This window comes from Rattus norvegicus, chromosome 5, assembly GCF_021556685.1.
Source record: "Rattus norvegicus strain SHRSP/BbbUtx chromosome 5, alternate assembly SHRSP_T2T, whole genome shotgun sequence".
NCBI lineage: Eukaryota > Metazoa > Chordata > Mammalia > Rodentia > Muridae > Rattus > Rattus norvegicus.
In genome coordinates, this window is record NC_141538.1 from 111,463,626 (window position 1) to 111,535,714 (window position 72,089).

The 72,089-nt window shown below is 38.0% G+C and overlaps 1 non-coding gene across 1 annotated transcript; it reads right to left on the reverse strand.

Annotated features, from left to right (window-relative positions):
- Positions 1-25,285: 25,285 nt before the first annotated feature.
- LOC120103318 (small nucleolar RNA SNORA17) lies at positions 25,286-25,417 on the reverse strand. Its single transcript, XR_015621604.1, has one exon. It is a non-coding gene; the product is annotated as a small nucleolar RNA SNORA17 (small nucleolar RNA).
- Between the last annotated feature and the right edge of the window lie 46,672 nt (positions 25,418-72,089).

Sequence of the window (72,089 nt, forward strand, 5' to 3'; positions counted from 1 at the left end):
AAACTATACTCAGAACTCCACTCTGTGCAATATGAATATCTTCACATATGTGTGAATAAATTTGCTTAACTTAATAAAATATAAAGTATACCTATTAGAAGTTCACTGAAAATATTACATATAATGGTCCTTTTTTCCCACATAATGTATTTAAAATCAGAAACATACTCATTCCTCACTATTGCAGAGACTGTTGGAAACTATATTGAAACTTCTAGAAAATTCAGTAGAAAAAGAGAAGAAATAGTGTTTAGAAGAGGAAGCAGCCTTACTGCTAAGGGATGCCAAGGATGCTCACTCCACAGACTGACAACACAGCTGGTGGCCTGCACCCAGAAGGATGCTGTCAGAGAAGAGAGCACAATCTGTAAAACAATATATGGATTACAAGAATAGAAATAAAGGAGGAAATATTAACATATCATTAGGGATTTAAAATATAAATCATTTAAGTTACTAATAAAAATAAATAACTGAACTTCATTGGGTTATAAACAAACAAACAAGGGTTTGTTTTTTGCATCTGGAGGATATGTTTTTTATTACTTATGTGATTTCAATCAATATCAAAATATGAAAAATCCCCAACAAGTCACAAGAGTATGGCACAAAGGATAAATGGAATGGATAGCTTCAATAACTGTTTCAGCTTCCTAGAAAGGAAAGGAAATTGAACTCTTTCCTTTTACAGCAACACCAATAATGGATGTTGCGAAAAGGTGGTGTAGCCATCTATGATATAAACTAAATGATTTTACACATAAAATTTAATACCAAGCCTATTTGTAGATAAAAGCTTGAGGAAATGTAGGCTTCCTAGAGTATATATTAAATTCATTGTATTTCTGTGAAAGTTGCATAATTATCCACTCCAATAAACTAAAGTAGAAATCAATTATGATGGTTTGAATTCGAAATGGCCTCTGCAGACTTACACTTTAAAAGACTTTATTGACAATCAGTGTGACTTTTAGGAAGTGACTGGATTGTTAGGGCTATGAATAGCTAGAATTCATGAGTGAATACATAATTCAGTGGACTACCAAAGGGTAGTGATAACTATAAAGTTCGTGTCATGATTGGAGAAATGACACTGGGGCATGCCTTCCTCTGCTTTATTTTTCTAATCTCTAGATTAGGAAAGCACACCAAACGTTACATTTCTATCTTGTAGCTTGGGTAACTACATAGAAAAGTACAAGGAAAGACTGTAGGAGTTGAAGGGATAGAGGACTCCAGGAAAACATGGCCCACCAAATTAACTAAGCATGGCTCACATGGGCTCACAGAGACTGAAGCAACAAGTACAGGACCTGTATGTGTCCTCACCAGGTCCTCTGCATATGTTATTACTGTTAGCTAGGTGTTTTCTGGAACTCCTAACAGTAGGAGTGTATGTGTCTCTGAGTCTTTTGCCTGCTATTGGACTTCTTTTCCACATAGTGGGTTGCTTTATTCAGCGTAAATATGAGGGCTTTTGCCTTGTCTTGTTGTGTTGCTTTGTGGTATTTGGTTGTTGCACCTTGGAGGCCTGCTTCTTTCCAAAGGAAACATAGGAGGAATGGATCCAGGGAGACAAGAGGGAGGGAGAGGAAACTGTGGTCAGGATGTATTGTCTGAGAAAAGAAACAATATTCAGTAAAATAAAAAAGAATTAGAAGAAAAAAGAAGTTGAAAACACAGATAGTAAAGTGAATTAATTGATTTAAAATGATAATATTTTGAAAAGTTATATACCCTCTTTTTTGTCCAAACTTTTATGGCACAAAGATGCCATCAGCGTAATTCAGGGATTCCGAAACATTGTTATGATGCTTTACAAACAAGTAAAGCATCCCAATTCTCTATCAGTGGAAAAACATCAGTTTTTCGACCATGTTTTTGTTTTCTCTACTTTTATTTACACAATTTTTTTATGAGCTTACTTTGTTTAGAACAGCAATTAAATTGTTTCCAGTGTCTTTAAGCAGCATGATCTCAAAGTGATATGAAAAGGAGGAGGTGGAAGAAGAGGAAGAGGAAGATGACGGAGAAAGAAGAGAAGTAAAAAAAAAGAAGAAATATCTGGCTGGCTTGAATCTTATTTTTTGTTCCAGTAGTGTGCACTTTCTTCTTTTTCTATGTGTTTTACTCTTAGATGTTTTAAAATAATGTTGTAGAAAAATGCATGAGACGGGTAGGAGTGAAAAAGCACTCAAGACAGATATTAAGTTGAATCTAGAGGCACAAACAAAAAATAACATTTTTCTTTCCTTTCTTTCCTCTGAATCTTCCCATATATCCTCATGGTTGTCTTTCACTTTCATGACCCCGTTTCTCATTAATTACTATTACATTTATACATGTATTCCTAAATAAAACCTGCTCAGTCTATATAATGTTACTTGCATGTATGTATTCAAGAATGATCAGTTGGTATTGAAAAACAAGTTGGTGTCCTCTTCCCTGGGAAAGACTATTTTTCCTACTCTCAGCGTTTCTCTGTTACCTGTATTTTATGTATAAGGTTGAGGCTTCTTGAGCTTTCTCTCATCCATATTGGCTTGTCTATTCATTGTCTTTTTCAACTCATGGTTAGGTCACTACATTGGTGGAAAATTACGACTATAGTCTCTTGCATTCAAGAATGACAGTCTCACAACTCCTGATCCTCTGGCTCTTAGGATCTTTCTACTCTCTTTTCCACAATGGTCCCTGAGTTTTTGGTGCAGGAGTGTTTTGTAGATGTAACCTTTGTAACTGGGTTCCAAACTCTGTATTTTGACTAGTGGTTTTCTGCATTCATATCTCTCTATCAATGAGAAGTTTCTTTCATGATGGGTGAGGATTATACTCACATTTAGAACCTATTGGGTATTTGACTGGTTTAATAAGGTATTGGCAGTGTGTTCTCCTCCAAGATCAGTGACTTTACTAGCCCTGTGAAGTTGACTAGGATTCAAGAACCATGAATAGTTTTCCTCTTGCTGAGTGGGTCTTAAGTCCAATTTGAGAGCTGTTGTTTAATGCCAAGTATGAGTGACACTACCGAACCCTTAAAGTCATTGTGCCACTCTAGTTGTTGTGCTTCATCGATGTCAGAGCTAAGTAGGATTGTTGGTTGCTTCTATTTTTTGGAAGATTTCATTGTGCCTTCTGGTATCAGCAAAGTTCTCAAGGAGAAGACATTCAAGTCATTTCCAGTTCAGTGGCCTCTAGATCATGTATCTAAAGTACATTGTGTCTTCATAAATAGAGATTTGTCTTACATCTCTGGGGGAAAACAAAGACTATAGCAATAGCCTATATGTTTTGTGAGTTTCTTGAACAACCTAGGACAACAACCAAAATGAAGGCTTCTCATGCCTGGTTTTGGGCTTTTGTTAGGTCTTTGGCTCTTGGTAGAGCAATGTAAGCCCAAATAAGAAAATTTTTCTTAAACCTTAAACTACCTATATATGTTTATACACAGACTTATATGTATCATTAATTTCTTAAAAAACAATAGGTAACAGTATGAATCTTTGTGACTTTTTAAGGCATCCTTACTGTTGTTTTATCTTCTTTCCTTCCGTATTTATCTCCCTCTCCTCTCCCCAGTTGCAGCCCCCTCCTTTCCCATTTCCCTAATCAGATCTCTTGTACCTATTCACCTCTCTATTGTGCCTCAACAAACCTACCATAGAAATTATGTGTTTTTGTTTTCCTGGTTCCTACAGTTACCCCAGGATACATACGCACATATAAAACTTTAGAGTTAGAACTTCCAATGAGAGAGAATGTTTGAAGTCGATTTTGTCAGATCTTAGGATAGTGACACCTAGGTGCTTCTCAATCCCATTTGATTATCCTATTTTGCTCACTCATTTACTATAAAGTCTGTCTATCTTTAAAGTTATCATTTTTTTCTCAGAGACAACAAATACATTGATTTTTTTTGTTCACTCGCCCTTTGTCTTTTGATTGAAGAATGAAAACCATTTATATTTAGTTAATACTGAATTGTGTGTGTTAATTGTAGTCTTCCTTAGGTTGGTTATTATTGTTTGTATTCTCAGTGATACCCTGTGCTTTAATAATTACGGCTTCATGGTTCCCTCCACGCTTTTCCTTCTATGTTCCTCCCTCTGTTCAGCATGAAATATTGTTTCCTGTATTTTCTTTACATTTGGTTTGTTGGATATAAAACGTTTTAGGCTGCTTATATCCTGTAATTTTTTAAAAATTCTCTTTCAATTATGATAGGTAGTATATTGCTGAGTATATTTTTCTCAGATGGCAATCATAGACTTTTAGGACATGAAATGCATTGCTGTAGGCTCTTTGGAATTTCCATTGAGAAACCATGTTCTTCTCTTTCATTCCCCTTAATATGTGACTTGCATGTTTTTCTCTTGCAGTGACAATACACTTTCTTTGTTATGGATATTTACTGCTCTAGCTATGATATGTTGTGAAGATTTTACTTGTGATCTTGTCTATTGTTCTGTGTGTTTCTTGTATACATATGGGTGTGTCATTCCTTAGTTTGTAGAAGTTTTCTTCTATGATATTGTTGAAGATTTTGTCTGTGCCATTGCATTAGGAATCATTTCCTCCATCTACAGCTACAATTCAAAACTTTGGGTTTTTAAATCAGATTTCCTATTTCCTGTATGTTCCATTACATGGCTCCCTACCCCCTTATTCCTTCTTTCTTTGTTCTACATCCTCTCCTTTAGCTTCAAGTCCTGTCCTATTTTCTGAATGACTCATTCTACTTGTATGGCTTCCTTTGGGTTTCATAGTTGTGTTCTTGGATATTCCAAGTCCATCTGTATTTCAGCTTGCATCTACTTCAAAGTTTCTATGTATTTATTGACGTCTGTTTTCAAGCCCTGGATGCTCTTCATCATTTCTGCCAGCCTTATGATTGTTTTTTTCTTAGGCCTCACTCCGGTGTCTGTTCCCCTTAAGCTCTGTCTCCTCAATTTTATTGAACTGTTTCTTTGTGTCTTCTTTAAACTTCTTGAATTCTTTAATGAATTTTATGATTGTTCTAATAAATTCTGTGTCCTGGGTTCATATGAGTAATTTTTATTGGCAAACATTTTATAGGACTGGTTGAATTTGAATAGAAGACACTGGCTTGATCTTTCATATTGTTGAGAGTTTTGCAATAATATCTGGAAATGCAGACTTTTATTAGTCCTGTGTCTGGTCAGAGCAAGTTGGAGCAGAGGAAAGAACAGTTTAAGTCTTCAGTTTGGAAATGGCTTGGGTGGAATGAAGCCAGGTAGAGAGAGGGGACTGGGCTGGCATATACTATGTGCCTTCTGATTTAAAGCTGTGGTGTTGGAGTAGATCTGGCTGGGTATTAATGTTGGGTGTCACATGGGAGGAGGCCTCTGTGCTGGGTGATAAGTCTTGGTAGAAGCCAGGAGATTCATTGCAGTACATTCAGGGTAGGCTACTCAATGTGGGGTAGATCTAGCAATACTAGACTAATAATAGAGTTGCATGGGTGGGGATGTCAGGGAGACTCACTTGGGAGAACAAACTCTGTACCTCACCCAGATAGCACAGTAGAGTTGTACTTGTTGGCAAAGTCCTGGGTGAATCTACTCCAAGGGCATAAGTGGGAAAGCTGTTGTAGCCCCTCTTCAGCTGCAGCATTGGGTGAGGTAACTGGAGCAGGGCTGAAAAGCTCATTCTGGTGGTGTGGGTACTGCAGAGCCAGCAAGCTGACCAACTCAGCTACCACCCAGGTTCAGATCCAGGGCTTTGAATTGACCCACCCTAACAGCTGCTCCATTTATGAACTGCTGGAGTGTGTGAAGGGGCTGGCCCTACAGATCCAAAGCTGTCAGATCTCCATCACACAGGACAACAACAAAAAATGAGAGAAGAGTTCTTATGAGGATCCAATACTGATTTTGTAGCAGAAGCCAGAGACCTCAAAACAGAAAAATGACTCATTACAGTGAATTTTTACAAGTAAGCATGTGGACAAAAGAGTGTACTGTGAGATAAAGTGTGACAGACTACAGGTCGATGTCAAGATGGGGTGTTGTTGTAGTTGTTATTATTGTTTTGGTTTTGAGTTTGTGATTTTGTTTTGTCTTTTGATTTTTTTGCTTGTTTGTTCATTTTGTAGAAGTGGGAGGGGGTATTGCAAGGAAAAAAGGTGGACACAAAGGAACCGGGTAATGAGTGAGATTGGGGTGCATGATGTGAAAATCACAAGGAATCAAAAAAACAGTTGTTGAAAGTATAATAAGATGGATGAAGCAAAGAGGTGCAGGCCGACAGGAACCAGATGTAGATCTCTCCTGAGAGACACAACCAGAATAAGACAAATACATAGGCGAAAGCCAGCAGCAAACCACTGAACTGAGAACGGGACCCCCATTGAAGGAATCAGAGAAAGGACTGAAAGAGCTTGAAGGAGCTTGAGACCCCATATGAACAACAATGCCAAGCAACCAGAGCTTCCAGGGACTAAGCCACTACCCAAAGACTATACATGGACTGACCCTGGACTCTGACCCCATAGGTACCAATGAATAGCCTAGTAAGAGCACCAGTGGAAGGGGAAGCCCTTTGTCCTGCCAAGACTGAACCCCCAGTGAACGTGATTGTTGGGGGGAGGGCAGTAATGGGGGGAGGATGGGGAGGGGAACACCCATATAGAAGGGGAGAAGGGTTAGGGGGATGTTTGCCTGGAAACCGGGGAAGGGAATAACAATTGAAATGTAAATAAGAAATACACAAGTTAATAAAGACGGAGGGAAAAAAAGAGAAATTATGTTACTTCATTGGTTCTGGTATAATAAAAAAAGCCATGTGATAACAATGTAATAAAGAATAGTAGACATTAACAATTTTGGGGGAGGATCTGGAAGGCATGTGACCTTTCTACCCATTCTATATTGCAGAATATATCTGGAAATATCTTGCAAATTAAATATTTTCCCTATATTATGCTCAAGATATATATGTGAGGAAGAAAATAAAATCAAACAGAACTTCCACATGAGTTTTCATAGCAATGGTATTGAGAATAGTCAAAGATATGTCAGCTCGAATGTCCAGCAGGTGATCAATGGATAAAAAAATGTATTATTTATGTAGAATGAAGTATTATTCATTTGTTATAAAAAGTAAAGTTAAAATGTGTATTATGATATGAGAGACTCTTGAAAACATTATATACTAAATGAAAGGAGCCAGATCTCCCCTCAAAAAGGCCAAATATTCAATACTACATATGTGAAATATCTCAAACAGGCAAGACTTTAGCAAGAGAAAGTAAATGACTGAGTACCCAGGGCTAGCAAATTTAGAGAAGCATGCAAAGTGACTACTGATCAATGCAGAATTTCTCATGGAATGATGGGAATGTTCTACATGTCCATCTTAAGAATGGCTTTAGCACTATGCAAATATATAAAATTTTGATTGTGCACTCTCAGTTGGTGGATTGTATTTATTAAGTATAGCTCAATAAATCTGTTTTTAAAAAGAAAATGGGATTCATGTGTTCAATGCAGCATTAACCACAAAATGTCGCCATTTTTCTAGTTAAGTCACCTTTTATGTTTTGCTAGATGCTTTATTGGCTAGATGTGTGAATCTATTGTCTTTAGCTTACTATTTACCTTCTGATAATCTTAGTTATATATGACAAGGAAAATAAACAAAAAGGAGAAAGAATAGACTGTGGCCATTACCAAAAGTTCTGCTCATCTGATCCATAAAGAACAGGTTATTGAGGAGGTGAGGTTATCAAGAAGAGAAGTAGAAATCATTAAATGATCCAAGCCAAAGAAGACACCATCTGAAAAACATTTTTATTTAGCAATAACAAATACGATTTTAAGAGAAAATACCAGGGTTGGGGATTTAGCTCAGTGGTAGAGCGCTTGCCTAGGAAGCACAAGGCCCTGGGTTCGGTCCCCAGCTCCGAAAAAAAAGAACCAAAAAAAAAAGAGAGAGAGAGAGAAAATACTGGTTGAACTAAAACCAAGTAGCCCCATCCAGTAAGAGAGGAGATTCAATTCCCACTTGACTTCATAGATGTGGATTTCACAAGTTTACATGCAACCCAGAATTGAGCCACATTATCAACTCACAATAAAATTGTGGGCCTTAAGTATCCCATTTTTATCCCCTCATCTTGCCTGCCAGAGATTCTATTGATGAACCAAATAATAGAGGGAAATCATGGAGAGCCTGTGGCTGCTTCCTTGTCAAAAACAGAAAGAAAGAGATGGTTTCCAATTATACATATTAGCCTTAATTTTGGCCTTTGGATGATCAGATAATGTTTCTGCCCACAAAGTGAATTCCTGTGTCAAGCCCATGGTTTTCAATGTCAAAAATAAGAGCTTCCAATTAACTGTCAAAAGCTTTTCCAGCATCTGGAGACAGGAGTAAATTGGAGTCTTTTATATTGGTAGCTTTTGACATTATATTAAACAATCTTCTAGGGTTGTCATAGTCTCTTTGCCTTTGTATATATCCCCATTGGTTTGTGTTTATCAATTGTTTTATTGGACCATCTAATCTTTTAGCTCAATTTCTACATTTTGTATTTGAGTAAAATCAAAGACATTTTGCCATTGTGTAATAAGCTTCAAGTCCTATTTCAAGAGAACAAGATTTGGAACATATTTCAAAGCGCATGAAGCCTTTTGCTTTTGTGTTCTCCTGAAAGCCACTCTTTTTATGGAATTCCTTTCTCACTGTCTCTGAGCACTGGCAGCAGGAGAGAATATTGTATGACAGCTAATCAGTTATTGTAGATCACTATAATCTTTCTCACAAGGTAAACATCACAACTATTGGCATATGTTTCATTTTGGCTCTGACGCTTGTTGTTCATTTTGCTTTTGTTTAAATATTGCCCATTTCCCATATATCTTCTCTATTCACAAATATGTTACTTCATTTCACATTAGGAGAGGTTGTCAAATCATATAAATGAGCTAAAGATTGTCTTGATTGTCTGGATTTTATAATACTGTTTTTTAAAATACAGGGCCTGATAAGTGCCAAATAGACCAGGTTGGCCTCAGGGATCTTCCTACCACTGCCTCCAGTGTGCAGAAATTAGAAGCCTGAGCTGCCATGCCTGGCTCTAGTTTATTTTAACTCCTTTTATATTTTTCAAAACAAAGTTGGAAGCAGAAAATCCTCTTTCTTTATTTCTTCATATATTAATATCTGAGACTATTTTCTCATTTGATATGTATTTTTTCCATTTTTACAAGAACATCTGCATTTACCAAATTTAACTTGTGTTATTTTTAGATTCATAAAAGCATATAGTTTTCTTTAATAAAAGTCTATATTCCTTGGGAAGCTAAAAATTATTGCAGGCTGAGTATATTATGTATTAACAACAACAGAGAGAAAGAGAAGAATAAGAAGCAGCAACAAAATCATTTGTATTCACTTTTCAAAACACTGCTCAGCCCAGTTTAGAAAGACATTACTGGATTTGTTCATTTGAATTTTTATTATTAATGCAATTCAAATATGCAAATGACCAACTCTATAGATGCAAAAAGGATCTGTACCTGGATGAGGGAGAGTGAGTCATTTTGAGTATGTGAATAAAGAAACCCAGGGTTACGGTACAAAATTCCTGAAGTCTTCTTAAAGGATCTGGTATGATGTCTTGACTGAGATGTAATACTTCCCATGGTCTTTCTAGAAATGGTGAACACACTTTATAAGGGGAGTTACCAGGTGGTTACATGTACCAAGTCATCATGGTTTCTGGAAGTCAAAGAGGACAAAAGGTTGAGTGAAGGCATGGAAAGGTTGCAAACATTTATTTGAACAATGTAGCAGGAAGTGAGAATACTGGAAAGTATAAGGGGGATGGTTGAGGGAATCCAAATCAGTGGGTCAATGCCAAAGGTTCAAATGTATTGAAAACATGTCTATTTTTGTCAGTGTTCTCATTGCTGTGACTAAAACGTTTGACAGATATAACTTGAAGGAGAAATTTGTTGGGATCACAGTTTCAGAGGGAAACATCTATGATGGAGAAGGCACTGTGGCAAGAACTTAACAATATAATTTGTTAGCATCTTGGAAGATCCAGAAGCAGAAAGAGGAGAACCCAAAGCAGAGCCTGATTAAACTCTTGGGGACTTACATCTGCTAGCCAGGGCTCGTAACTTCCCAAAGTATTATTTGGGGACCAGATGTTCAAACACATAAGCCCGTGAAAGACATTTCAAATTCAAATTATAACACTTGGTATATTCTCATGGCCCTGGCTTCATACCTCAGGACTGAGTGGGGATATGATAGGACTGTATCAGGACAGACCTAACTAATTCTGACCTGAATCCCTACTCACTGGTAACATTCAGAGGATGGCAAGAGACCAAGCAGTCTTCATGATGTGCCTCAATTTCTTTGACCCTCAGTCTTGTTACATAAGACTTAGCCTTCATATACTCGCAGAACCAAGTTCAAAGACACTAATTCCTAACTCCAACTCCCTTTCCCTAACAGTCACTTAAATGATCTTCATTTTAAATTCTTCCTCTGCTGGGTTTTTTTTTGGGGGGGGGTATTTTCTTTTATATTGCCATTTGTTATAGCTTGAATACGAAGTGTCCCCGAGAAAGGATTGTGTTGAAGACTTGGCTAAAAGCCATGGCACTGTTGAAAGTGGGACTGGATCATGAGGGCTCTGAATCCATCAATAGGCCAACCCATTGGTGATTTAAAATATAATGGGCTTCCAACACAGGGATCCTGCTTGGATCTCAACCTACACAACCATTATTTTCTCAGGTGTTTTGTCACCATGATGAAAGGTGACACATATTCTAATATGCACTGTGGCTGCCATTTCCTCTTATATAAATATATATTCTACAAATACATTTTAACATCTCTAACCCCTTTCCCTCTCAAAATCGCCACTGTGTTTTAACCTCCTTTCTTTTCCAATGTTGAGAATGTTGAAGATCAAGAAGCACTGTATTGTAATGGTTTTAATTCTCAATAACAGTAGCCTGCATAGGCCACTTCGGATGGCAGCACACATAATTTATCTTTAAATTTTTAGGCCACATTTTAGAACACTATCTAAATTCTTGCCTTCAGTGTTTTTACATTATTTTATACCCTAATATTTTTCGCTCCATATTTTTTGTAGTTTTGCTATACATGAGAGTTCTTTGGGAAAATATTTTATGCCAACTCCTTTTCCCTCTAGTTATCTTGGAATACTATAAAATACTACATTTTATTCAGGTTGAAGTAGTTGCAAATGAACAGGGTTATATAATAGTTAACACATAAATGAACTTACCTATTCAGTATTTAATCTATACTACTTTATAACATGGACTATCTCCTTTAAGCCCACAACAATTAGTATCCTTGCTTTATTTATAAGAAAAGTAAGGCTCAGTAAAGATCTTTTCTCAATCTGTTGGTTGCCATTTTGTCATCAGACAAAATTCATATGACATCAGGCAGTTAGTAAAAGCAGAAATTTATAACCAGCCAAAATGCCAGTAAATGAATGTGAAGGGCTCTGCACTCGATGAAACAGCTGTATCACCCCATCCAAGGCTCAGAGGACATAACAGAAGAAAGAGGTACAAAACTAGAAGGGCCAAAGACTGGAGAATCACACAGAAAAAAAGATGTCCTTGTATGTGACACAGCTATTGCAATCATAGACTCAGACTGCAGCTTTGTTTTCTGCACGAAACCTACACAAGATGGACCCTGTGCTGCCTAGTTTTATGTCAATTTGTATAGGCTAGAGTGATTTCAGAGGATGGAAACTGAACTGAGAAAGATGTTCTGACATATAACAAGGACACATGCTCCACTATGTTCTTAGCAATCTTATTTATAATAGCCAGAACCTGGAAAGAACCCAAATGTCTTTCAACAGAGGAATGGATACAGAAAATGTAGTACATTTACACAATGGAGTACTACACAGCTATTAAAAACAATGACTTCATAAAATTCTTAGGCAAATGGATGGAACTAGAAAATATCATCCTGAGAAAGGTAACCCAATCACAAAAGAGCACACAGAGTATACACTCAACTGATAGCCCAAAAGCTCAGAATACCCAAGATACAACTCACAGACCACATGAAGATCAAGAAGAAGGAAGATCAAAGTATGGATGCTTCAGTCCTTCTTAAAGGGGGAACAAAATACTCACAGAGGAAATACTGACACAAAATGTGGAGCAGAGACTGAAGGAAAGGCCATCCAGAGACTGCCCCACCTAGGGATCTATCCAATATACAGTCTCCAAACCCCGACACTATTGTGGATGCCAAGAAGTGCATGCTAACAGAAGCCTGATATACCTGTCTCCTGACAAGTACAGAGTCGGATGCTCGCAGCCAACCATTGGACTGAGAACGGGTTCCTCAATGGAGGAGTTAGAGAAAGGACTGAAGGAGCTGAAGGGGTTTGCAATCCCATAGAAAAATTAACAATATCAACCAACCAGACCCCCTACCACTCCCAGGGACTAAACCATCAGCCAAAGAGTATACACATGGAGTGACCCATCTCTCCAGCCGCATATGTAACAGAGGATGGCCTTGTCAGGCATCAATAGGAAGAGAGGCCCTAGCTCCTGTGAAGGCTTGATGCCCCAGTATAGGGGAATGCCAGGAAGAGGAGGTGGGAGGGAGTGGGTGTGTGGATAGGGGGACACCCTCATAGAAGCAGGGGGAGGGGAATGAGATAGGGGATTTCCAGAGGGTTAAACCAGGAAAGGGAAAAAAGTAAGGCTCAACAATTTATTAACTTGCCCAAAAGAGTTGGGTGGCTAAATTTTAATTTTAAATAAATTAAAGCAAAATTTAAATAAATAATACACAAAAGAAGCATGATGAATATTTACAATAAATTTTATATCTTTCCCATTTTAGCGGACTGCAACCTGAGAGGCCAGGAATAATGTTTTTGTCTTAAGAATGCCATACTATTCAAGGCTTTAGAAAGTTTCCTTATGTGTAGTAAGTGAAGGAGACCTGAAGGGCTCTTGGCAATAGGCAGGGCTTCAGAGAATAGGAATGTGCTTTTCTGCAAGACCCATTTCCACCCCTGAATGCTCCATGCCCTGGATGTGGACCACGCACCCCTGGGAATTGCAGCTGCAGTCAGGAGCATTGGCCTGGTTTAGTGCTTTAATATAGGCATGGAGGCCTTAATGAAAGCCCCTGTGACTGAGCTGCTGCCATGTGATCACACAAGCAGGGACTCCATGAGCAGCCTTCGGCAGTGTTGCAGAGGAAGAGGAAGCCCCTGGTATTCATCCTTAGCTCCATCAGTGTAACCGTTGTCATGGAACAGTGGTTAAAACGTGAACTCTGGAGCCTGACTGCCTGGGCTTTGAATCTCAACTCGGTTACAACCAAGCTATGTATTTATTCCTGGGTGACTTGCTTAATATTTCTCTTCCTCTAATTAATTGTCTATAAGTGTAACCATCATTTTAAAACTTAATCAGATTTTTTTCTGAGGAATTAATTTGGGAAGAAGTAATAACCTTACCTAGCATGTAATATGAACTCCATAAACATTGCTGAGTGTCATGGTGATTATAATTACTAGCCCTCTGCCCAAGGAACCTACAGTAGAATTACAGGATGAGGCAGGCTGTGTGCCAAGCACTATCATTAAAATGCAAGAAAACAAGCCCCTTGCTCAGAACAGGACACAGTAGCCCCAGCCACTTCCCTCCCTTCCTTTTCCTTATGTCTGTTAGTCCCCAGATCCCACTATTCTTACATATGCTATAGCAAATTTTTCAGACTAGTCTCCCTAAGTCCGGTATCTTCCATCATTAGTCAGTGACACTTTTAGCAGATTAGTTTCTCTGCTTCAAGCCAGGGTTCTATCTTACAAAACTCCCTAAAGTCAGCGAATGCGAATGCCAGACCAAATACTGCCAATGCCAGGTGAATGTCTTATGGGATCACATGTGTGTTTCTTTCCTAAGGGAGGATTTTGTGCCAGGGATGCTAAAACAAGAGGGACAATATTAAAACATACCAATGGCAGTGGCAATTAAGTAACTGTCAGCTCCAGGGATGTGCACTTTGCTATTAACACAGCACTTTCAATTGGGTGATATAAGGACACTGTCAATAGGACAAAATGACAAGCAACAGATTGGGAAAAGGTCTTTACCAATCCTACATCTGATAGAGGGCTAATATCTAAAATATACAAAGAACTCAGGAGGTTAAACTCCAGAGAATCAAATAATCCTATTAAAAATGGGGTACAGAGCTAAACAAAGAATTCTCAACTGAGGAATACCGAGTGGCTGAGAAGCATCTAAAAAATGTTCAACATCCTTAGTCATTACGGAAATGAAAATCAAAACAACCCTAAGATGCCACCTCCCACCTGTCAGAATGGCTAAGATAAAAAACTCAGGGGACAGTAGATATTGGCAAGGATATGGAGAAGACTCCTCCATTGTTTGTGGGACTGCAAGCTGGTGTAACCACTCTGGAAACAATCTAGCGGTTACTCAGAAAACTGGGCATAGTACTACTATACCCAATAGAGGACCCAACTATACCACTCCTGGGCATACACCCAAAAGCTACTCCAACATAAAACAAGGACACGTGCTCCACTATGATCTTTGCAGCCTTATTTATAATAACCAGAAGTGGAAAGAACCCAGATGTCCTTCAATGGAAGAATGGATACAGAAAATATGGTACATCTACACAGTGGAGTACTACTCAGCTATCAAAACAATGACTACATGAAATTCTTAAGACAAATGGATGGAAATAGAAAATGTCATTCTGAGTAAGGTAACCCAGTCACAAAAGACCACAAGTGCTAGGCATTCACTGATAAGTGGATATTAGCCCAAAAGCCTGGAGTACCTAAGAAAAGCTTCACAGATTATATGAAACCCAAGAAGAAGGAAAACCAAAATGTGGATGCTTCATTCCTTCTTGGAAGGGAGGACAAATGCTCACAGGAGGAAATACAGGGACAAAGAGTGGAGCAGGGACTGAAGAAAAGGTCATCCAAAGACTGCCCCACCTGGGGATCCATCCATATGCAGCCATCAAACCCAGTCACTATTGCTGATGCCAAGAAGTGTTTGCTGACAGGAACCAGATATGGGTGTCCCTGAGAGTCTCTGTCAGAGCCCTATTGATACAGATGAGGATGGTTGCAGCTAACCTTTGGACTGAACAAAGGGACCCCAATGAAGATGTTAGAGAAAAAGTTTAAGGAGCTAAAGGAGTTTTCAACAACATAGGAAGAACAGCAATATCAACCAAACAGACCCCACCAGAGCTCCCAGGGACTAAACCACCAACCAATGTATAATCTATGTACACATACAGAGACTCGTGTCTCCAGCCACATATGTAGCAAAGGAGGGCATTGTCCAGCATCAATAGGATGAAAAGCCCTTGGCCCCTGTTTCCCCAAATGTAGGTTAATGCCAGGTCATTGAGGTTGGGATGGGTGGTTTGGAATGGGAGCATCCTCATGGAATCAGGGGGAGGGGGAGGAAGTATGGGAGAGGAGCAAAGGGGACAACATTTGAATTGTAAATGCACAAAATATCCAAGAAAAATAAAATTCAGAGAGGGGGGGGAATAAAGGAAAAGGGAGAGGGAGAGGGAGAAAGAATGGATTTTCTGTAGATATGACTCAGCTAAAGGCAACTTAAAGCAAGAACCAAATCTCAAAGTCTATTGACCAGTTCCATATTATCCTTTTAATAACTGTCCTAACTGCTCTTAAACTGTTCTTTAAATTTTCTGAGGTCCTATGCTCTGTGTATGTGTAGAGATAGTAATGACATTTGCTGGGCAGTTCCTCAGTATGAAGAATGACAATGTCAGCCAAGCAGGCCCCCCAGAGCTCCCAGAGACTAAACCACCATCCCAAGAGCACACATGGATGGACCTATGGCTCCAGCTGCACATGTAGCAGAGGATGGTATTATCTGGCATCAGTGGAAGGAGAAGTCCTTGGTCCTGTTTCCCCAATGTAGGGGAATGGCAGAGGGTTGAGGTAGGAGTGGGTAGATGGGAGAGCATCCTCATAGAGGCAGGGGAGGGGGGTGGGAGAGGAGGGAACTGGGAAAGGGGATAACATTTGAAATGTAAATACATAAAATATCCAATTAAAAAATATCCAGCAGGCTCAATGTACTTTTAGCAACCTTTATCTGACAACTTTTTTTTCAAATGACTAAAACATGTTAGTACTACAGATATTAAACCATTAACAGCTACAACACCAAGACAGAGTATAGTCATGTGGGGCCTATGCCTTTGGTTTGGACACCTTCTCCACTCCTGTTTCATGGATTCTCCTTGTTTCTGCTTGAGCCATAAGTCAATTAACCTAGGGTCAGGCTTGGGTGTAATTTGCACTTTTCCCGTTCTAGACACATCGGACAGGCATCACTTAGAAATGAATCTAAAGTATGCTTTGTCCCTTTAAAATGATGAGCTCAGCCAAGGTCCTTTTCCAATCAGACTTTGCTCAGTATTTTCACCTGAGAATTCCTTAACTAAAAATAAATATTAAATAGTATTTTACACTAAACACATTTTAATAGGTCATTTGTTTTAAAACTTGAGTAATACTTTTCATCCTGATACTTTCCTGCTGAGTTGATATGTAATTCTCAACATCTCTACCTGTACTAGACTCTCCTCTGCTAAGTTTAAAACTGTCAAGGGAACTTTTATTGTACTTTTGTCAATTGTATTTCTTCTCTGATTTGTCTGGTTTTTGTTCAATTTTGATATATCATTTTTATATGAGGCGTATCAACCTTGTTTCAAATCCGTGGCAACTTTGAACGATATAGTGATATCTTAAACTGAACACACACACACACACACACACACACACACACACACACATATGTATATATATAGTGTTTATGCGCTTAAGCTAATTGACATTTTTCTTTTCCTCTTCCAATGGTTGCTTTTAAATAGTAAATCCTTTTCTACCCCTCAATGAGCATTTAAATCCACTACCTTTTTATATGTTCTCTGTATATATTCTTTCTCCCTCCTTCCTCTCTCTTCTCTCTCCTTTGATCAACCCATGCATCTATCCATCCCTTCTTATTGCTTCATGTCTTACCATTCCTGTCATCAGATGTTCTCCCCGTCTCTCTATGTGCGTATCTTCCTCTGTGTCTGTGTCTCTTTGTCTCTGTTTCTCTATGTATCTGTGTTTCTCTCTCCTTTTCTATTCATCTCTAGTGTGCGTATGTGTTTGTGTACACATTCATGTGTGTGTACTTGGAATGTGTACAGGTGCATATGAATATGTGGAAGTCAGAGGTTGTATCTGGTAATTTGTACACCTTCTTTATTTGGGAAGTGTCTCTCATTGACTCTGGAAATCATTTGCTTGACTGACTCTATTTGATGGCTACCTCTAGTAAATGGCCTGATTCTAGCTTTCTAGTTTTAGGATTCATTAACATGACTTTTACATAGATGCTAGTGGTTCAAACACAGGTTTTCAAGCTTGTATGACAACCACTTTGCCAACTAAACCATCTCAATTTAATCCTTAGAATTCACACAAAAGCCCTAGTAGCACAAATCTGTAACTCCATGTAGCAGATCATGTCTATGCTCCTGCTGTAATGTGGGTAGAAGAGGGGAAGTTTTCGAAGCTCATGGGCTTCATAGCCTGAAGTATATAGTAGTTAACAACAAAAGACCCTTTCTCAAACAAGGTTTAATGTAAGGATCCAAAAGTGAGTTTATTCTCTGAACTCCACAGGCACCCATAGCACATGCACACCCATAATTATACACACACACACACACACACACACACACACACACACACAATTTTTTAAAGATTGATTTATTGATTTATTGATTTATTATAAGTACACTGTAGCTGTCTTCAGACACACCAGAAGAGGGCATCATATCTAATTACAGATGGTTGTGAGCCACCATGTGGTTGCTGGGATTTGAACTCAGGATATCTGGAAGAGCAGTCAGTGCTCTTAACCACTGAGCCATCTCTCCAGCCCCCCAACTTTTTAATTCTTTTATTTGTTTACATTCCAAATATTGCCACCCTTCCTGGTCCCCGTCCATGAGTTCATTGCCCCACTCCACCTCCCATTTGCTTCTGAGAGGGTGGTTTCCCTCCCACCCACCCAATCCCACCTCACCCTGCTTCATCTCCCTACCTGGGGCATGGAGTTTCTGCAGGATTAAGTGCATTCTTTCCCAATTAGGCCAGACAAGGCAGTCCTCTGCTACACAAGTGGAGGTCCTTGATCCACTTTGTACAAGGTGATAAATATGGATCAATTTGCATTCTTCTACATACAGACTGCCAGTTAGACTAGCACCATTGATTAAAACTGCTTTCCTGTATGCTTTGGGCTTCATTGTCAAAGATCAAGAATCCATAGGTATGTAGGTTTATTTCTGGGTCGCTAATTCTAGTCCATCGATTGACCTGTCTGTCCCTGTACCTCAGTCATGAGGTTCTTTATCACTGTTGCTCTGTAGTACACCTTCAGCTCAGGGAGGGAGAGTCCCCCAGAAATAACTCTCTACTCAATGATAACTTGTCATGGAAGAAATAATGATAGAAATTAAAGACTTCCTAGAATTTAATAAAAATGAAGGCACAGCATACCCAGATTATGGGACACAATGTAAACAGTGCAAAGAGGAAAATTCATAGCACCAAGTGCCTTCATAAAGAAATCGGAGAGATCATACACTAGCAACTTAACAGCACACATGAAATATCTAAAACAATAAGAAGCAAACACTCAAGAGGAGTAGATTTCAGGAAATAACCAAACTCGGGGCTGAAATCAACCTAATAGAAGCAAAGAGAAAGATCAAAGAATCAACAAAATTCAAAGAGCTAATTCTTTGAGAAAAACAACAAGGTAGATAAACCCTTTGCCAAACTAACTAAAGGACACAGAGACAACATCCAAATTAATACTGTCGGAAAGAAAAAGGAGACATAACAGAAACTGAGGAAATTCAAAAAACCATCAGATCTTACTACAAAAGACTATACTCAACAAAGATGGAAACTCTAGACAAAATGGATGGTTTTCTAGACAGACAGCACACACCAAAGTTAAATCAAGATCGGTTAAACCATCTAAAGAATCCCATAACCCCTAAGGAAATAGAAGCAGTTATTAAAATTCTGCCAAACAAAAGTAAATATCCAGGGCCTGATAGTTTTAGTGCACTAATTCTACCAGAAAAGCTAATATCAATATGCCTCAAACTATTCCATAAAATAGAAACAGCAGGAGCACTACCTAATTCATTCTATGAAGCCACAGTTACTCTTATGCCTAAACCACACAAAGACCCAAGAAAGAAAGAGAACTTCAGACCAACTTCACTTATAAATATTGATGCAATTTCTTCCTCAGCCTGTTTATCATTTGTATAAAGGAAGGCTACTGATTTATTTGAATTAAGTTTATATCCGGCTATTTTGCTGAAGTTGTTTATCAGCTGAAGAAGTTCTCTGGTAGAATTTTTGGAGTCACTTATATACTGCTATGGTGTCATCTGCAAATACTGATACCTTTATTTTTTCTTTGCCAATTTGTATCCCCTTGATCTCTTTCTGTTGTCTTATTGTTCTAGCTAGTACTTTGAGTACTATATTGAATAGATATGGGGAGAGCGGTCATCCTTGTCTTGTTCCCAATTTTAGTGGCATTGCTTCAAGTATCTCTCCATTTAATTTGATATTAGCTGTTGGTTTGCAGTAAACTGCTTTTATTATATTTAGTAATGGGACTCGAATTCCTGATCTCTCCATACTTTTAATATGAAGGGTTGTTGTATTTGTCAAATGCTTTTTATGCATCTAAGGAGATGATCGTGTGAATGTTTTTCCTTTGAGGTTGTTTACATGGTGTTTTACTTTAAAGGGTTTTCATATATTGAACCACCCTTGCATCCCTGGGATGAAGCCTACTTGATCGTGGTGAAAGATGGTTTTGATGTGTTCTTGGATTCAGTTTGCAAGAATTGTATTGAATATTTTCACATCAATATTCATAAGCAGAATTCGTCCGAAGTTCTCTTTTTCGGTAGGGTCCTTTTGTGGTCTAGGTATCAGAGTAATTCTGGCTTCATAGAATGAATTAATATAATTCATAGAATTAGTATAAATTCATAGAATGAATTTATGTAATAGTTTGAGGAATATTGGTATCTGGTCTTCTTGAAGGTCTAATAGAATTCTGAACTAAATCCATCTGGCCCTAGGCTTTTTTTGGTTGAGAGGTTTTTAATGAGTTCTTTATTTTCTTATGGGATATGGGCTGGTTTAGGAAGTTTACCTACTCTTGATTTAACTTTGGTATGTGGTATCTGTCTAGAAAATCATCCATTTCATCTAGATTTTCCAGTTTTGTTGAGTATAGGCTTTTGTAGTAGGATCTGATGAATTTTTTAATTTCCTCCATTTCGGTTGTTATGTCTCCCCTTTCATTTCTGATTTTGTTAATTTGGATACTGCTTCTGGGCCCTTTACTTAGTTTGGCTGGGGTAGTGGGTATCCATCTTGTTGATTCTCTCTCTCAAAAAAAAACCAGCTTTTGGTTTTGCTGATTCTTTACCTCATTCTACTTGTTTGATTGAAGCCCTGAGGTTGACTATTTCCTGCCATCTACTCTTCTTGGGTGAGTTTGCTTCTTTTTGTTCTAGACCTCTCAGATGGGCTGTTAAGTTGTTAGTGTAAGGGGGTTGGGGATTTAGCTCAGTGGTAGAGCGCTTGCCTAGCAAGCGCAAGGCCCTGGGTTCGGTCCTCAGCTCTGAAAAAAAAAGTTGTTAGTGTAAGATCTCTCCAGTTTCTTTACCAGTGCACTTACTGCTATGAATTGTCCTCTTAGCACTGCTTTCATTGTGTCCCATAACTTTGGGTATGATGAATCAACATTTTCATTAAATTCCAGGAAGTCTTTAATTTCTTTATTTCATCAATGACCAAGTTATTATTGAGTGGAGAGTTGTTCAGTTTCCACACGTATATGGATTTTCTCTTGCTTTTGCTGTTATTGAAGACCAGCTTTAGGCCATGGTGGTCTGATAGGAGGCAGGGGATTATTTCAGTCTTCTTGTATTGGTTCAGAGTTGTTTTGTGACCAATTATATGGTCTATTCTGGAGAAGGTATCATTAGATGCTGAAATGTCCTATAGATACCTTGTTAAATCCATTTAGTTCATAAGCGCTATTAGTTTCACTCTGTCTCTCTTTAGTTTCTGTTTCAGTGACCTGTCCATTGGTGAGAGTAGAGTCTTAAAGTCTTCCACTATTATTGTGGGGGTTCAATGTGTATTTTCAGCTTTAGTAAAGTTTCATTTATGAATGTGGATGCCCTTGCATTTGGGGAATACATGTTCAGAATTGAGACTTTGTCTTGGTGGATTTTCCCTTTGATGAATATGAAATGTCCTTCCTCATCATGCTTGATAACTTTTGGTTGAAAGACTCTTTTATTGGATATTAGGATGGAACCTCACGCTTGTTTCTTGGGACCATTTTCTTAGAAGACCTTTTCCCTTCCTTTTTTACTCTGAGATAGTGTTTGTCTGTGTTACTGAGTTGTGTTTCTTGTATGCAGCAAAATGCTGAATCTTGTTTGCATAGCCAATTTGTTAGCTTATGTTTTTTTATAAGTGAGTTGAGTCCCTCACAAAGAACACATCAAAACCATCATTCACCAAGTAGGGATGCAGGGATGATTCAATATAGGGAAATTCATCAATGTAACCTACTATGTAAACAAAATCAAAGAAAAAAGAACACATGATCATCCCATTAAATGATGAAAATAGCCTTTGACAAAATATAACACCCCATCATGTTTAAAGTCTTAGATCAGGAATTCAAGGAACATACCTAAACATAGTAAAAGCAATATACAGCAAACCAACAGCCAACATCGAACTAAATGGAAACTTGAAGTAATCACACTAAAATCCAGGACAAGAAAAGGCTGCCCACTTTCTCCTTTACTATTTAATATACCTCTCGAAGTTCTAGCTAGAGCAATTAGACAATAAAAGGACATCAAATGGATACAAATTAGGAAGGAAGGAGTCAAGGTTTCACTATTTGTGGATGATATGGTAGTATACATAAATGACCCCCAAAAGTCTACCAGAAAACTCCTACAGCTGATAAACAACTTCAGCAAAGTGGCTGGATATAAAATTAACTCAAACAAATCAGTACCCTTCCTCTTCTCAGAGGAAAAAGAGCCAAGAAAAGAATTAGGAAAACAACATCCTTTACAATAATTACAAATAATATAAAATATCTTGGTGTAACTCTAACCAAGCAAGTGAAAGATTTGTATAACAAGAACTTCAGTCTCTAAAGAAAGAAATCAAACAAGACCTTGGAAGATAGAAAGATCTCCCATGCTCATGGATCAGTAGAATTAACATAGTAAAAATGGCCATTTTACCAAAAACAATCTACAAATTCAATGCAATCCCCATCAAAATTACAACTAAGTTCTTCACAGACATTGAAAGAGCAATTTCATATGGAATAACACACATGATTTTTAAACGGTTATTTTGACTAATAGTCAATACCATGCACTATTCCTAAAATTATTTCTATACCCCCCTCAGTGATTTCCTTTCTTGTGTATCTTACATAAAATTTTTTTATTTATTTCTAAGATATCATTTTGAGAACGTTGTTCTTACACAAGTACAATACTTTATTAATTATATATTCTTATAATAAATCTGATATGTCATAGCTTATTACTATTTCAACGTGTCCCTGTAGGTAGGTCTTTTGTGTTATGTCTCACTTATTAAAAGCATATGTATAGTTTAGTATGTTCTATTTCATCCTCAATAACAAAAACTGTATGAATCATTATGCTTTTGTCTGCCTCCATGTAATGCTCTATTAGGGTGTTGTTGTTGTTGTTGTTGTTGTTGTTGTTGTTGTTGTTGTTGCTGTTGTTGTTGTTGCTGTTGCTTCTATAACAATCTACCATATATTTAGCATTTTAAGGCAGCATAAATTTACTGTCCTTTGGCTTCATATACCAGAAATCAAGCTCAAGACTACTTGCTTATTTTGGCATGGTGTATATGTCAATAGGTATACAAATAGAAGTCTTCCTGTAGTCTTCATAGTGAGATTAAAGGATCAATAATAGAAGACCAACCTGAAGAATATAGTAAGATTATGCCTAAAACTAAAATAAAATGTAAACAAGATATCATTAGACTAAATCAAGGTGCGTCTGAGGCTACTTCTTTTGAGGGGTTTAGAGTAGAGTTAGAACCTGGACAAGCAATTTCCTTCTAAGCTCTTTTCAGTTTGTGGGCAGAATCTCAGTGTGGGGAGCTCAGTTACCTGGATGTCTTGATTGATGGCTCCCTTTCTCCATCGTCAAAGCCATCAACAACCCTGTGCTTTCAGGATGCTGACTTTTCTTGCTGCCACTTTTCTTCTCTGGTCTACTGAATGTCTGTGATTTTCTACTTTTTGTTTCTATTTTTATAGATGCTTGTGTGTTTTCAGGGCACATCTGAAAACGCCAACAGAGAAATAAATCTCACTGTGGAAGCTGTAGTGTGTCACAGTGTGTCCCACAGTATACCCTTTGGTCTAAACTTCTTTGCTAGCAAATGTTAACTGCAGTGACTCATTGGTCTGGTAGGAGGCATCAATGATGTGCCAATTCAAAGCCCTAGTTCTGGGCCTGAGAGGTATCTGTGCTATTCAGCCCACTGGCTTTCCTGCTTTCCTGCCTTCAGAGCCAGCTCACCAGCAACTCCCACTAACAGGGCCAACTCTCCCAAGTGTTGCAGCTAGTGAGGGACATGGCCAGTTCTCCCACTCTCATGACCCCAGGGCCAATATTCCATCCTGCCATAGATGACAAGGGAAGAGGGAGGGGCAGAAGGTGTCTCTCCCTCATCTGTACCTCCACCTAGCAGACATTAGGCAGGGGCAGCTCTCCCACACTCATACCCACACAGGACACATTTAGGGCCAGCCCTACAGTGCTGCCCAGGTGAGGTGCGGGGCCTGCTTTCATGAGTGTAGCAGCAGATGGGGAGCAATTCTCCTGCTCTGATGACCTTAGAGCCAGGTATCTTGGCCACTGTTGGTGGAAAGGGCTGAAGTGGGGGTGGGGGGCAGTGGTCATCTCTCCTTTGACCTTGTCACCACAAGGCAAACAAGTGGAAGAGCCAGGTCTCCCATGCTCACGCCTCAGCTAGGGTCAGATCTACTGTACTTCCCTGGCAAGGTCCAGGGCCCCCTGCAGCTGGTGAGAGGCAGGGCCAGTTTCTCCTGTGCTCATGACCCCAGAGCAGGTATCTCACCTGCCAAAAGTGGTGAGGATTGAGCAGGAATGTGGGTATCTCTTTCTCAACAATGCCACTGCACAGGAGACAAGTGGTTAGACCAGGTCTCCCACAAGCTCATGTCATCAGGGGCAGACTCACCTACAACTCCTGCATTGTGGGCTCACTCTCCTGAGTCCTGCAGCTGTCTAGGGGTGGGATCAACTCTCCTGCTCTCATGGTCCCAGGGCCAGGTCTCCCATGACACCAGGTGGAGCTGGTTCTGCACAGCCTTCAAACATCAACATGTCCCAAACCAGGGACCACACCCTGGCTTTCGTGGTAACAGACTCCAACTGCTGCTACAGGACTTCAGACTCAGATGTGGCTTTTCGATGGCAGCACAGGCCAGGACTCCATTATGGTCTCAGGTGGCATCACCAGCTACTCATATCAAGCTGTTCCTCACTACTCTCAAGCCTCTCTAGTTCTGCCTCTTTTCACTTTGCCCATGTCCTTCTATTTCCCTTTCCCTCTCTTCCATTTCCCCAGCACTTACTTGCTCCTCTTAATGGTACCAGGGGATTCTGAGTGTCTGGGGTCATCTCAGGAGTGGTCTGCCTCACCCCCAACCTCCTACCCCTCACCCCTACCCCCAGGTCTTTGTGGTACCAGAATGGTGTTTATTTCAGGCTAACTCCCTGTCCAGTGCCCATGGAACTGGTCTAGTAGTCATCTGGGACTCACTTTTGTGAGGGTCATTTCTGTGCTTTGGGCTCATTCCCACCAGGCCCCTTAATCCTGGGCAGGATTCTTCTAGTCTCCAGCTTTCTCCCAGTTCTGGCAGTGGTCAGGGATGGTATTGTTAGGGCTGAGCAGTTGGTGCCTGCCAAGCCGGGCTGGTACTCACCTCAGGCACACTTTTTTTCTGGGAATTTTAGGCTACTAATCATTCAGATGTTCAGAGGACAGAACATTAAGTACAGACATAGCCTCCCTCCTGTCTGCCACCTATGGATGCATATGTGACACAACAGCAGTACCTGCAATACATTTAAGAAAATGTTCAATGGTATTTGTTTATTTATTTCATTTTTGGTGTTTGTTTGTTTGTTTGTTTGTTTGTTGAGACAGGATTTCTGAAACAGCCCTGGCTGTCCTGGAGTAGTTAAATTGTTGTATTCAATGCATTAGAAGGAATTCTATATGTGTAGCAAACTGAGAGTATGAGAGAAATAAGTTGGAAAGTTTTAATAGCATGCATTGGATATAACTACTTTATTGACAAAGTATTAAAGTAGAGATGAGCTGAAGAAAGACCTTGTTGGTTTGCAAACTGGAATAAAAAGGAAATAGAAAGTCCACAAATTACAGGGCTCATTACTGTTACCACAAATGACTACTCATATCTCCACAACAAAATCCATAATTGAGAAATGTAGTTAAACAGAGCTGATTAAAATTTAGCCGTGCAGCTAATATTAAACTAAGAAGATGCCAAGTACCTCTAGTGCTAAGCACTCTGAACAGATTGAAGATGGTTCCTATTGTTTCCATAGGAAAAAACTACAAGCTTGTTCGATGAAAATTTAGTCTCGTTTGGAAACATTTATGAGTCTCTCTGTTCTGAATGATATGGTTTAGGGAGAGCATTAAAATGTGGAAGCTTTGGAGGATAATCCACTTTCTCATTTTGGCAAGTTTCTAGGCACATGTTCAGTCTTGACTGTTAAGTTTCTACTACGTATTTTGACTCATGGTCCCTTTCCAAAGCCAGATACAGGTGTCTAATTTTTCTTCTATTGCTTCACTCTGACACCGATTCTCCTTCTAGTTCCTGTTTCTGCTTTGAAGGACCCTTGTAATTACATTAGGGTCCACCTGCATCACTCAGGATGCGCTATTGGAAGATCAGCGGACTAGCAAGCATAATTCCATCTGCAAAGCTATAACTCTTCTTGATCACAGATTATAGCATATTCCTAGCTCTCTAGATTAGGATGTGAGCTTATTAAGGAACATTATTTTGCCTGCCACATGTGCAGTAATAGCTAAAATAAAGTCCTCTAACTAAACTAAAGCATTAAGGAACAGACACACAGAGGTACCTGATAAGCCTAGAATATCAACAGTGAGATCCCGAGAGGAAATGAAAGGGAAAAAATACCACAGAGATACAGAAGTGAGGAAGCAACAAAGACACTTCACAAATAAGAGTAGTATATCAAAAAAAGCGTCAAAAATTTGTATATGAAACTTACCAAAATAAAAGACAGGAATTTGAGAGGTTGTGACAGATTAGCAGTGAAAACAATACCAAGCATCAACTATCACTGGAAAGTCTACAGACTGAGAACCCTGCCCACCCCTCCAAAGGTGCATTCTTTGACATTCACTTCAAGTGGAGTCAGAGAGAATTGTACAAGACTCCCCAGCCCCAAAATCATGGGTGCCTTGAATTCAGGAGCCTTCCTTATAAAAGATTCATCTCAGAAGAGAAGTCTATAATTACATTTTTCCTGTATGACTTTAAAGTTGGTAAAGCCCAGCCCAATGACTGCAGTATTCTTTCAGTCTATACACATTTAAAAAAAAAGCCTTCATGAGATTTTCCAAGCTTGATTTTCACTGACATAAGTGGATGAGAATGGAGTCGCAGTTTTCGGTGGGTCATCAGGAACTGTTTCTGTAGCTACCACAAAGGTTTGTGGGTTTTTTTGGGGTTGTTGTTGTTGTTGTTGTTGTTGTTGTTGTTGTTGTTGTTGTTGTTTTTATAACTTTGGCTATAGGGTAGACAAATCCAGCAGTGTGTGTGATACAGTGCTTGGGTCTCCTTTGGAAAGGTGAAGACAGGGTAGTGTTTTACCTGAAGTGAAACAGAGAAGAACAAATGACTGCTAACCACAGGGACAGAGTGTCACAGTCATTAGTACTACTCACTAATAACCAGATCTTATTTCCTACCCATGGAGAAGACATTACTTTTTAGTATGTTTTCATTTGGGAGGGGCAAGGAAAAAGTTATGATCCTTGGACCATCATTTCCAGGTCAGAACGCTTAAGTCCTAATAGGGCAAGTGCTCCTTAATTACTTAATTCTAATTCTTACTTAAGTCCTCTATTCTTAATTAGCACCAATAGTACAAGATGTGGGATCACTGCTGAAGTGATCTTAGATGTATGCCTGAAACTTCCCAAAATACTTCCAGACCTTCCTTCTCAACCAACATTATACAAATTATATAAGGAATAATCACCTTTGCTATGACTAGGGAATTATTGATTTCTGCAGAGTAAGGGAACAATGTAATCATTTTATTTTTCACTTTTTAAAACCTTCATCCTGGGATTTATTTAAAGAGTCTCCTAAATTTTAATAAGAATTTATGCATACACCTTTTGTTTGTGAAACATACCTCCCCAGATATATTTATCACAGAAGGCCTGTTGCCCTCTCACATTTATGTTTCAATAAATCTCAAGTATAAATGCAGAAATTCTATATGAAAAACAAGTCCATTTTACATAGGATAATGTGTGATACCCTTCATTGAATCAATCAAAGATTTAGTGTATGTAATGATTATTGACACAACCCAATTTTTACACATAAAATTTCTAAGTGTAGAGGTAGTCAACTAAGAACTTCTTAAAGCTGGTAGGACTGCTGCCTGGACTCATACCCCATCAGCAGCTGCAGAATTGAGTCGCAAGGGTCATCATTTAAATTATGTTATATAAAAAATAAAAATCTAAAATTCATCATAATCAGAGATACAAAATCTACTAAATTACAAGACATAGCAAGGAATAGAAATAGAGGTGAGTACAAATTATGGAAATTAGATCATTAGATAATATTGTACAATTAGATAATTGTACAATAGCACCAACAAGTAGAAGTCAAGCAAAGACTCTGAACAGAATGAGAAGGTGCATGATTCTTGTTATAGCAGAGCTAGACATCCAAACTGTCCTATCACTGGGTAGGAGGTACCGGATCCAGTTAAGTACAAGAGCTGGCCAAGCTAAATATGTAGATTTCACATATGAAGTAGACATGCTTGGGAGGTTCATCGGAGTAACTACACTGTCCTTTAGTATGACAGAGATGTTGTATAATGCTTCTTTTACATTCTTAATTATGATTTCACTGTAAAAGAGTAGATTCTAGAAATAGAATTTGATTCCAGAGACCACTGAAAAGAAAGATAATGGTTTATCATAAAGTTACAGGACTGAAGGAGAGGAGAAGAGGAAGAGTACGAGGAGGATGAAGAAGAGCAGTGGAAAAGGAAGTCAGAAGATACAAAAAAAAGAAATGTCAACAATCCAATAAAATAAATGAAAAACTTGATTATTTCTGGGAAGTGTATATACCAAAATATGGATGCTGCTCAGACAACTAGGGCAAATGCCGCAGAGAAGAGCTGGAGCCACCAGAAATGTGGCAGAACACACAGACTGAATGGAGGACAAGGGTGTGACAGATGACCTGGGAATAGACCCATGGGCCATCATGCTGGAATATCCAGACCAGAGAAGAATCTGCACAGGACATTTCCCAGGATCTAGTGTGCTTCCGGCTCCCATTTTTCCACAGGAGACTCTGGACACTCTTGAGTAGTCAGGCGCTGCTTCTCCTATATATAAAAAGTACTCTGTCTGACAGCCAACAACCAAAAACGCTCCACAGAAAATATTTATCATTTTTAAAGATGCTACATCAACTTCTTGAGAAAGCAAAGGCAGGGTGAACTTTAAAAAAAAAAAAGCAGCTCATCTTGTGTTTTCTTTCAGGTAAGGATATGGAATACTGCCTTGCTTTCTATCATCTGTTTACCTGGCTGCTGAAGAGTATATCTGTCTTAGGAACATACCTGAACGCTTACTCCAAAGCTGGCGTAAAACATTTCATTCCAAATCGATATCATCCGAACTCGAAATTCATTTGAGTTCATAAACTGAAAAGATGCAAACACAAACTTGGCATACCTTGAAGATTTTCCATGGTGATGAAAGTGTACACTGACTGCCTAACCCAAAGCAGCCTGTCAAAATGTCAACAATGTTGCTTTTAGCAGTTCCCCAGCCGCAGAGGTCATTTGAAGTATTTTCCTTTTAATGTTTCTTTCTATTTAACAGGATACTTTCAGGTTGAAACATCCTAAAGGAATGAAGACATATTCGTGGGGACATGAAACCTATCCTAAGCCTCTCTGATGATTAAAGAACACAATCTCAAAACAGCAGCCACAGTGTGTCAGGACTGTGTTGCTTCTCAGTTGTCTCGTACCATGTTTTCACTTGATTTGGTCTGTGGTGTGAGAACAACACTGTAATCAATACAAGAGTCGTGCTTGTTGTCTGGGAACTTAGCTCTCAAAGCCTTGGCTCATCTAGAACATAGGCACAGTCATATCAGATCTTCCCACCTCCCTAAGGGCTCTCACTACAACCCAAAAAACTGAAATGCTTCCAACAGAGAGCACAACAGGAATTTAATGCATGAATTATTATGGGTGTTACCACGGTTTCTCTTTTTATAATATGTGACCAGAGGTCAAATGGAGATGGTTTCCCTAAAAGTTCAGTAATGACACTTATATCCTTTTGATAACTCTCAAATATTAATTTGAGCTTAATGTTTGCTCAACAGGAAGGAAATCATGTCTGGTAATGGAAATATTGCCAACTACTTTTGACTAGTAAGATTGTGGAACTTAAAGGAGAACATACTATTGCCAATTTACTAGTTCAGTACAATTCTAACTACATTCCAAATACTTATGCCCATAGATAAGTTTTGCTCTCATCTCTCATTAAAGACATTTCTCTTGGTAGCAGAGACCATTACAGAAAGACACAACTAAACAAATGCAGAGAACTGATTCTATGGTGTACAGCTCTACTTGATACACAACCACCATGTATAGGGTTCAGGGAGGACCAAACACATGGGAATGGAAATATTTTAAAAGCCAGAGGACCAGGATGTCTGTTGAGAAATGACAGGGATACTAACTCGCCATGCCTCAACAATACTACTTGTTATATAAAGCCTGATCAACAGTAAGGTCAATAGACATGCTAATGTGGAATGGAAAAATCTCATGGGCCCCATCCCTGGAAAATGAACTATGGCTGATGAACAACTGCTGAGAAGAGAGAATTAGTTTTCCCCAGGGAAGTGCACACTAATAGTTTATCCAATAGCAAGTGGTAAACCATGAAATAATATACATATGAGCAACAATCAACTGACCCAACAGGTTGTATGTATGTGAGTAACAAAGTAATTACGAGAAAGGAGGCCATGAGTTTAAGAGAGACAGGATTTATGGAAGGGCTTGGAGAGAGGAGAATAAGAGGGAATCAATGTAATTATATTTTCATTTTTTAATTGCAAAGAGTAACAAAAATTTAAGACCTTTTAAATAATCAAGCAAGTTTCTTTATGTTAACATAGCCAATGATGTAAGCTCCAAGGGAAGCTATGAGTTTAGAAAACTAAGTCCTTTAAGTATTAAGAAACTCAATTATTTCATACCCTTGGAGATCAGAACAACAAGGACAGACAAGAAATTCTGTAACAATCCGAGACATGTAAGAAACACTGATCTGATCATTTCTTAGTGCTTTTTAAGATTTCTATATTGTACCTCATCTTTGAATGTCATTATAACACAGGGATTCAGGAGGCTGAAATGGAACTAAGAGTCTAGTTTTTTAAAATGTAGACTAAAAAACATTGTATAGTGTAGAACAGTATTAGTATAGTTAGAATAGCACAGCACAGTATTAGTATAGTATAGTATAGTATAGTATAGTATGTGTATAGTACATGTATAGTATATGTAGTATAGAACAGTAGAGTACAGAACATTAGTATATTATAGATCCCTAAAATCAGATGACAGATACACAGTTCAAATTTTGAATGGCAAAGTTCTAGACCAAGCTCCAAGACAGTTTGTACTAGGTCTCTGGAGATAAACTTAAAGACTAAAAACACACGAGTTCTTTTCAGAAACTGGAGCACAATTTCGGTCTGCACTTATGTAACACAGTAATGCTAAGAGCTGAAGTGGCACTTCCTACTACAGCATAAAAATTAGACACTCTGGAGGAGAATGAAGAACTGGCGTTCTGAGGTCCACAGTAGTGAATATCAGGGCAGATAACAAATAGAAGCCACTTCAGTTGGAAGAGAAATAGACTGCTACCCTGAGGCTGATGCAGACAAATATCTTGACCAATCTAAGGAAATGAGACCTCCCAGTGACAGCGTCTGGCCTTTATAAAGAGCTGCCCTGATGTTCCATTGCACTGGTGAAGGGCACTGAGTCAAAACAATTCTGGATGTCATCATGAGCTTTGTTGACTCAAGGTGATGTCATTTTAGAAAATGTGAGTTCCACAATCATCTACAGTTTATTTTTATTACAATCACCACTAGTATTATAGTCATTTTAAAGTGATAATATTTCTGAGATGAATATTGCAATATAGCATACACAAGTTTACTGACTCTCAAATGTATTCTCTTGATATTTTACTTGGATAAAGGCAAAAACTAAAATGGGTCATAATTTTTATTATATAATAGTCATGCATAAATAAGTAAAGCAGCTTAATTTTCCATAATTTTTACAAATGTCTAGCATGTAGAACTCCCATAGGAATTAGTCTAACAAGAGAGTTTAACATTTGCATATCAAGAGACATTTAATCTGGGAGAGATGAGAAGACAAATAGGAAGAGGAAAGAATTCACAAGGAATTCACATGGCTAATGAAACCAAAATGGTAAGTGTGGAAAGTTAGGGTGGGTACTTCCCAGAACTTCTTCCAAATATTACCCTTCAAAATGAGATAGTCCATTCTGTAGAAGCATGTTACCTTCTCCACCCACTTGTAAATATCCAAGTAGATTTCTATCATGCTGTGTCAACAATCCAATTTGCTATACCACTGACAATAGAAGACAGTGAATTATACCCTCTGTATAGTTTTTATAAATTATAAAATGCCATATATACTTAAATATTTATACATAATATACATATGTAAATATAAATCCATTAAAGCCCAAGAACATATGTCACTAATGAGTGTGCTATGCAAACTAAACACTGCAGTTACAGACATGGAAAATAAAAGATATGTTGGCCCTCATGAAGATTACAATACAATTGGAAAGAGAATAAACAAGACATGCTATATAACAAATAAGATTCCAAGCAGCTCAGCTATTAGCCAAGGAGAGCAGCTTTTGGTGGGGTGGTCAAAGGAGTCCTCTGTGAAGACACAGTAGTAAGAGGAGTCCTGATAGAGAAGGAGAAATCAGTGAGATTTCCTAGAAGACAGAAGGTATTTGTAAAGCCTGAGGCAGAAAAAAGATTGACATGTTCAAAACATCAAAGAGAAGCCAAACTTTCTAGAGCTCTGGAATAGGATAAGCCAGACATGTCACAGTCACAGACTGAAGGGCTTGTTGATTTGTTCTCAACTCTCAACGCTCTCACTGAGTCCGACAAACTCTATAACCAAGACAAGCCCTCATGCAGTTTATGCTTCAGTGAAAACCTATACCTCAGGATATGTTTTGTAAGTTGGAGCAGAAAGACTGGAAGTCACTGGAGCACAGGGAGGAGGCAGCGTATTTTCCCAGAATGTTTCCTATAATAAAATTATCCTTCAAATACACAATTATCTTGTGGCGGAAAGCAAGTATATTGTGTCAAAGTAAATACACTATATTTTGTAGAATTAATTGACCTTTTGAAATCATTCAAAAGGCTGAAATGTGTCCTTATTTCCAACATCTGTGCTCCGACTGTCAGTGTGTATGAAGAGTTTTCTCCAAGGGCAAATTGTAAGGACTGGTTCTTAAATTTTTCTCAGCTTAAGAACAAGAACGTCAGCCATGATTGCTGAACCTCTCTAATATTGTATGGCTATTCCATTCATTGGGTGTATCATATTTAATGTGCTTCTAGGACAATGGATTATGAACTACTAGCATGCAAAAATATATATTTTTTTAGATTTCAAGTGATGAAAAGCAATACTTTGGGCTGTGGTGATGACTCAGGCAGTAACGGGCCTGAGTTTGGATCCCTACATACCCAAATAAAAGTCAGGCAATGTGGCACGCATCTGTCACCCTAGCACTGAAGGAGAAGGCTAGAAAAGGGTAGTTTCCTGGAGCTCACTGGCCAATCTAGCTGAGTTGATGAGGCTCAGGTTTAATGAGGGACCTTATCTCATAAAACAAGGGAGACAGTTACTAAGAATGATACCTAACATCAACCTCTGGAATAAACATACATAAAAACACATATACACTAATAAGTACAAATACATATATGTTGATACATAACATACACATACACAAAAATGTTTTTGAATGAATAATGTACAGGTATTTATTCGTGTTCTTCTTAAAGATATTAAACTCTGTCCAGAATAATATTGAATCAAAATGTGTGATTACTGTGAAAGATTTTACTACTAACTTATCAAGTCAGGGAGTCAGATCTTGGCTCTCTTCTGTGATCTTTTCATCATTCACCATTCCCTTGGGCTTCTGTAGCAATGAAGGCTACACGGTGAAACTTCCTGGGCCTGTAAATCATGTTATACACCCGTCTTTCCATGGACAAGAAGTTTATTCATTCCTGCCGACATAATTAAATCAAGCCTCTTCAATATCACTTGGCATACAGATTATACACGCCCTGTTACAAACCACATTTACACCACAAGAAAAATATCTTGATCTCTTCCCTTTTGACAAGGTATTTTTATTGTTAATGATTTTATTCTTATAGTGGAACATTTTTTAAAGAACCTAAATGTGGATGACTTTTATATCCCTTTAAACTTGTTTCCAAGTAATTCATAGATGTAAGAATGTGGGACTCTTCTTGTAATATTAAGAAGCAAGCAGGACCATTCCATTTGAACAGCAGCTGCTCTGAGTAGGGCCAACAATATTTTTCAGCCGTCTATTTTTATTAAGTAATGAAGCTGTTTGATCATACAATTATATCTTAATGAATACCTGTAGCAGCAGGCAGTGCTCAGCAAGTTAGGTTTGCAAGCTAGTAGAAACTCGTTTACTAAAAAGGAAGACGTGCATGCAAAATGGAGAACACTAAATGTCTAAATGTCCACTGTTTGCTTTTATTTTTTTTTTTTGAACATCGAACAAAGTAAGTGACTTGGTAGATAAGCTGGCATTTTATCATGGCTTGCTTATACTCTTCAATAATTTATGACTCAGCGCCCCAAGATTTTTTTTTGGAAGGCAATCTGAATTGACTCCAAATAGAGTTTGGATACACCAGAGATGGGGTGGAAGGACATATTTTTAGATAAAATTACTGAGTAGTTGTGGAACACTATTCCTGGGGCAACATGAATAAATGTCTACTTATGCCACACTGGGAATTGATACTAGATCAAAGTAAGGATACCACCAAAGTTGGTGAACCATTTACTTGTACTTACAGAAACATCTTTAAAAAGCAGAAATGACTCATAGACAACTGTGTCAGCAAGTCCATTCTAGCATAGGACAACATCTTATGCAACCTTGAAAGCTGGAGTGCGCCACACAACTCCACACATTGTAGAGTGTCCTTTCCAGATAACTCACACAGTTTGAGACTATACCAGGCTGCTTAACTGGTCTCTCTTTCTTCCAAGAAGCTTCTAAGCAGCTCTGCTGGCTTGAGAGCATCTTTCAGTAGACCTTACTAGTTACATATGTTTGTAGAGGAAGTGAATCTTCTCAGTTTCAGGGACTTCCTGATGCTATATTGTAATGTTCACTACCTGAGTTTAAGGAGCTTTCCTGCAGGATGAAATAGCTCATCTCTCCTTAGAACATCCTGTCATGTTGATGAGCTTTTCTCCCAGATGAAGGATTTTATTCTTAGAGAAAACTACTACAAAACAGCAGCATGCTAGACCCTATTTATTATTGAGGTGAACAAATGGTAGAATCCAGTATAATTATTAAGGTACAAAAGGATGAGAGAAATAGTAATTTTGTAAGTAATGTATTCAAATGCATAGTTAAATAAATAATACTTTTCAGGTTAACAAAAGTATGCATAATAGAATACATGGAATTAATGGAAGTATAGGACACCACATGTACTGGAATAAAAATATAAAACAACAAATTGTACAAGATAGCAATGAAAGTTGAGTACCAAAAGTAAAGACAAGCCGTTCATATAAAGGAAAGAACTTGAATTACAAATAACAATATAATTATCAGTAACAATAGCTCCTGACTCACACATTTTTATGATGGTCTTCTTTCAGGACTTGTTAATGCATTCCATGTCTTGAGGGGGTTTTGGTAGTTTGACCATACATATATTTCAATCCTCAAGTTAATTTTTCAAATCTTTGTTTCTAGTTATCATATATGAATGTAATTCAAATTGGCACTTTTGTACCAAATTGTAGCTAGCTGCTTGTGAATTGATTTTTTTTCTTTTAGATTAAATCTCCTTAATATAAGCCTAGCAACCACTTAATAGGAATTGATTGATGTATGAATAGGTGACTTAAAATTTTTAAATATTTTTATTCTTATCTAAGGCTAAAATAAACATGCTAGGACTATTACCTTTTCTGTAACATGAGTAGACAGCATTGGGGTACAGTAGATAGATTTGCTTCTCTAGTACTGTATCAAGATTTGCTTGTGTGTTTTAGGTTCACAGGTGGAAGAGTAACTCCCCAGCCCAGACAATCCTGTAAAACTGCCTACATTTAAAGTCTCCTTCCTAGTTTTTGATCAGGCTCACTGTGATCTCCTATGCCTTGATTACCATAACCCTCTACAACAGTAGTTCTCAGTCTGTGGGTCACAACCTGCATATCAGATATTTACATTACGATTCATAACAGTAACAAAATTACAGTTATGAAGTAACAACAAAATAATTTTATGACTGGGGGGGTCACCACAAGATAAGGAACTGTATTAAAGGGTAAGAGAATTAAGAAGTTTGAGAACCGTTGTTGCAAAGAAATGGCCAGATTTAATATCATAGCTCTACTCACCCACATTCATCTGTTTACAGGGACTAAACTCTAGCTGATTTGATCCTTCCTTTCAGAAGTATTGAATTCTGAATCCATAACATTTAAGTATCTTATACCCACATTACTAGTTACTATCTCTCTTTCAGAGGACACATACCCACCATGATGTAACTGCAACTTAATGGCTGGACAACACTCACATATTATTCTTCTTGTTGTTTTTCTTTTCTTTGTTGACTACATTATTCATTTTATATCCCAATTGTAGCTTCCCTTCCCTCCCTTCCTCCCAGTCACCTCATTCACCACATCCAAACCCAGTACATGTAGCCACAAGACTAGGCCCATCCTTTTCCTCTGAGGCTAGACAAGGCAGCCCAGTTAGGGGAAAGGGATCTAAAGACAGGCAACACAGTCTGAAGCAGCCCCTGTTCCCACTGTAGAAGCTCCACATGAGGGTCAGCCACAATTGGTACATATGTACAGAGGGCCTAAGTCTGTCCCATTCATGCTCTCTGATTGGCAGGTCAGTCTTTGTGAGCTCCCATGAAATACAAGTTAGCTGTCTCTGTAGTTTTTTGTGGGGTCCTTGACTCCCTGGTTCCCTCAATCCTTCTTTCACAGTATTCACCAAACTCCACTCAATATTTTGCTCTGGGTCTCGGTGTCAGCTTCCAAGTTGCTGTATGAAACCCCTCCGATGACATTTATACTAGGCTTCTGTCTGCGAGTATAGCAGAATATCACCAATAGTGTCAGAGATGGGCTTCCTCTTCTGACATGGGTCTGATAAAAGAAGGGAAGAGCAGGTCAGACAAGGAATAAGAAAAAGAGCCAAGCCAATTAATAGAGGGAAAAACAAAGAGGAAAAAGTCATTAGCTGTTCAGAAGATGTAGGTATCCAGCTCTTCAGGAGCTCATATTTAAAACACAATGCATGTAGTGTAGGGCTAGAGAATCTGTGTTGGCAAGGTTCCAAGCTCAAGGATCTGAGAACAGACTACACAGAAAAGCCATATATAATATATTGACCTTACTAGTCTTATACACAGATCAGCAAAAATGGTACAGTGGACTTCAGAGAAGAGGCACTTGACGAGATAGACAGTGGCTCCTAGGTTCAGACTCCAAATTACTAATGTGCTAGCTTACCTTTTATCTCTAGGTAGAGTTGATAAAAGTTCTAGATAGGAAAAGAAATAGACACTTAGGGAAGAAGTTATTAAGTACTTATCTATTTCCTGAATGTGAGTTAGAGGGTTGAAGAAACAAAAGATAAGAGTGTGTGGCCTTGAAAAATTGGGAAAATTCTCCATGTTCCTAGGATCCAGGGACTTGTTATTGGTTTCCAAGGAAGTAAAAAAGAATGGATAACTACTTAGCATATGTAATTCAAGAAATGTGGAGATCAAAGTTGTCTCATTTTAGCTTACTGGTCTTGTTTAACATCAAAAGAAGGACATGTTTACTTTACCAAAGGGAGATGATAAGAAAATCAGAGAGACCGGTAAGAGGTGAGCAACAAGAACTGATTTCCATCCTCCCCCTATCTTTGCTTGGTCTTTGGGAGGTGGAATAAGCACCCTTGGAAGCAAGTTCTGTAGATGAACAAAGGCACCACCCTTAATATTATGGTTGCAAATTTCACTGATAACCACTTCTATCACTTCTGCTGAATGAAGTTCATACTTGTCAACTGCATACATGAGTAAGCAAAAAAGTGAGATATTTTTGTATATTCAAGTCTGTATTCTGTACTCTAGGACATCTTATCTAAATTAATTCTTCTGGCAATCATTTTATGAGGAATTCTCACCTTCATTTATTAAATAAGGAAACTAAAGCTTAAGCGAGTAGGTTTTCCTAAATTGTTGTTTATTTATTTTGTTCAGAATCACAGGAACTACAGTTGAGAATTAAGTCCAGATAGTTTGATTTTTCAGTGTATTTTCTTTTCCTGTACAGTAGAGTTGTTTTTATTCTCTCCAAGTATCAATTAAAATATAAATTTGGTGGCAAGATATATCTAAGATGTTTGATAGCATAACAAGGATTAACAATCACCTCAATAATCATTATGTTACCTCCTTCATGGGATAGCAATGGACAAATATATGAGTTCAGGGAAATTGGAGAAGTTGGAGAATCTGAAAACCACTGCTTGCTAATAAAATCAGTATATCTCTCTACCACCACACCAACATGCAAATATTCTGCTTAAATATGGTTGTGATGCCATGGTGAGAACAGGGCATGTTGTCACCATCAGCAATAAGTGTAGAAAATTGCAGAGATGCCCCATCCTGACCCTGTGAAGGAAAAGGGGGTCTATGGGTTTGAGGCATCAAGAACTATTCGGATGAGTGCATATAAATTGCAAGTGATCCTGGAGAACACATGTAATGGTCTCTCTAACATATTCAAATTAATAGGACAGAAATAATATAATGCATTTTATTCCAATAAATATATGACTTTATTTTTTTCAAGTCATGCTTCCTAGTTCTAAACACAGACCACCCACAGGTAGTCGACCCTAGGTGATGAATATTATGAATAACAAGAAATTTTTCTTGGAAATTGAATTATTAAGAGAAAGACACTGATTCCTGTTTAAATAACAATGAGCATAGGGTTGATGTGGTCAATGACTGCTGAAAAGTTCACATCTTATTAACAACCCTCCTTGGCACTATTACTTGGAAAAAGTTCTTTCTCTCCCAAATCAATATCACGAAGAAACAGGGAGCAGGTGGACGATGTAAAAATGAATCACTTTCAATCACTTCTTTCAGTGTGGAAGGTCTCACATGTCTAGACGTATTTTGCTGTTGAATCCGACACTGATATTTAAAGGGCTGTTTTCCCTATTGCATAAAAAAATTACCCTAATTATAGCGAAGCATTCGGATCACATGCTGTCACTCCCAGGCAGGCAGAATGGAGCCCATCCGAGTTCCTCCTATGGCTCTAGTCAGTCAGTCCAACACAAGGGAGGCATCAGGGACCGTACAGCATTAAGGCATGTCAAGCCACTTTGATGATGAATATAGTTTCAACTTTCAATTTTTAAAACTGAGTGGAAACATTGCATTTTTCCCACATGGCATTTCATTAAAAGTTAAATCTAACACTTTGTACCAAAAATATGAAGAGTGACAAGTAAGAAAAGTCTGACTTTAAACGATGATTCTCTAGTGATGTTGAAATGTGAAGGGACTTTGTATTTTCAGATAATCAGGTGTCAATAAGCAGCAGACATAGCTACCTCTTGTGTGAAAATTGTAGAAAAACACAGAGTCAGCAAAGGTAAGAACTCACAATGTGTATTCACATCAGTGATGCACCTAGATCTAAGAGGAGCAAACAGAATAAAGAAAGAACAAAGGAGACTTGAAGTTTTCTTTGGTGGGCATGCCCAGAGTCTCATAGGTAGACCAATATAAATTACTAAGATCAAATGAATTCTGAAAAATGCTTTTAACTTTATAAGACTACTGATACGTTCCTCAACACACAGGTTCATCTGTCTGATGTAAGTGAAAATATATCCTTCCTCAGCAATCATGAAGTAATTAGACTCTCATATTAATATAAAGCTTACAACTTTGCTTTTGAGGATCCCCCCCTAGTACCATACCACCTAACCTTCACTTATCCCACAGTGAAGTTACTTCCAAAAAAGGTTGGACCTCTCTTCTGGGTTGCTCATAGAAGAATAGACAGTTTTGAAGAGGGATTAGATACTTAGACTTGCCCAACGAATAATTGATGATAGTTTTTCCTTCTTCCTAATCACATCACTGTTGACTTTGAAGACCAGATATTTACATGGTTTCTTTGATTGGTATGGCATCTACCAATGAGGTAGGCTTTCCTATCAACAAAGATTTTACATAAGAGGCAGAAATGTTCCTGTCTTACTAGAACAATCTATAGATTTAATCTGTTTTGCAATTGGCCAGGCAAGTGAACCCAGAAAACTCACTTTGCCTCTTTTTATCTGTGTTGCAGCCACAAAAATGGGGGTGGGGAGACCTAACTCAGAAGCCTGCTAAAGGTTGAATCGAGGGGTTTGTAAATGCCTTGTTTAGAGTGAATCCAAATAAACTTTCACAGACTTCACACTGTTTAACTTTCCAGTAATGTGCAAACAAGTACCAGCAACCCAGTAACTTTTTTATGTCTAGACACTTACATAGCCCATGCAGGAGAATTTAGATCCTTCGTGTTTACAGAGTATTGTTGCAGGAAGATAAATGCCACAAACCCACTCAACAGGAAGGAATGATTGACAGATAGCATTGACCTTCTCTGAGGAAATCATAGATTTTCAAAACAAGCACTTTAAGTAAAACCACATAAATATGCAATGTGCATCAAAAACTACATGGCTGTGATTGTTTGAATAGCATCCCCTCTCGTAGCCTCCGTCTTCGCCTTATTGCTTGGTGTGCTATTTGCCACTGAGGAAGGCTATTGTGATGTTTGTTATACTCGTCTGCTTAAGGCTCGTTGGCAGATCACATGTTTTACCTAATTAAATAATGTCCCAATTAATTGATTTGTTTGTAGACATTCTTAATTTAGTAAACGCTGAGCAGAATGCTAAAAATACCATTATATTTCTGACAGAGGCACCACTAAAGCCTGATAATTGATAGCTTTGCTGTTTTCTCTGATGGCCTGAAAAGCTTTTAAAGCTAAATTCTGTAATCATGTTCATCTTTGGAAATTAGTTTTGTGAAACCACACATTTAGTTCTTGCTGAGAAATCTCATTTTAGTCATTTTAACATAATTTATAATGCATAAACTAAATTAGCTTTTGTAGCTAAGCCAGCACATTTTTCTTTAATTTTTATCTCATCCTAATATATTTTTGACCTTGAAAACTGTAATGTCTGTTGGATATTGAAGCCTCTGAACAAAGAAAATCATTTCCATTCCATCACTATGGTTACACTTTCTTCACTCTCCAGCACTGAACAGCGCTGAAAGTGTTGAATCTGGATTCCTCAGGAGGGCAAGGGGAACTTCATGTAATATCATTTAGTTCTGATTAAATAAACACATATACATAATGGAACCCAGGAAAGTAGCAAATGGCTTCACTCTGTTTACATTGCATATGATCTGACTGATAGGAAGGGCCAATATATCACCCAGTGTTATTCGCTTCCGTTTCTGTTTTGTGTGTGTGTGTGTGTGTGTGTGTGTGTGTGTGTGTGTGTTTTTCCCCTAGGCAGTCACACATACATATTCGGCTCAAAAAACACAGTCAAAATGCCAGGCAGCTCCTAACACTTCAGTACTCCTCAAGTCAAAGTGGTCTCATTTCCTTCTAACATCAGAAAGTTTCAAATGAGAAGCATAGGCTCCCTGTCCACCAGAGACACCTTTCACATGAGCTCCTGCCACGTCTCCCACCAGCTTCAAATGGCTTTGACTACCCTACAGAAATACAGTAAGCCCTTGGTCACTCAAACAGATGCTATATTTATGTCACCAATAGGAAAAAAACATAGTTTTGCTTGGTGTTTTGTTGTTTTGTTTGCAGATAGCACCTTTTGGTGAAATCCTGTTATCACTTTTTCACAATGTCAATTACAATGGGTTTTCTGACCCTTCTCGTTTGTAGTTCATGTATCAAAGCCACCTTGAAGAAAACTGTTAGCAAGGATTCAGTATCTTTCAGGGGGTCATACTATTTTCTAGAAGAATCTGAGTGTTAATTAGCCTTCTGTAGCCCTGATACAATACCTAAAAGAGACAGCTTAGAGAGGAATTTTTGTTTCTGAGCATGATTTCAAAGCACTCATCCGATAACCACATGACCCTGTGTGTTTGGGCATCACAATGGGTACATATGGCAAAAGACATTTGCATCTCACAACAGACAGGAACTGAAGGTTGATGGGGGTGTCACAGGGACTGGGGAGCTGGTATAATCTTAAAGGCGCAATCCAAGTAACCTACTTCCTCAAGCTAAGCCTTGATTTCTAATTTTCATGAGATCCCAAAATAGCAGCACCAGCTGGGGACCAAGCATTCAAACCGTGAGCTTGTAGGAACATTTCAGATTCAAAACATAACAATATCCAATCAGTATTGTAGCACGTTAGACTTACATAAACCCGTGAAATATCTCAGCCCTGAAGTTTGCCTTCTCAGATTTCTAGCTACCTGTGTCGGATGGTGCAAGACTGATGCAGATCAACTGATTTCAGCAGCAAATACAGGAACAAGAAAGTGGGTGAGGTCAGAAATAGCCAGAGCCATGGCTGGAAGTCTTTCGCCTATTTAGTTTTCAGATGCAGAAAGCAGAGAAGTTACTTCCGGCTTTTATAAATAGTAAACACAGCATAAATTTGCGTGGTAAGGGAAGACAGAGAAATTGTCCACTGTTTCATAAGACTTCATAATCTTGATGGTGGAGCATAGCACACTGCATCCTGCTGACAAGCAGGACTCTGTTACTTACAACTCCGAATCAGGAAGCCCTCGGCCACATTGTATGTGGCTGCATTTACAGAAATAGATCTCTATTTGTGCTTAGAAGACTAGAGCTCGGGAGGATAGTCCCATATCTGACCAAGGGGTGGAGTTAACCAGGTTCTATGGAATCCTTGTCAATTGGTCAACTGGCTTATTGGAATATTTCTGTGAGTCTCTAAGCAGAAGGACTGGTTGTCTAGAACTTGACCCTAGCTTAATTAGGGCCAGCGAAAGCTGATCCAAGACTCTAAGACTATGACATAGGGAATTTTTACCCAAGCAGCCAGAGTCTCACAATTGGATCAGAGCAGCATCTTTTAAGCAGTTTTCCATCCCAAAGACTAGGAATCAAGTGATCTCAGCAAATCATAAGGTTTTTCTCTGTTTTGAAAAAAATTATTTATTTTATATACATATACCTGCATACCTGAGTGTATCTATATGAACTGTATATGCACAGAAGCCTGCAGAAGTCCTAGGAAGACATTGGATCACCAAGAACTCAAGTTAGAGGCAGTTATATCAGCTGGGTGCTGGGAGCCAAACCCCGATCCACTACAAGCGCCGTAAGTGCCCTTAATGTCTGAGCCATCTCTACAAGGTCTTATAAAAGAAAGGGAAAACACGCAGGGAACTCACGGTAATGGGTTGGGAGGATTTAATTTGCTTTTATTCTGGTGAAGATCATGACCCAAGAGGTTTGCGCAGCCTCTAGAAGCTGGAAAAGGAAAAAAGAGCTTACTTCTAGAGCCTTCCAAGGAACAACCCACTCGCAAGTTGACTTTAGTTAATGGGAGGAGCGTGCAGGACTAAGTCGAAGACAACATGCTTTAGTCTTTAGTCAAAGGCTCTTAAATTATTGTAAATTGACATGGCTGTGAATTGGAAAAAACATCCAAACTCTCCAAGTTCAAAACCACTGCTTCTTTTGTCCCATATTTCCTTCACATAAAATGTATTGTATCGAAGATATAAACATCCAGTAAATTGTTGACCGGTGGCTTTTTGCTTTTATTGAAGTGTTTGCACATTTTGTATACAGCACATAACCAAATATGGAGGCATTTCCTGTCAGTGTAGTAACCTTCATTTTCAAATACCAACTTTCCTTGAATTTTAAGTTTAAATATCAATGCTATCCTCCTTTTTAAAAGGTAAGCTAAAGTCCAGTGAGTTTTAGTTCTCACTTGCTTCCCAGGTCGACACAGTACTGGCTCTGAAGATTTCAATCTGAACACAAAGTATTAGTCAAGGAAGATAACCTTAATATAAGAATTATTTCACCTTCCTAGCAGTTATTCTTGTTAACTTAAAATAGTACATCTCATGCTGACCCTCTCAGTTGGATCTAGACAATACCAGAGCTGTTGACATGTTTGGAATGAAGCACAAAGAACTGTGAAGCCCACCATGACATCAAGGTCAAAATTTTAAAAACAAGTCAAACAAACAAAAAACAAACAAACAAGCAAACAACCAAAGAACAACAAGCTGACTCCACTGGATCAAGCATGAACCCTTCCTGCGATGTTGGGAGATCTTAATAACCAAAGCCAGTTATAAGGCTTATGAAAATATCAAGAGGTGCATAATCTATAGTGATCATTGAAAGGGGAGAGTGAGATCAAACAGTGTGTCAGTGCCAGCTTGCCTTCTGAGAACCAGTGGACAATGTTCCTGTAGCCTCCCTCTGTTTTTGTGTGACCTTCATGTTTCTACAGCTGAATCAAAATGCTTCTGTATCTCACAGGGCTCACTCTGTCCCTTTCGCACTCGTTCCTGTTCATGGAGTTCTGATTCTTTGATGTGTCTCTCCTGATTTATCTTTTCTGAGTTCAGACAGCTTGAATATCTGATTTTTCTCCTCTTTTCTCTCCTTTCCTTGTAATCTGTTCTTTAAATGTCAGATTTAGTCAAAGGTCTTTCCATTTTTATACTGGGCTTGTATTGTTTCCTTTTTGTCTTGAGAGGAAAAGATCTTTGAAACTCATATTGAAATAACGGGTTGTGCCGCACTTTTTAATAACGGAAGTTTATCTCAGCAAGAACCATGGTAAACATCTTTGAAGAGACAAATAATTTCAGCTTCTACTCATGATTAAAGTTTTACTCCATTATAACTTAAGGATAGAAAGATAAAAAAGATGGTCTTTACCCTATAAGAATTCACCAGAAAGAATAACAACTACATTCTAGAAAATACATAAACGTTTTGACACAAACCTGGAGGCCTTGGTGGATAGCACTGTAAGATGCTTTTGGTCTCAGGATGCCTCACCATCTATAAAAATTCTTCACCTATCGTTCAACTCAGAGAAGAGAAAGGAAAAATGTGGAGGGCACACATCCAACCGGCAACCTACAAATCTCTGTACTGCAAGCACCCAGGGTAAGGAGATCAAGGAGTGCTGTAGTGTATGGTAGGTAACATCTCCAGATCATTCTGTATGTTCCTTCAAAACATGCACTGAAAATCCCTCCAGGAAGGAGAGGCTGAAAGGGAACTAAGTGGATTCCAACTACCAGAAACGTTAAGTAACACAGAAACTTTCACATTTCATTGAAGACAGTATTATCATTAAGCAGGTCTTAGAGAACATCCTTCTACACACCGAAGACTTCCCTCTCATTATGTGATTCAGGGTTTGGTGATTTGGTTGGTTGTATGTTCTTTCAGTCTCTTTTCTAGACTAGTGTGTTGGTTACCTCAATGTCATCACCAGTTCTTTATATCCCTTGGCATTTTAAATGACCATTTACTTGGCTAATTTTTCTTCAATAATATCTGTATCTATTACCTCCCTCTTTCTAAGACATCTTTTAAAAGTTCCAGGCACATATTTAATTTTCTGGATACTAAATTCAATCTCTTGTTGAGGGTCCTTCTCAACTACTATGAACAAAGATTCTCTGAATATAAGAGTAAAAGTCTTCAGTTATCTTTGAAAAATATGTGGAAGAAATATTCCATCACACTTAACCATGTTTTAATTCATTAAAAACAAAAAACAAACAAGCAAACAAAGCACCAGCACCAAAACTGGTTGAAGTATTTTGTACCCCACCAGGTCCACATTCTGGCTAATGCTTAATGCTGGCATTTTTAAATTAAAGCAATCCTAAAGGTGCACTTCTATACTATCTTTGTGTCAGTCTGTACTTCATTGGTGACCAGCAATGCACAATAGTATGAGGGCTTAGCTCCTATTTATGAATCTCCATTCGGTAAATAAAATATTATCAGTTGTTATTGAGATAGTGCATTGTTTTTACTGGACTTTATGTACTCTCATGCACTCAGATACAAGTCCTTTTTCCTAATTAATGTACTGTGAATAATTAGTCATAGGTTGACCAATTCATCCCCTTACTATATATTGTATTTTTAAGAGATAATGGTGAAACAAAATATAATATGGTAAGATAAAACAAAGAGTAACCCATAAAATTTAGATAAAACAAAGGAACAGAAAAGGAGTCTAGAAATACTCAGAAATTTCATAAAAACACTAGGTTGGAAGCCATAATATAGAGGCAAACAACTTGATTCAGACTTTCGTAGGCCTTGTGCATGCTGCCCCTTTCTTTGTGAATTTATAACTGCATTTGTTCTTGTTTTCTGTTTCCTTAGTATCCTCCAGTCCCTCTGCCTCTTACCCTCTTTCTGTCTCTACTTCTGCAGGGGTTCCCTGAACTCTGACGGGAAGGATTTGACGGAGACATTCAGTCCAGTACAGAATATTCTAAGGTCTCTCACTCTCTGCATAGTATCTGGCTGTGGGTTTCTGTATTTTGTCCTGTCTTCTGCAGAAGAAAGCTTCTTTGATGATAGCTGAGGATGGCCCTGGTCTATGAGTATAATAGAATTTCATTTAGGAGTCATTTTATGGCTTAATTTTATTTATAGTTTGTGGTTGGTGTTTGGATGTTAAAGGAACAGTATTTAGTTTTACCTTGGGTCCTTGGGCTATCTAGTCTCAGGGTACTGGTAAATGATTCAGTAGTGGGTATCGTTTTGATCTCATGGAATGAACCTTAGGTCAAATCAGACATTGGTTGGTTACCCCATGACCTCTGTGCCACAATCATTCTAGCATATCTTGCAGGCAGGATGTCATTGTAGATAAAAGAATTTGTGGTTGGCTTGGTGTTCGTATTTCTCTTTTGGTATGGTGCGGAGTGCCTTCCTGTATGTAACAAAGACACAAGAATGTTGGGGGAAAGTATCTACTGGGACACCAGCTCAACTTCTCAATGTGTTGGTGTAGATGTTGCAGTCAGTTTGTGGAGAACAGCTCTTTCCAGTCTTAGCAACAGCCTGGGTAGTTTGGGAATTCCCATAGGAACCCTTTGGCTAACAACACAATTAGAGTTAATCCAATCCCAGTATATGAAGGTTCATTGGTAACAAAAGATGTCCAGTTAGGACTATGTTTCCCCCATTATTTTGTAATTTCATCCAGATTGCCTCTCTATGTATATATTTTAGGAAGCTTCTACTGTATTAGGTTTCCATACTACTCCTCAAATGGCCCTTAGTTTTAGCTGTCTTTCCCCATATTTCCTCTCTCATAATTGTCTTACCTCTTTCTAATCAATATTTCTGTTCCAGTCATCCATCCCTATCTATCCCTATTTATCTATTTTATGCCTATTCCATTTCATTTTCCCAGGGAGATTTTTCAGACCCCTCTAGTCCCTTACTCTATGCCTGACATCTGTCATTCTATGGATCATAGCTTGTTTATCCTTTACTTAACAGCTTATATCAACATATAGTGGATATACCATACTTGTCCTTCTAGTCTAGGTTACCTCACTCAGGATGATTTTTTATTTTTTTAGTTCCATTCACTTACCTGGGAAATTCATGCTTCATTTAACAGCTGAGTAATACTTCATTGTGTAAGCATGCTATATTTTCTTTATTCTTTCTTCTGTTGAGGGACATCTAGGTTGTTTCCAATTTATGACTATTATGAACACAGCAGGGATAAACATGGTTGGCCAAGTATCACTCTAGTAGGATGAAGTGAACTTTGGTTATATGCTCAAGAATGGTATAGTGGGATATGGAGATAGAGCAATTGATTCACATCTTCCTGATAAACTTGTTTTCAGTCTTGCTGTAGGACTTTACACTCCCACCAAGAAAGAGAGTTCCATTAATTTCACACCTTCAACAGCATGAGCCATTACTCACTATAAAACTTAACCACTCTCATGGGTATAAGATGAAATTTCAAAATACGTTTGATTTGCACTGGGATTTTGTTTTCTTAATATATACTTCCTTGAGTTCTTTATATACTTTGGATATTAGTTCTTTATCAGACAGCTAGTTAGTAAAAATGATTATTCATATACTATAGGCTGCTTATTTGTCTGAATTATATAGTCCTTTGCCTTACAGAAGTTTTTCAGCATCCTGTGATTATTGTCAAAGTTATTATGCTGTGTTCTCTTCAGAAAATCTTTTCCTATGTCAATCAAGACTTTTCCATACTTTCTATCCTATCAGATTCAGTGATCTATGGTGAAGGCTGTTGTAGCTAAGTTTTGTACATATTGATAAGCATGAATCTATTTGGACTCCTCTACATGCAGCTCTCCAGTTTAAGCAGCACCATTTGTTGCTGTCCTTTTTCCCACTGTGTATTTCTGTCCTCCTTATCAGAAATCAGGTCCCCATAGGTATGTGGATTTATGCCTGGGTTTCTGAGAATACCAGTACTACTTTTATTACTATAGTTCTATAATATTGTTTGAAAGCAGGATGGTAATATGTCTATAATTCTTTGTGAAATCAGAATGGTAATATGTCATTCAGGATATGATTATTCAGGATTCTTTTAGCTATCTTGAGTTTTTTGTTTTTCCATATGAGAATTACCCTTTCAAGAACTTTGAAGGATTGCACTAGAATTTTGATGAGGATTGTGTTGAATCAATAGATTGCTTTTCATAGGATAGCCATTGTTACTATATTACTCTTACAAATAATATGAGCATGGGAGATCTTTCCAATTTCTTATGGCTTCTTCAATTTATTTCTTTAATGTCTTAAAATATTTAGCATACAAGTACTTCACTTGCTTATTTAGAGTTTCCTCAAGGTAGTTTTTATTATTTGAGGCTAGTGTGAGAGATGTTGTTTCTCTGGTTTCTCTGTCCATTTATTTTTTGTATATAGGGGAGCTACTGATTTTTATGAATTAATTTTTATCCAGCTACTTTGCTGAAAGTTGTACTCAGCTGTAGGAGTTTCCTGGTGTAATTTTTAGGGTCACTAATATATACTAGCATACCATGAGAAAATTAATTTCTTGCTTTACAATTTTATTCCTTTGATCTCCTTCAGTTCTCTCATTATTCATCCAAGACTTCTAGTACTATGTTGAATATGCTTGGAGAGAGGGAACAACATTATCTTATTCCTGATTTTAGTGAAATTGCCATGAGTTTCTCTCCATTTAAAGTGATGTTATCTATATGCTTGCTGTAAACCTCCTTTTGTTTGTTATGCCTTTTTGTATCCTTAATCTTTCAAGGCCTTTCATCGTAAATGGGTGTTGGATTTTGTCATAGGTCTTTTTGGCCTCTACTGAGATCATCATGTAGTTTTGACTGTCAGCTTGATTGTATAGTAGACTACAGTTATCAATTTACACACGTTGAGCCTTCTCAAGAACTTTTATTGACTAGTCTACATCTTTTTCATTTTAAGATAACTTTAGAGAAAAATGAAGTCTATTGAGATATTTAGAGTTCGTTGTACATTTAGAGATCAGTAGGGAGAAATTGTTATTTTGTTGTAATTAATACTGATGCTAATGCATTTCTTGATTTATGTGGATATTCTATAATCTAGCTCAGCAAAAATAACTAAGTTTTAGGTATCTTATATTTCAATAGCTTTACGTCTTACATTTAAGTTTTAGATCTATTTAAAGACGGTTGTATAAATACATATTTATTCCTCTGCTCACAAATGGTGAATCTTTCTAGCACTTTAACAAATGTATTTTATATAGAGATTTTGCCTGCATTATGTATACTACATGCATGCATCATACCACAGAGGGCAGACGAGGGCATTAGATCTCCTTGAACAGGAAAGACTGCTATAAGCCACCACATAGTGCTGAGAATCAAGTCTAGATCTTCTGGAAGAGCAGCAGTACTCTTACTTGATGAGCCATCTCTTCAGCCCCTTTGCTAGAACATTTTATTTCCAATTAATGTTACTATAACAATCCTTTCAGTTTTCTTCTCAGGGCGATATTTTCTATTACATGCTTTGCTGCATATAAATGTAATTGATAACTGTATGTTGACCCTCTTTTGGATGTGTACTAATTTCATGTATTGGTCACTGGAATTTCTATTATCATTCTCCTGGTTGTTTTTGCTTTCCGATAATAACCATGTCTGTGCAACATTAAATAGAAATTATAGAAATGGAAACCCGTATTCTTTTCCCATTATCACTACTAAAAATATGCATTCTTTATCATTAAATGTGCTTATAGTGAATTTTGTCAGATTAATAAAGATTCATATCACCATTAATTCACCAAGAAGCTTTTAAAATCATAAATGGGAGTTAGATTTATAATTGTTTGTGTTCCTATGTGACCTTTATGTCATTTTTCTTCTTTACATCTTCCTTCTATGTACAACTTTGACTTTTGAATGCCAAAACAATCTTATTCATTTGTAATAATATCCCTTCTTCATTTCAATATGCTATCCAAATATATATCTCTAGAGTTAATTTCTACAGTTGGTCAAGATTTCCACACCATTTCAGTATCTGTAGTATCAAAGTTACATTAACTTCATAAAACTGAGAACCATTTTCAACTCCTATTCTGGAAAATCTTGTATAAAATAAAAATATCTCATTCTTAAATGAAAAATAAATGTCCCAGTTAAATAACTTGGGTACACAACCCTATCATGGAAAAAATTCAAGTTAACGTTTTCACTACTTTGTCATTTAACAATAGTATTCAGAATTAATTGTTGGATTTCTTGGCAAAACGTTATCCACAGTACTTTCCTTATGAATTTTTAATACCCCCAGCATATGTAATGATAGTCCCCTTTTACATTTATTGTGCTGGTCATTTGTATATTCTATATTTTCTTTTAAAATCTTTTTCTATAGTTAGAAAAAAGATTCTCAACAGGGGTACCATGAAAGAATTAATACTCAGTGCTGAAAGTTGTCTATCATTTATGTAAAATGGAATACACTTCTTATGAATCTAAAATAGCATTGTATTGCTGAAGTAGCTCCGTATATATGTAGCAAAAATAAATTAAACACAATAATAATTGGAAAAAGAAAGTTCTCAACTTTAATGGTCATCTCAGATCACCAGACTTTTTGCTGTATTGATATTTTTCTTACCACTTACTTACTTTATTAGTTACAATCAGTACACTGTTTTGTGATTCATTGATTCTTTTCTCTGTATTATTCTGTTTACGCTACTTCCCTTGAGTACGATTTGTCCAGCTTCTCTCCTTCCAAAATGCAAGCAAGCATGGCTAGTTCTAACCCATACTTCTTCCATAAAATACTTGTTTTTCATTGTAAATGTTCATCTAAATATTTCATGCACTGACATATAAATGTTGATGCTTTATGCTTATTGTGATTTAGTAAGGTATTTTCTACTAATCTCTGTAATCCCATGTGTTGTGTGAATACTGAGAAGGACGTTGATTAGGGAAAGCTCACATTGCCAAGCAGGGGCTTTTCGGCAAATATTGCTAGAAAAACTGGGTGCCCATGCTCAGAAGAACAAAACTATGCTTCTGTTTCATTTGTTGCTTTTTATGTTTCAGAATGCAATTTAATTATATTTCTCCCTTCCATTTCCCTTCAAACAATCCCATATACCCTCCCCATTTTCCTTCAAATTCATGACTTCTTTTTTCATTACTAATCATGAAAACCAACACAAAATCTATTTTAAAAAAATAAAATGTGACCTAAAAATATAACACTACTGAAAGAACACACAAGCAAGTACACACACACACACACACACACACACACACACACACACACAAAACACACATCAACTACGTAGATGTATAACTTTGGAATCTTAAATAGCTCTTCCTGTTTCATGATTCTCTTATAATCCTGTTATTTCCATCATATGATTTTAGTTCGCGTTAAGCCAAATATCTTTCTGATTTTGTTTCTGTGCTCTTTTTTTCCTCCTCTCCAAAAGGAAAAAAAAGCCCAGGCTAATGTCAAGAAATTTTTACTCTCATATCTTCTGGCAATTCTTATTATTTCAGGGCTCATGTTCAAGTCTTTAATACATTTGTTCTTGGCTTTTATGTATAGATAGTGGTCCTGGGCAAAAAGCCAAAGTTAAATATGGCCTTTCCCTCTCCCAAGATTCAGAGCTCTGTGCTAGCTGTTTTCCAATGTCTGAAAACAGTTTCCTTATAGAATTTGCCTGATTTTATAGTTTTTCATAGTAAAAGGGAAGTCCAATAACCACCTCTCCCTGTGGCTGAAACTGCACCTGCACTGGAACATGATACTTTATATCCATCACATAATAATCTATGAAATAAATACCATCAAGCCACTTTGCAGCTGAAAAGATTAGGCACTTTCTGCTATCTTCTAAGACCCTCCCAGGGCATAAAGGAATTATATTTGCTTTGTTATTCATATTTCTTGACCGAGTATTTGGCACAAAATAGACATTCAAGCAATAAACCAGAGCAGGTAATGTGTTCTTCATTATATGGAAGAAACCGAAATCTCTAAAAAGACAAATCAGAGAGATGAAGACTACATTGATACCAAGTAAGTGATATCAATATATATATCAAAGTGATATATATATAGATATATAGTGATATATAGTGATATATAGTGATATATATTGTTTATGCAGCATATGTTCATATATGTATATATATTATATATTACATTGCATGCATTTTTGGCTTATTTTTCACTGGTTGTTTTTTGAAGAAAAATCACCATAGGTACAGAAATGTTTTCAGGAATTGTAAGTCAGTAGTGGTAAATCAAGGGTGGAATCCGGTCTTCCTAACTCACTTAAACTGCTTTCCTAATTTCCTAGCTCTGTCTCCATCCCTCTTCGTTCTTTCTCAACTCTCTTCTGGGTAACCATGACCTCAAACATCATCCATACATGAGGAAAGAGAAACTCTTGGTGCCCTCTAAGGTCACACAAAATACCCAAAGCACCCTTTCTGGCAGCTGTGTGGGCCTCCAAGATCAGCACCTAGCTGCACACCCTCACTGTCTAACTCAGTGTTTCTCTCCAGAGTCTTTTATAAGTGCCTAAAGCTCTAATCAATTCCTATTTAATATTAACTCATTCTCTGATTCTCTTTACATGATGGGAATGACAATGGTCGTGGGGGTAAATGGCGGTGGCAATAAATGAGAAGGAAACATTACAGGAAGAGCTATAATCATGCTTTGTATCAACATGAGTCCTTCCTTCAGTTGTAACAAAGTTAGAGAAAGTGCTGGTACTATAAATTGAGAGTTCAGGAGGTGATTCTATTGACCTGTCTTTTGAACAGGATTGGTATTATAGTTTCCCGCATGGAAACCAGTGCAATAACATTTCTAAAGCAATTTCTCCTTTGCCAGTAGCCCTTCCCTCCCTCCTTAGGCCTCTTCACTCTCCCAAGGTGTTCCAAGTTCTTCGATCTTTCTGGTGGCTTCTGTGCGTGACCCCCTCCCCCACTTCAACAACCTCCCACAGTGCCCAAGATCAAATCGCTCAGGGGATAGAATTAGAAGCCTTTCTCACCATTTGTCCAAGCAGCTTTTCTGATAACTAGTTCAGAGAGACTTCTCTGACAATAAACAGACCAACAGATATTATACAGACATGGAGAAGATCAAATTTGCAGTACGCCTACCAATCTGATAAAATATAACCTGCTGTAACAATAGATAAGTTTCCTGGAGGATTTTTGTTGTTGTTCTAATAAAGACTAAGTGATACAGGCAATAGATATCCTATATGGGATTAGAGTGAGTTCCCGTACACACAAAGGTTCTCAGAGTGAAAGTTGGCAGTGGAGTAAGAGTATAGAACATGAAAGCTAACACAATGTCTTCTATAGATAACCAGGAAACTCCTGTGCATTAGGAGCTGGACAGTCATTTCTCCAATAATAGACACGACAGTAACATTCTACCCCACAGGGAGCAGAAGCAGATCTGACAGCCTCTAGGGAGACCAAAGAGTCAGAAAACCACAGCAAAGGAGAAGCAAGCCACTAAGTGGGCCAATAAATCCCACAGGGCCTGCCAGGCTAGCCACCATTTCAACTACATCTTCAGCAAATGTTTTTAATTGAGTCTATTGAGGATTTTCCATTTTTCCCCCCTTAGGGGGTTAGACCCCTTGATTTTATAGTAGTTAACAAGGGCTCATTTTAAAGCCAATAGACGAAACATTATTTCCATAACTCCAAACTCTGTATTATTTCCATAACTATATCTCCATGTGAGTTTCCAAGTAAAAGTTTCTATCGTGCCCACCGGATATCTACCCAGAACTCGTTCTCTTTACTCTTGCCCTTTTTCCTTCGATATCACTTTTCCTGGCATTCAAACTTTACCCTCAGGTTTGCAGCTAAATTTTTCTCCACATCCCTAAATCTAGCACAGTAATAGAGCTAGCCTAAGAGCTTGCATCAGTATCTGATTGGAGTTGCCTGGAGAAGTAGTAGCAGTCAAGAGGATTGGAAGTTAACAGTCACTTGACCTTCATCATTCCCCTGTTCCCTGCTTCAAACTGCCTGTAAAAAAAAAAAAAAAAAAAAAAAAAAAAAAAAAAAAAAAAAAACAGGTAGAAGGAAAAGAGGAAAGGACCAGGCCACTCTTTTCTTCATTTCAGGTCACTTTGGACTGAAGTTGTTGAGTCTGAGCCTCAGAAAGGAAAGGAAACGAGTCTAGACTTTAAGGTTTCATGGTCTGTCTTTTGTCATAATTAAAAGGCCCCCAAAGCACTGTAGTCTTCTAGAAAAGTTAATGGAGAATAATAATAGAAGTATTCAACCGCACATGTTCAAGGTAGTAACAGTAATAAAAGTAAACCTTTTCCAAGCCAGTCTTGTACTGAATTTGGATGGATGGATAGAAGACTATACTATTTTAACCGTTATTAGCCTAGATCAGTGCAGAAAATATATTCTTAGGGGGTATTATTTGTTGCAGTAAAATTAAAAAAAGGAAGTTTCTTTTCACCCACACTAGTGCTGGCACCATAGTGCCACATGGCATCTGTTGGATATTTTCATCTCAGTCAACAAACTGTCTCACCCGCTAAGCTCCATCTCATATACTACCAATAGCTACTCTCTGAGCCCGGCAACAATCTCTCTACCTATCTAGTTCCCAAGGCAGGTTGTCACCATGCCAGAGACATACACATCCCAATTCCATGGCGGGCCCAGGATCCTGCCATAACACGCTCTCTTGAACTCAATTAAATCACCACATGAAAGAACACACAGCACAATAACCTCTGATCCAATATGCATCCCTTGAGAATAGTCTTAACAACCTGTAGATGTTCAGAAAGAAATCTTAACATCTGCTACCATGGTCCATCAGCTGCTCTCTTCTCTCTCCCAGTTTCCTCCTCCTCTAAAACTTTTCTCCTGCCCATCCTTCCTTCTTGTCCAATGACAGACCTCAATCCATCCTGTACCTGCCTTCACCTGCATAATGACATCATCCTACACTTATAAATCCATTTTTTCATCAGTTACAACTTAAAACCTGGCTAAACAGAAGCTCCTCACATATCTTGAGCCTGTTTTAATGTTGTTAAATAAACATATCACCCCTCCTTACCTGACAATCACCAAAAGCAGTATTTGGAATATCACACACACACACAAACACACACACACACACACACACACACACACACACACACACACACACACACACAAAGATGTAACTCTGGACACCGGAGTGTCAGTACACCACTCCATATCTGTCCCATTTGATTACCCATCATTGGTTTCTTTCATGGCATCCAATCTAAATGTTGTGAGACATCTTTACATCCCACCTCTTTGTGAATCCATCCCCAACTCAGTTTTTAAAAGTTTTATCCAAGTATTTGCATGCGATTGTCATGGGAAAAAAATGTTGACACTGTACAGCTCCCGTGGGGCCCTTTTTCAGAGAGATGAAAAGTAGTAATTGGTTCAGTATCTGGAATTTCTTTTAAACAATTTAAGCTAATCAATAAAAGATTAGGAATTGTGAATGCCTCATCTTCCCAATTTGGGATGCTACTGAACAGTGCTGTGTAAAAGCAATATAACCTCTGCTGTCTGATAGACTCAAGTTCAAATCCCAGCTCTGTCACTTACTTATAGCAAGACTTTGTGTAACCTCCCTGAGTCTTTTCCCTTAATGTGAAAATTGGTCTTAATACCTATCAGGCCAGGCTTTGCTAAAGATTAAACGCAATCAGACTACTTCCCTGCTGCCCCTGGAAAAACAACAGAAAAGTTACTTTGACCTCTCAGGGCTGCAGGAAAAACGATGGAGACACGTGTTGGGCTCCAAAACCCTTAAGCAAAGGATAAGATCATGATAATGCTAGTTAGTGTCAGAGAAGCCAGAAAGAGAGTAGCCAAAGACCAGTTCAGACAATGCTACTTTGAAAGAGCATTCACAAGACTCACTTAAAACAGTCTTATGAGATTCTCTCCACAGTAGCCTTACTATCCCAATCCTACATCCAATGGCTGGAACACAGGGGTACTTTATAGAAGGGACATGAACAGAGTATGGAAATAGGACTTTATGTCCCTTCCAAAAGTGTTTGTCTTTTATTTGTCTTGCTTAAGCATTTTCTCATACAGTATAACCCTTTCTGTTAAAATTTTGCTGAAGGAAGTTTATTTGCTTTATAACAATAGGAATAGTCTTCTCTGAAGACTTGTTATTGGTATGTCAACGGATCTACAACAGTATCCAAATCCTCCATTAAGAAGGGTAGAATGATGCATTATAAGAGATTATGTGGGCAATTTTGACTTTCAATAACTCAAACCACTTGATATGCTACTGTGGAGAGGAGGAGGAGCAAGGTCCCTGACGTCATAGAGCTTGTTATGCATTCAGGTCAAGATGAAAAAGGCAAGAGAAAGAAGCACAGTAAATAAACACATATACGTAGACAAGACCATTGGATACAGTGGCATGTGCTACAAAAGTATATAAACAGAACACTGTGATTGAGAGCAACTGGCAGGAAGGATTCTGGGATGAGGTCATTTCAAATGTATTCATTTGGGAAATCCTTTTCCCTGTGTATATACGTAAAGTATGTAATGTGTATGCAGAGACTAGAGTGATCCAGAGATCAAGACATAAAAATGTTGAGCAGGTCAAGAGGGCACCTGTATGTTGTAGCTTCCATGTAAGGTCTCTCATAAATCCATGTGTTTGAACACTTGGTTGGTCCCCAGCTACTGGTGTTGCTTCGAAGGTTATAAAAGTACTGGAAAAGAATGAGTCCCTGGGAGTCCCTGACATCCTTTGAATCTTAGCTCCACTTCTTATCACACTCGACCTCCTACATGCAGAGGCAATGTAACTAGTCACTTATGCTCTGCTGCCTTGCCTTCTCGGTCACACTGGATTCTCCTCTATCCTTGTAATTCAAAGAAAGCCCTTCTTCTCTTAAGTTGCCTCTGTCAAGTATGTGGTCACAGCACCAAGAAAAGTGACTAACACAAGGTATGATCACCCCAGAAAAGGAGGTGGCAAGGGAAAAACGCGAGTATAAATATGAGCTTGACCCATCCCAGGGACATAAGCCAAATCCCTAATAGAAAAGCGAATATCCTCAGGGCAAGAACTTTGAAGAATGCCTAGGGTAAAGAACAGAAGAGTGAATTGATATCCCAGCCAACACCAATTTGGGATATTGGACAAAGGTAAAAGGCAAAACAAAAGTTCATTGTGAATATAGCTACAGGCAATGAAGTACAGCCCCCTGGCACACCTCAGCTCATTCTGGTGATCCTTCTTGTAAGACAGTGATTCTCAAGCTTCCTAAAGCAGTGACTCTTTAATACAATTCCTCATGCTGTGGTGGCCCCCAACCATAAAATTTTTTGCATGGCTACTTCATAATTGTTAATTTTGCTACTGTAACAGGTCGACATATAAATATCTGATATGCAGATTATCTGATAGGCAACCCCCCATGAAAGGGTCACTGAACCCTCAAAGGGATCGTCGCCAACAAGTTGTGAGAACCACTGTTGTGATTCAGAAGTGGCTTATTTTACACACAAAAGTCCTTCCCATCCCTCCCTCTTGAAAAATAAATCATGAAAAGAAACTGCTCTAGAGAGGACTTAACATCCCTTTAGGTCCTACAATGTTTACACTGGTTAGTATTACAATCAAATATTACAATCGAACAGCAACTAAAATCTATAGATTGAGGTACATTGTTTGGCTGTCATAGAGGAGTAATTAAATTTTATGTGGAAATAACTGATTAACTGACATTACTTTAAAATGCAAAAGGGGGAGCTGCTGAATTTGATATTTACAAATTCGCTGAATATTCTTAGGGAGAAAATTCACAATTAAAGATTTTGACTCTAAAGCTTTCTTTTCAATTCTTCATCTACTGACTGCGAGAGAAAGCCTGGTTTGGTACAATGATGCCTGTACTGAGCTTCAAGAGACAGGTCTGTTTCTGAGCTTAGTCATATTGCCTAATAGCTGTATAACTGTAGTAATCTACAGAATTCTCTTACCTTGGACTCATTAGCAAAAATGTTCATATATATTCTAACCAATATGATACTATCATATATCTTTTCAGCCAAGTTATTTGTGCATGTGTCTATGCATGGTATATGCATATATGAGTCTTCACATACATAGGACTACAATGTATGATAGTGCATGCATATATACACATTTATGTGTGCAGATGTGCATGTACATGTGTATGGAGGCCTGAGTTTGACCCTGTGTGTCTTGAGGCAAAATTTGTCCTGGACCCAGAGCTTACCAATTGGGCTTGCTCTGGAGATTCTGTTTGTGTCACAGGCTTAGATTGCGGGTGGACCTCCACTTCTACCTAGCATTTTTGGATTTGCTTTTAGAGTGGTAGGAATCAGATGTCATCTTCTAATGGTCTTAGCTTTGTTAACCTATCTCACCAACTCTTCATTCCCCTCCCTTTAAACCCAACAACTCCAACACTTCTCACCTTTACTTTCACCCACCAGTTATCTGAGTGTTGGGGATCTAGACAATGTTCTCAGGCCAGCATTTTAGCCATTGCATCACCTCTCCAGCCTCCTAAAAGTTACATTTTAATTCTTACATATGCAAAACCCCTGGTTATGCAGTACAGAGCTCCTGAGAATAGTAAACTGAAACATGTAGCTCTTCATAATATCCAAACTCTTTATACCAGCTTCTCTAAATATTAAACTGATGACATCAGGGAACCATCTCTAGTTACCTATCTACGAATGATGGATGTTCAGTATATTTGAGGCATTTTGATTTTGTGAAATTCTGATTTTAGAATATCCAACCCCTTGGGGAGAATCTTCTAAGTGAGAAGTTATAAAGAGCCTGTGGGACGTGAAAAAAATCTGGCAGAGTTGAGCCACAGGAAGACTTGTTCGTTCCTGGAACTCATGTTGATCAGTTAGTTATGTTGGTACTGAAAATAGAGTACAGCTAAAAATATATTTTGGAGGAAAGATATAGGTCCATCAGGAGAAAAATATGAACAAAGGAAGGCGCCATACTTTTCTATAAGCTCTGTAAAAGCACCAACTAATACAAATTGTGGTTGGTGTACAGGAATAAGGCAGACAAATGAGGATGGATACTAGAGTCTTTTCAAAGAAACATCACCACCAGTCATAGTGACAAATCACTGTACATGATAAAAGATAGGAAATAACAAAAATAAAAATAAATAACACCTGAGAATATCAAGAATGATGGAACTTCCAGGCCTTCTTAATTGGAAAACCACCAGTGTCATTGGAAAGGGAAGAAATGAGACATTCTGAGAAAGCATGGATAGAAGAAAAAGATAGGCTTTGTTTGGCAAATGTTCCATGGTATGGAGAAAATGAACATGGTATGGAGGTGTTCAAAACCAGTGTTAGAGAATGAGTTTAGGGTAAAGATATGGGTGCCCTTTTTAAAGATGCTGTCTGGAAACACACAGATCATCTTCAGCAAAAGACAGTATCAGGAGCCCGTATACTAATGTTCAGAGATGCTCGTAGCTCATGAAGAAGGAAGGATGGGTTTGAAATATGCCAGGCACAGAAGTAGAATGACTTACTTTGGGAACAGAGTGTTTCATGGTAGGTAATCAAAATATTCTTAACCTTATCCAGAGATTTCACTAGGGAAAGATTATAAGAAGTAAGGGCTCGACAGTCTTGCTAACAATTCTCCTACAGCTTAAGGAGAGAGATAATTTAAAAAAAATCTATGCAGACAGGAGGTTTGAAAATACCAGAGAAAATAAGTAAAGCTAGCAACAGTATTTTAGATCATATGTAACTTCAGAGAAAAATGAGGACAAAGACTCCTTCAAGGTGGACAAGAGAGGTTAACAGAGGGTGGAAATGCACTGGACTAAACAGAAACCCTTTTTTAAAATGTGGATAAACATAAAGTACAAAGTCATTATTATAAAAAATGAGGTATAGAATAATTATGAGACTCTGAAATAGATGTCAAGAATTACTTGTTAAGTAATTATATACAAATAAGGAAAGAATACACAGTTGGGTAGTAGTTAATGCTTAATTGGATACCAGTCACAAAATATTTGTCGAATTCCTTTCTATTGTATGTACATGTATTTGAATCCAAAAAATACAGGATTTGCATCTTTCACTAGTGACAACACTGTGTGCTAGGTCAAGACAGACAGCCAAGATTTAAGAAAACCAAAAATCATTTTGAGTCAAAGGAAAAAAAGAACACTAAAGAACATGCTGGGACTGAATTCAGAGTCCTGTGCTCCTTAGAAAATGACTCGCGGGATTTTAATATTTGTTCTTATTTTATACAGACAAAAATTACTACCTTCAAGATTCCTCAAAAATTACCCCTTGATCTTAGATGTCATTCAATGTAGTCTGTTTTAAATAGGGTTGCTGAGAGCTCTGGCAAAGGACAGCAGTTCCACATGAATTCGTTTTAGATACTTTAGTTTGTGTGATGGGTCTGTAGTGGTGATAGTTCTGTTGGTTGTAACAGAATATATCAACTTGAACTGACATAAGCCAAACAGGAATCAAATGAATCAATTTGCAAACAATAGGGAGAAGAAGAGATGGGGCCTTAAATGGGCGAAGCCAGAGGTGCCACCGTGGTTCCATCTCTCCAAGCTATTTCAACCTAGGGATATCTTTTATTTTCTCCAGATGCAGAATGAGTCCTAATTTTGTTGTGGGCCAGATAGGTCTCACAGTCTTGTAATTACTCTCCATGCCTTTATCCCAAGGCAAAAATAAAATCTTAGAGGAATGCTCCAAATATGAGTATTCTTGGACTTTGGGATTTTACATACCATATAGGAACTGTAAACAATTGGCCTGAAGTATTCAGGTTTCCAGATGTGAAAGATAAATGAGAGTTATTAAAAGTAGGCTCCAAGTATGTAAAAAAACTGATTATATAAACTAAAATAGAAATAACCACAGTTATCAAAAAGGAGGGATAGATGAATAATCTTGAGATAAACATATAAAATAATTTTGATAATGTCATTGGTCTTTTTGACAATTTTATTGTGGTTGATTTGATTTTGTTTCCTTTGTATTAGTCTAATAATTACAAGTAATAGAATGGATACATTAAATTACAGTTGTTTTTTCAGTGGAATACACAATGACAACAGAATTAATGAACTTGCAATTATACAGTGATGCATCTCACCAGTATAATGTTGAATTAATAGAAGGCTTACACAAAGTCTACACAATGGAGTACTATTCAGCTATCAAAAACAATGACTTAACACTTTGGTCATCCTTCTTCTTGACCTTCATGTGGTCTGTGGATTGTATCTTGGGTGATTCAAGCTTTTGGGCTAATATCCACTTATCAATGAGTTCATACCATGTGTGGTTTCTTCTGATTGGGTTACCTCACTCAGGATGATATTTTCTAGTTCCATCCATTTGCCTATTAATTTCATGAAGTCATTGTTTTGATAGCTGAGTAGTACTCCATTGTGTAGACTTAAAATATTCTGTCATTGCTAAAATATTAAGTCTGGGTGTGACTTAAAATGTTCTGTTTACTAAAATGTAGTTAATAATATTAAGTAACCATGAAAAGTTCTATGTTGGCTAGGAGACAAGGCACCAATGGACTAGTGATGTTCTATTTATGTTTATGGTTTTATTTATTTATACATATTATACATGTCTGTGTGAGGGTATGGCACATGTGTGCAGGTGTTCATAGAGGCCAGAATACATGGTCAGATTCAAGACCTGGAGTTAGAGGTGGCTATAAACTACCCAATGAGGTTGATGGGAACTGAACTTAGATCCTCTAGAACAACAAACACTCTTAACTACTGACCCATATTTCCAGTTTCTTCTTTTACTCCTTCATATAGATGGTATAACATGCAACTTTGTAATAATATATTAAGTCACATTTATTTATGTTCTTCTGGAATTATATACTTAAGGAAAGGTTTTGTGTACAAAAATACTTGTGGATAGTAGGAGTAGGAAACAAAAATATACTAATCTGAAAATTATACACTAATAATCAGTATTGGAGCTGTAGATTAAAAAGACAACTAAGATTGTTGTTGAAACAAAGATTCAGGCATTAAATACTTGGTTCTAGATCTCACTCATGGCTAATCACAGATTCAGAAATGAAGGATGTCTTGGCTTCGAATTTAATACCCAAAACATTCTACCACCAGCCTGAAGCAATTTATACAGTCCTATTTCTGGTGCCAATGACTCTGTTATCTATTCATTTGTTATTTATTTATATTTTATGTCTATTATAGAGTAGCTATGGAGTACTGGTCTACCACCCTGTAGCCCAGAGAGTATTGGGATAGAAATATGACCATAATACTTTATAAACACATACATGAAACTTTTATTCTCAGTAGACCAGAGAAGTCTTCACAGATATGTATGTAAATACTAGAAAATCCAAAAGTCATGTAATCCATAGTTAATGATCTTGTAAAATATGAACCAGATTGAAATTCTGACCAGATTACTTAAGGTTATATTAAAGAATATAACCTTAACACAATCACTTCATGCTTTGGATCTCCCAGATATTAACTAAAGATGAACTATGAAAGCTGATGTATGCCAATACTTAGAAAGTCTCTAGGTTTATGCCTTGGTCAAATTTTTTGGGATTCTATCACATTGTAGTTGGCTGCTTTTCCAGATTATAATATGAAGGTCTTTATTCCAATCCTGAACAGAGTCCCTTTTCCTTTTTTCTTTTTTTATTGGGTATTTTTATTTACATTTCGAATGTTCTTCCTTTTCCAGTTTCCTATCAATAAGCCCCCTAGCTCATCTCCCTCCCCTTCTTCTATAAAGGTGTTCCCCCTCCGAAATCACCCCCTTTCCGCCCACCAGCCCTGACATTCCCCTACTCAGGGAGGTCCAGCCTTGGCAGACCTCCAATGGTCCTCCCATTGGTGCCCAACAAGGCCATCCTCTGCCATGGGTCTGTTCGTGTGTACTCTTGTGGTTTAGTCCCTGGGAGCTCTGGTTGGTTGGTCTTGTTGTTCTTATAGGGTTGCAAGCCCCTTCAGCTCCTTCAATCCTTTCTCCAACTCCACCAACAGGAATCCCATGTTCAAGTCAATGACTTGCACCTAGCATTCACCTCTGTAGTTGTCATGCTCTGGCTGAGCCTCTCAGGATACTGCTATACCAGGCTCCTGTCAGCATGCATTTGCACTTCCTGGCTTGATCAATATTGTCTGGGTATGGTGGAGATATATTGGCTGGAAGCCCAAGTGGAGCAGGTTCTGAATGTCCTTTCCTTCAGTCTCTGATGCAAACTTTGTCTTCATATCTCCTCCTATGAATATTTGTGTTCCCCTTTTAAGAAGGACTGAAGCATCTGCACTTTGGTCATCCTTCTCTTGAGCTTCATGTGGTCTGTAGATTGTATCTTGGGTGATTCAAGCTTTTGGGCTAATATCCACTTACCACTGAGTGCATACCATGTGTGGTTATTTTTGTTTTGTTTTGTTTTGTTTTGTGATTGGGTTATCTCACTCAAGATGATATTTTCTAGTTCCATCCATTAGCCTATGAATTTCATGAAGTCATTGTTTTTGATAGCTGAGTAGTACTCCACTGTGTAAATGTACCATATTTTCTATATCCATTTCTTGTTGAAGGGCACCTGCATTCTTTCCAGCTTCCAGTTATTATAAATTAGGCTGCTATGAACATAGTGGGGCATGTGTCTTTATTGTATGTTGGGGCATCTTTTGGGTATATGCCCAGAAGAGGTAAAGCTGGTTCCTCAGGTAGTACAATGTCCAATTTTCTGAGGAACCTCCAGACTGATTTCCAGAGTGGTTGTACCAGTTTGCAATCCCACCAACAATGGAGAAGTGTTCCTCTTTCTCCACATCCTCACCAGCATCTGCTGTCACCTGAGTTTTTTATCTTAGCCATTCTGACTGTTGTGAGGTGGAACTCAGGGTTGTTTTGATTTGCATTTACCTGATGACTAAGGATGTTGAACATTTCCTTAGGTACTTCTCAGTCATTTGATATTCCTCAGCTGAGAATTCTTTGTTTAGCTCTGTACCTCATTTTTAATAGGGTTACTTTGGAGTCTAATTTCTTGATATATATATATATATATATATATATATATATATATATATATATATATATTAGCCCTCTATTGGATGTAGGATTGGTAAAGATCTTTTCCCAATCTGTTGGTTGCCATTTTGTCCTAAAGGCAGTGTCCTTTGCCTTACAGAAGCTTTGCAGTTTTATGAGGTCCCATTTGTCAATTCTTGATCTTAGAGCATAAGCCATTGGTGATTTATTTGGGAAATTTTTCCCAGTGCCCATGTGTTTGAGGCTCTTTCCCACTTTTTCTTCTGTTAGTTTGAGTGTATCTGGTTTGATGTGGAGGTCCTTGATCCACTTGGACTTAAACTTTGTACAGGTTGATAAAAATGGGTTTATTTGCATTCTTCTACATGTGACCTCCAATTGAACCAGCACCATTTGTTGAAAATGCTATCATTTTCCACTGGATGGTTTTAAGTCTTTTGTCAAAGATGAAGTGACCATAGGTGTGTGGGTTCATTTCTGGGTCTTCATTCTATTCCATTGATCTACCTGCTTATCTCTATACCAATACCATACAGTTTTTATCACTATTGCTCTGTAATACTGCTTGAGGTAAGGGATGGTGAGTCCCACAGAAGTTCTTTTACTGTTGAGTATAGTTTTATCTCTCCTGGGTTTTTTGTTATTTGAAATGAATTTGCAAATTGTTCTTTCTAACTGTATGAAAAGTCAAGTGGAAATTTTGATGGGGATTGCATTGAATTTGTAGACGGCTCTTGGCAATATGGCCGTTTTTGCTATATTAATCCTGCCAATCCATGAGCATGGGAGGTCTTTCCATCTTCTGAGATCTTCAATTTCTTTCTTCAGAGACTTGAAGTTCTTGTCATAACAAATCTTTCACTTGCTTGGTTAGAGTCACACTCAGGTATTTTATGTTTTTTGTTACTATTGTGAAGGGTGTCATTTCCCTAATTTCTATCTCAGCCTGTTTATCCTTTGAGTAGATGTAGGCTACTGATTTGTTTGAGTTAAATTTATACTCAGCCACTTTGCTGAAGTTGTTTCTCGGGCTTACTGAGTTTTGGGGGGGTTTTTTTGTTTGTTTTGTTTTTTTGAAGCCTCATAAGGATAATAACCCTTACTATCTGCCTTCCTATTGCCATTCTGATCTTCCACATTGCAACCAGAATCGCCCGGTAAAGTCTAGTTGTAGAATTATACAATCTTCTACATTCCTCTTATAATTCAGTTCCAAAATTCTAGAAACCACACAGTTAAGCCTATTGCAGAAATGACCTCATTTTTGGTACCAACTTTCTGAATAATTGCTTTCTCATTGTTATCACCAAGTAATTAAAAAGCAGCAACTTACAAAAAAAAAGGACATATCATGGCTCATAATTCAGAAGATCTGTTCTATCCTGAAGGATACATGGGAGTAGAAGCAACTTGTGGCCATATTGCTAGATAACTAGCTGGATGTTAGCTGACTGAAAGCACATTGAGGGTGGTTCATTCTCTCCAACTCAGCAGTCTATGAAATCAAGCACTGACACTTCAGGATTCTATTAATCAGAAGAGTGGGTCCTGAGTCATAAGTCTGGCCCTGTTAAGAGATTTGACATGGTAAATAACCTAGATGATCATTAATATATAACGAACCTAAGCTTTATAATACTACTATCTAAGAGGAGGCATTCTGATAAAAAAAAAGCAAAGACTTATCATTGTTCATTCTTTAAGAGTTAGCCCAAATGGGCTAAGAAGATTAAATGGGAATGGGCAGGAAAAATACTTTAGGGATGGTTTCTTGTTCTAGAGACTTTAGAAATAGTCTAAAGACTACCCAAAATAAGATCTGGATCTCTTTTGTCATTGTCCTCTCTCACTCTACTTTATTCTACAGTAAACACTACCTATTTTCTATACTATGCTCTATGTGACTCCTCTGGTTTACTTCAAGGGAAACAACAAAAACGAGAGCAGAGAGAAGTCTAAAGAGAAAGAAATCCTCATGACAGTGGAAATAAGAAGTTGCTTCCTCGGGGTTGGGGATTTAGCTCAGTGGTAGAGCGCTTGCCTGGGAAGCGCAAGGCCCTGGGTTCAGTCCCCAGCTCCAGAAAAAAAGAACCAAAAAAAAAAATAAGTTGCTTCCTCATTCTTACAGAGCAGGAAACAAAGCCTGTATAGGATGGGACCCAGCTATGAACTATCAGACCCACTTCCAATGGTCCACTTCCTCTAGCAAAGCTCCACATCTTAAAATTTTAACAATATTCCAAAACAATTCTTTTTCCTGGGAGCCAATACATATACAAAATATCACACCAACCTAAGAAGGGTCTTGTGCTTTGCTAAGGAGAATAGTGCTATTACTGAAAAGAAAATCACATCATTGTGAAGAATCAATGATGAGCATCATAGAAGGTTGACCGTAGTTCACATGAGATCCTTTGGCCTACAGTTCAACATTCTCCCCTGTCCTTAGCACAACACTTGGTTTTATTCCTGCACTTAGGAATCAAGGATGGTTCCAAGAGATTTTTCCCTTGAAAGCACAATTCTGTGCATAGCTATTGCTGTCCAGTGTGGTTTCATTGCACTAACATAAGCATATACATTAATGATAAGAATAATCAACTGCTCTGTTTTCTAACGGGTCTTAGAATTGCCAACACCTTCTAGTTTCTTTCCATTAGTGCAGTTAAATAAACGGAAAGATAAAGTCAAGGTAATCCATAAATGCACATGCACGTGAAGAAAACTTTAGCTTGATTTTCTCATTGCTCAGTGACAGGACTGTCATCAAGGTAAAAGATTCATTTACATGAAGAACCAAGCACACTCTTGAAGATCAAACCAGAGGCAAGAAGGCTCATTCCAGAATTGAATGGGAGAATTGTAAGAGACTAGATGATAACGCCTTATGCAGGTTACTGGCAAAATAAAAATAAATGTATAAAACTAGAAAAAACTATATATAAAACGATGTATAGATTTAATTTTTCTAAGCAAGTAAATCCTGCCTGTGACTGTAGCTCACCTCTGACTCTTCTAAATGAGCATAATCAAAGTACAAATTAAAGAAAAAACTCCACAATATGTTAAATCTAATAGGCTTAACTAGAACAAAGTCCAGAATGTTTCCCACTGGAGAATGTGGATTAGATACAAGAAATTTTAAACCGTAAATTGCCTTTTGCTTTGAATTTACAGTATACAGAATGTGAACCAAATAAATGTGATGGATGTAATACATTGGTTTTGCTTTTAATACAGTGAAATGCCATCGTCAGGCACCGTGATAGACAGAGGTCTGGATAAACTTTCTACACCAACATGACCCTCAGAAGCAAAGTGCTGGAGCCATCAGTCTTCATTTATACCCTAGTTCTACAACTCCCTACTATGTTACCTTGAACAGGCTAGCTAAACTCTCTGCACATTGTTTATAAAATGGCTTGGATACCATCACTTACTGCATTGAGCTGTCAATGAAATCAAATAAGATTTTCACAGAAAGCACCTGAGATAGTTCTGAAATACAGGAAAGACGTTCTTTATGAGTATTACCTTCTTCATCCCACGCAATAACTAAGTCTGAAGTACACAGAGGTTATATGACCGGTGCACTGGGATGCCAAGAATGTAATAAAATAAGAAACCAAAACACATCCTGCTCCATGTTGTCAGACAGCCAACCAAGGATCTTGTGAATCCCTGGAATGCTTGGTAGAGCCTAGCACCTTCCGCCACAGTCATATCAGAGACATGAGAATCAGAGGAAGTCAGAAGAAAGAGAAATGTCCAATGCCTTGAATGCGACATGCTCTCAACTTAACCCATTTTCTTCCTCACACTTTTCTGCTCTTGTTATTTTTGTATCTCCAGAGGCAAAGCCAGACATGCAGTGGTGGAGTGGCACGTTATCCTCCTGCCTTAGCCTACTCACCATGAGGACCATTAATAAACCATGATACAAATAATTTTCTGCCACTCCTCTCCAGGACCGCTGCTGTTCTTTTGCGTTTGGTCAACAATTGCTCAGCTAGACCCTTTAACGGCCTCTCTCTAAGCACATCGACACCACACTATATCTACTTATACACTTGCTTCAGCCCAAACATGCTCTACAAAACCTCATGAAGAACCTTTCAGACTTGAAAACCAAGCATGGTATTGCTCCATTTTAAACCATTGCTTCTTTCCCCATAAACCTATTTCTGATCTGGCCACACAGAATCTATAGGTTCCCAAACATCCTCCTAACCCGTCATCCATCCCACTTTTGTATTCTCAACACATGTTCTGCTGAGCAATGTCACATTACCCACATACTCATAACACATGTAATTCAATCTACAAAATCCAGTTCACATGCTTCTTCCTCTTTGTAGCATTCCTGAACACATCAGGTTGCCAGTCTGGATGCTGTATTTTCACAGATTTAGAGCATCATGCATAGCCCTTGGTAAACTGATCTCATCATTTTCTTTTCCTAATGGCTTGCCCATAAGAATACCTTCCAGTGATGAGAAGATTTACAGACCATGATAATGACAATTAAATCATCACCATAGCAATAGTAGACCTTTCCCTTTGTTGACAACAGTGGCTATTAATGGTGTGTCTTTGGCACATTCTAGGCATTTTCTAGGCCATTTATTAACATAAATGAATATAACTGGCTTCATATTGATTGAAATGGCCATGTGTTGGAAACTACATATAGTGTAATTTAAGCCATGCATCATTTTATCTGATATTCACCATAATTCTAAAGGGTGTTAATGTCTTTACTCTGGAATGAGAAAGTGGAACTCTTGAGTTTTATGTGATTTCTCCTATGGTGGTTCAATGAGGGGAAGTCAAAGCCATAATTTAGAGTACCCAAGTCATCACACACTTCACTAGTCTTGTGTTACAACTCCCAGAAAACACTAAGTGTTTAACTGATGAAGCAGGGGTATGGGATACTCAAATATAGAACACTTGTTTTTTAACATCAAATAGTAAGATAGGATTCAACAAAGGCAGGAAAAGCAAATCCTGATGTGTATGTGTGAGTTGAAGCAATAGAGTAGAGATGGTTAAATACTGAAATGAGTTAATAAGGAAAGTTACAATGTCACCTTCAAGGGAAGGTTTTCTGTCCCCAGTGGAGGACAGACACATCCTCATCTGTCTAAAATGGTTTAAATATAATCCTCTGTAAGGTCAATAAATTGGGCTTGCCAAGCTACCTATGATACTTGGATACACAGGCTTAATGTGGCTCAGTACATGGCTGATCCTCACCCCACACCCAAGCCAGTAATCCTGCCTTCCTTTAAACACTCTCAGTCTCCAACTCGACTTTCACTGAGGCATCTGTACTGAATTTTGTACATCTTTGTTCTGCTGTCTTCTAGCGGAAAGACCATCTAAAGCACTGGCCTCACGTGCTCTGTTTTCACATCTATCATGGTGCCTTATAAAGCTGCACATTTGTAAACTTTTCATCAGACAAAATGGCTTTACTTCCTCTGAAGAATCCTGGAGGAGCATCACTTAAAACAAAGCTATGGTGTTGTCTAAAGTCTGTTGTCAAAACTGAACAAACCACAAAATGAAAATGTTGTCCAGTTATCATCAGAAATATAATCTGGCTTTATGCATTCCCCACTCTCTCTATGTCTGTCTGTCTGTCTGTCTATCATCTCTTTATCTGTACTTCTGTGTGTATGACTGAGCAGGTGAAAGTGTCTACACAGTGTGACTGTGAGATTTATTTTAAAGTGTAATCATGAGATCATAAATTATTCCAGGTTTGAAATGCCTGGAATGAACCAGCATTTTAGTCAGTAGGAAAGAAATCCAGGCGTATTACAAATATAAAAAAGAATGGCTAAAAATCCAAACAAGGCAGTCAGTTACCATCTAGCAATAATTCTAATGGAAAGAATTTTTGCATAGTTGTCAATCCCAGATGCTTCTTGGCAATAATAAGTGAAATAAAAACACTTATTCTTGATGTAATAACTATAGTTGTTCAGAACATTAAAGTAAAAAAAAAAACTTTCAAATGTTTTGACTCATTTGTTCCGTGTGACAGTCCTTACCATTTATATCCCCACTTCAGAAGATATTTACAGGAAACTTGGATCGGAGAGATGCAGAAAATTGCTATGAGTCACACAGCTAGCAAAAGCAGAGTCTAGCCTGGAACCCAGGCGTTTTCCTTATTCCAAATCTCAAAATTTTTACACCACATCATTTTGTCCACACAGTCTTTAAAATGAAAACAGTTACCTCGGCAATGCTGAAAATCTAGTTTTAGACAAAGTGACCCATTTTTTTTTGAACAGACAAGCCTTCTAAATGTTGGCAATTAAACTTGAATACTAATTCTTCACATCTTATAAAAATACCAGTAGTTACCATCAATGAGCACTATGGACAGCCACAGTTCTAAGCACATGACGTGGAGTGCTCATTTAATCCCCTGTAAGTCTGGCTAGTCGGCCTTCTTACCATGTTCCAAATGTAGAAAGCAGCATCTACAATGACTTTAAATCAGCTAACTTGATAAGTAACTTTCCTGTTGCCCTTTGAATAATAATGGCCCCCATTGGCTCATATCTTTTAGAACTGTTTGAAATGATTATAAAGATTAGGAGGCGTGGCCATGTTAGAAGAAGTATATCACTGTGGGTAGGGTTTGAGGATGCAAAAGCCTGTGCCAGACCCACTCTTGCTCTTTCTCTCTGAGAATTAGGATGTTTCTCTCCACTACGCCTCCAATACCACACACACACCATGGCTGCTGCCATGCTCCTGACCACGGATAATGGACTAAGCCTCTAAAACTGTAAGGAAGCCCCAATGAAATGCTTTGTATATAAGAATTGCCTTGGTCATAGTGTCTCTTCACAGGAATAGAACACTGACTATGACATTTCCCAAGGTTCCCATGGCTGACATCTGAATACACATCAGTTGACTCCAGATCCTCTTTAGCAATCTCCCAACCTGTTACTGTTTCCAGCTCTTCACACTTAGTTATCACTGGACAGTGCAGCATTTCTGTGGGTCTGTTCCAGCATGTAATGTTCTGTGGGCGCACCAGAGAATCAGGAGTTCCTGAAATGGGCCTGAAAATGTATTGCAGTAAACTGTCTAGATATTTCTGAAGCATACAAAAAAAAAAATGAGAAACCACAGAAAGAAAGAAATTCAGTAAATGAGGCCATGAATCTGAAAGACAATGAGGAA